Raw genomic sequence first — 72,089 nt, 5'->3', positions numbered from 1 at the left:
ATATATATATATATATATATATATATATATATATATATATATATATATATATATATATATATATATATATATATATGCATTTTAAAGAAGACAGAAAAATTAATTCAAGATATAATCTTGGGAAAATGAGTTAAAATTTCCTGTGCAATTTTGTAAATGCATCTTCTGCTATTATTGTTTAGCAAGTTTTAAAGCTGCAGTCGGTAACTTTTGACGCTCTAGCCGTTACTAAACAGAACTGCTTGCGTCTTGCGGAAGAACATCGTAGCCGGAACTACTTCTCTCTGTTTATGTCTATGAAGAATCACAAAGGTACTGGGTTACTCCGCCGCGGTACCCCCGAAGCAATCTAAAATAGTCCGAATATAAACACTTATTATAGGTGCACCCTAGTGATTCAGGACAAGCTAAAAACACGGTTTGGAAAATGGATTCATGGTGTACTCGCTTATTATATACCTTTTTCTACATTTTGAACACAAACAAAGTTACAGACCGCAGCTCTGATTGGTTGTTTCTTTCGGGGAGCGGCGGAGTAATCCAGTGAAAATGATGAAAATGATTATTTTACAGCATTACCGAAATGGAAATGAAGGGTAGGACAGAAGAAACATTTAGTGGCAAATGAGTCAGGAAGACGATGATCTACTTCAGGCCGGTGAAGATCAGGTCAGAGTTCAGAGATAAACAATCATCACGTCACACAACATCAGTCAAGGACAAGATGATTCACAGCTCTGTTTAGATGGGAATGGTGTTCATATGTTGGTCTGACAGCTCTTTAGATGCTCTGCTACTGTACGTGTCACTGCAAACACATCAATATGAAAATGTCACTCTGTTGTATCACAATTAAAAATGGATACCAGAGAAGAAAATTGCACAATGCCCATACAGCCTCAGCCGCAGGTAAAACCTTCACAAACTTCTAAAGGACACAGGATTCATTTCATGTCTTAATTTCATGTTTTCCCGTCTCACATTCCTCTGTGATTTATTAATTCACTCTTCTTGACCTTCAGTGCTCCAGTATTGTCAGCTATAATTAACAGCTTCCTGGATGCATCTGAATGTCTTCCTCAGTCTGATTCTGGTGAAAGGAGACTATTGACTATCAGTTGTGTTCAGACACCCGAGAAACGTTATAAATGTGAAGAAATTGACTTATACTCCACCTTATACTGTATGGTTCCTCTCGCCGAGCGTGACACTCAAGGTCACGCTTTGTTCTGACGTGAATGGATGACGAAAGGAAACTCATTCTACATTTTCCCTTTGTCTGCTCCGTCTTGTTATTCATGACTAGCTTTTGTTCATTAGCCTTCTTTTCTCTGCTCAGCTGGACCAATGCTAATTTTAGCTGGAGAAACAGTACATTTCGGTCTCTTGAAGGAAAATGTATTTAAACGGCGGTTACTTTGCATGTCTGGTGACGTACAGTATTATTTTCATTCGAGACTTAAATGCAGTGAAGCTTGACTGCTGTTTTCTATGTAAGTTTTAACATAATCGTCACATATTTGGAAGTGCAAAGCTGCAGGACTGAGTCAGAAACAAGCTGAGGAAAGTGTTTTGGTAGGATCGAGAGCTGGTGAGTTAACCTATCACTCTCCTGTTATCGGCTCCATCGCTGCTAACCTCTGTGCCAACAAACCACAAGTGCCTCCGGTCGATGTGTCACAAGGAGACGGCTAAAGCATTCACAAAGCATCTCTATATCTGAGTGTGAATTCACACACCACTTCAGTCAGAACGTCAGTAATATTATGCTTCCTTGAAACACGGCTCACTTTAGCTGAAATCAAAGACTTGAAATAAATCTTAACTGAATAAGCTCATTGGTTATAAAATGTATTAGATTTTTTAAATATATATTTGTATATATTATATACATTATATTACAGAGAGAGACAGAAAGAGGGAAAGTATTAGTATTAATTATTATATGAATTATTAAATTATTAAACTATTTAATTATTAATTATTAAAAGTATTATTTTGTGTATATTTATGTATCAGTATAATTTAATGATTTTTTGTGTTTTCATATTTTTTTAGTTAGTTAGTTAGGATCAATTATTGAGAGAAGGGTTAAAATAGGTTAGAAATGAATTAATGAATTGTATTAATATATCATTTATGACTGGCATTAAATTTTATAATATGTCATGTATTTAACAAAAAATAATGAACAAAATAATTATCTATTTAATTATAATCTAATTATAATTATAATAATCTATTTAACACTAAATATAATTACTATTTTATTAATGATTTTAAAGTGTCAATATATAGAATATTAATTTAATAAATACTATAATTTATAGGTGTTTGTAAGCATAACTTTTTCTTTTTTTTTTTTTTTTTTTTATATATATATATATTTATGTATGTCAGTATAATTACATAATGTTAGTATAACTGAAGCATTTTAAAGGGGTCACTGAATGCCCATTTTCCACAAGTTGATATGATTCTTTAGGGTCTTAGTGAAAATTCTATAACATACTTTGGTTAAAAATTTTCTCAATGGTAGTGTAAAACAATGCCCTGTTTACCCTGACAAAAAAGCAAGCTGTTTTAGTCTATGTTCCTTTAAATGCTAATGAGCTCTGCTGACTCCACCCCTTTCTTCGTGGGTTGACAAGCTGTTCTCATGAGACTTTTTACTTTAGCCAACTTGCTAACTAGCACATTATTAAGAAAGGCGATTTGCAACGATTCATAAAGGAACCTTATGCTCACTTCTTCTATAGGTGAAGCTGGATCACAAATGATTTGGCGAACATAAACGCATTTAGGTAGACCAGGGAGTGCATTCCCTTCAAAAACAAATGTAATTCGGCGTCTCAGATGTTGGGAGTAAATGACGACTGCTATGTTCATCATTACATCCAACAACAAAACACCTTAATCACTCAGGAGACATTGTCTACATCTGCTCCGGCGGTGAAACAATGAAGGACTGATGACAGCTCACTCAGGGCGGGTCTAATGTTAAACACTAGTGTCAATCAACAATCATGGGAGGGGCCTGGGTCTGTGTGACGTCACACTGACAGGCATCTGAGAATGGCTTGATACGAGAAAGGGGAAATGATTTAATGAAAAAAAAACTGGGTGGAACTTTATCATTATAGTGCGGTTACCAACACACATTTCAGTTCAAACTACTGCAAAAGTGCATGTCTCATCCAATGACCCTTTAAAAAGTTTTCAAATATGTTGTTTTTTTAAGTTAGGCCCTATTATAAAGAGGAGGTTAAAAACATTTTAAGGTAATATAAGCAACAAAAATATATTATTTAATTATATAATATAATACTACATACAATACATATAATAAAATCATTGTCCGTGTGAACAGCTCTGTGAAAAAGAAAACGCTGTGTGTAGACAGTGAGTCAGCTGACCAATAGATTTAACATGTCAGATCAGTAAAGCGACAGATGAAGCTAATCATTTTGATAGATGGACAGGATTGTAAATTAGAAGTCATAATTAATAGCATAAGCATGAACACATCACATCAGTGCTCTCTAAACATGACAGTTTCTCCGTCATTTTTGACTCCCTACGGTCCTAATTAATTGGCAGCAGAACAAAGAATACAGTATCTGATACTTTTTTCATTTGCACACACTACCCTGCCGGTCGATCTCAATCTTGTTACTTCCTTCTTTAGTCAGAGATGAGAAAGTTGCAAAAACAGAGAGGGTCTCTCAGCATGAGAGCATTGTGCATTAACAGAGACTAAAATGCTAAAAAGGAGGAGGGAGATTCAGTGAACCTTTGTTCTGCCGGGCGTCCACTGGAGTCCCACGGGCCGTCGGCGACTGGACTGCAGATGCTCCGGCATTAATGAGGCTGGAAAAGATGCTGGATCCTTCATGCGCTGGAGATCATGGGCTGCAGTTCGGTTTTCCAGCTCGATTCTCAGAACAGTCAAGGACATGGGCCACTTTTCATGAAAAAGAGAACGAATGAAGAGGTTTATTATTCTGTGCTGTCATTTCTTCCCTCAAAACAAAGCCATCGTCCATCTGAGATTTTAATAAAGGAGGATATTCATCCAGTAATGGTGAGCTGGATTTAACAGGGCTTTCAGAGAGGTCATTTAAGTCAATGTCAAGCTAAATTGCCTGATGGCTCAATATTTGTCCAGAAGTCTGTGTTGTTAAAGACTCATGATTCAAGTTCAGAATGTGAAGAAACTTTGCTGATCTTTCTATTATATATCAGCATATTTAGCAAGAGGTCATTATAACAGGGTTCCCACACCTGGCTCATGCATTTTCCCAATTAGAAATATATTCAGCAACTATCTGATGATAAAATGTGTAATTTAATAAGAGATTCTTCTAGTACAATACCAGCCGTAATCTGAATATTCTCAACTTTACACTGAAAAACTATTATTTTAAACTCTGAAATTGCTAATAAATTTCACAAATAATTACAAAGAATCAAAGTTACATTCAATCCAATGTAAAATTATGAAATGCACAGTTTTTTTTTTTTTTTTTTTTGTAAAACATTAAAATTAAATTTAAAGTATGCATTTAGCAGACGCTTTTATCCAAAGCGACTTACAGTGCATTCAGGCTATCAATTTTTACATATCATGTGTTCCCGGGGAATCGAACCCCCAACCTTGCACTTGCTTGCTTGCTAGAGCAGTGCTCTACCAGTTGAGCTACAGGAAAACATACTCTAACAATCTATATTTACACTAAATTCAATTAAAACAAGTTTGCAGTATATATAACAGCCAACAATTAGTAGTTTTACTACAAAAGGGACAGCAGCATTTAACTAATACTGCTTAGAAAAGAACCAACATACCAACATGAATTCTTGAATCTTTGACTGATTTGAATCATCCAAATGAATCACTAGAATGAATCAGACTGCTGAATCGCTGCTTTTAGTTAGTTAATAAAGTAATATTCACCTATTTATCTTCCCTCTATTGGCCGCTTGATCTGTTTTTGAGCTCATACACGTGCACTCTGGGTTCTGTGCGGCGTTTGTTATTTCAGATCTCACCGCTTATTATACACAGGAGAAATATTGTGCTCGCGTACAACATTAATAGCTGCACTCCATTTCAGGTGCTGAATATTTCATTGCCCGCTTTATAAGAAACTGTCCTGGTTAAAAATCAGCATGCACCTGTAAAATGAGAGGTGGGACCCAGATCTCAGCTAATAAACTGTAATCTGATTCATAATTCATAGATATAGTTGCCTCCACGCTCCCGAGATAGGAGACACCTGTCAAGATTGTGAGTTTGTGGATATGAAACGTATTTTATGGTTATAATGAAATAAATGTGAAATGATTTATGTGACTCTTTGTATCCACTAATGCAAGTTTCATGCTAACAGCAAGCTTGATTTGATCAGAAAACTGACCTGGATATTTGTTTTTGTCAAAATATATCATATGTGATCACTCCTTTGAACTATTAATTTATATTTTAATAAGCTGAAAGAGGGCATTTGTATCAGCACAGAGATGTATTTCACAGCAGTAAATTGTCATTCAGCTTTCATTTATATCACTATTTTTTTTTCTAAATAAACACTAATTATATAAGCATTTTAATTTAAGATGTATTCTCTTAAAACAAATATATCATACAATTTTGTTCTCGTGTAAATTGATCTTGTTTTAAGGATGTTAAGATGCTGGAAAACATGAAATACTGATTAGTAAAATTTGTAACATTATTATTAATTTTATTTTTGGTATTTATTTACTTATTTAAATGTCAAGAATATTTTACCATTTGCATTTTTGAAGATGTCTAATCCAATTTTAAGTCCCACATACTGTATTATTTTACTTCCTTGTATTATTTCCTTATTTTTTCATTTATTTATTTAGTTTTTTTTTTTTTTTTTTTTTTTTTTTTGCATTCACACTTAATTTTTTTAACAATTAAGCAGCCTTATTTACCTTACAACCTGAGATTATATATATATATATAATTACTATAATGTAAAAAAAAAACTTAAAAAAAAAAAAAAATATATATATATATATATATATATATATATATATATATATATATATATATATATATATATATATATATATATATCAGTTATAAAAGCATAATTCTGATAAATCTTTCATTGATCTGAGGTGGACATTTGCTCATTTGTCATGAAAATGATGCCATTTTGCAGTGAAATACACCCTGCTTATTTCTTTAGGAGATTTACCCAGATGCTCTATAGGAAGCCTATTGTGTTGATATTGACAGGATGCTCTCTCCATGTAGGTTTTATTCTGTAAAAGTGCATCCTATTGATGTAAAAACAGCCCAAGTGAATTATTTTCCCTAGAAAATCGAAAGAATGTTTTTTTCATATTGGAGCAGTACACATCTGAGAGGTCAGAAAGTGCTCAAGTTAATCAGACAACATAGGGAAAGCGTTACCAAAAAACAGCAGATAATGAGTTGGGTTACTTTCACAAGAGCGCTCAGGTGTTGCTCACATACTGCCTAAAACAAGAGTGGCAAGCAGAACTTATTCAATGAACACTTGACAAGCACAAGCTATGTAAGAAATGAGATGGAGAACAATAACGGCAGGAATGTCAAGACGCTTTCCGTAACCGCATTTCAAGGAAATAAAACGGGTCAGAGGGTGAAATCCCAGACGAAGACAGCTGGAACATTGAGAAACTTTCCGCGAGATGCTTTTCATGATGAGACGGGACAGGAATGTGAGGTGAGGTTAAACAAAATCTGCAAAGTCCTATCCAACGGATCCCTGCACTTCTCTACACATATTTTTTCTGTCTCGCCAAATGACACGCTTGATTTTTTTTTAGTTGCACTCGCTATCCAAAAGGCCAGCAAAGTGTTTAAGGGACCAGAACTGAAACGTCCGTCTATTACCTGCTCTGTTGGACTCGGCGTGGCTTTCAACAGCTCGCCGCTCCTGTAGGGGGTCCCGTTTCTGCCGGTCGGGAACTCTGAATAATGGCTATTTTCACTTTCTCACATGCAGTCGGTTTTTCTGTGTACATTTCTAGAAACCCATTTTTTCATTCATTCGTTTACTAAAAGTCTTAAAATGCGATTCAAATAATGACTTCTCACATTAAAATTTGGGAAAAGGTGACTTCCATTATAGACGTTCTCTCAGGAGAGTTGAAGGGGGGGGGGGGACACATTGTCATTCAAAAACAAGTCAAAAGTGTATTTCAGCAAATGAATGAGTATTTTGCACATGGTCTGGAATACATGTGAAGGGGTTTGTCATGAGCACTTCACATGAGAGAAACGCCAATCTGGCTAAATAAACACAGAAATAAAGTATTGTCCTTCTTGGAAATACATTTCCATAAATTGTCTAAAATTGTGGGAACTATTAAATGTATTAATTGTGCAATCCTCTGTCTTTTATACACAAAGCAATCTTACCTGAAACAGAATGAATGAGTCTCTCAAACACAGCGGTTATCATAAAGTGCAATATTGCTAAAGGGAGGCGGCCAATATTCAGTTTAATGCAAAAAAAAAAAAAAAGGTATTTATAATACATACATACAAAAACTTGTAAAAAGTGAAAGACTTGAGAAGCAAAATCTATGAGATTTAATGTTTTCTGAGAATATATATGTGAACAAAAACATTCATGTAAAACATATTTATGTGGACTGCCTCTTAGGCTCTATTCTAAACCCTAGTGACTCATCTACATAGACAGCTACTTCTAAGGCAGCATCCTGACCAAAATGGAATCTCCTAATAGGCTGATTTGAAATGCACTGCATGTGCAGCAAATCCATTAACAGTCCCAAACATGAAGTGCACAAGAGACCCCAATAATGCTCAGAGATACATATGTCATCGCTAAGCTAATGATGCAATACACGAATAAGCATAAAATTGCATAGCACACAAATATTGGGTATTAAGTACTCCAATTTTAATCAGATTAATCAGAGAGCATTTATCTCAATTAATTCTGGGGTTGCATTATTGACGATGGATGCATGTGGGCCAAACACAACTGTAGAAATACAAATGTAGAATGCGACATATCTGTGTGATGCATGAAAATGGTGTTCAAGTAGGGAGCTCACTAGAGTTTGGAACAAGGCCGTAGAGACATGTTAACATTATCACACAGACATGAACAGCAGACCTTGGAAGGACACGGCGAGAGAGCAAAGGAACCCAGGAGTGTTTTTTGATGTGAAAGCCCTTTGGAATACTTCCAGATAACCAAAGCACTCACATACAAACCCTGAAGAGATGTGTCTTCGTCTTAAAGGGCTCGTAATCTCTGGCTCACTGGTATCAGTGTGTACAAATGCCAGAGAGTCAGAGATGCACAGCTTTAAGATTACTAGTCTAAAGAAGCCAGTGGAAGAGCCGTACGCTTTAGAGAGATCTGTCAAAGCTTCAAAATGTCTACAGTGCAGAGTTCAAAAATAAATAAATAAGCATTTAAAAATGGAAAAAGAGGAGAACTTGTTTTAATAAATTAAATAAAATTACATTAAAACCAAACAACCAAATTTATGATGTAACTTTGAGTAATATATGTGACCCTGAACCACAAAACCAGCCTTAAATTTCAATTTTTCGAAATTGAGATTTATACATAATCTGAAAGTTGAATAAATAAGCTTTCCAAAATCAAAATACTGAGAAAATTGCCTTTGAAGTTGTCCAAATGAATTCTTAGCTATGCATATTACTATCAAAAATTAGGTTTTGATATATTGACAGTGCGAAATTTACAAAATATCTTCATGGAACATGATCTTTACTTAATATTCTAATGCTTTTTGGCATAAAAGAAAAATCTTAAATTTTGACCCATACAATGTTTTTATGGCTATTGCTATAAATATAACCCAAAGACTTAAGAGGTTTTGTGGTCCAGGGTCCAAACATTGTGTATATATATATATTGATTTGATTTTGATTTTTTATTTGTATACAGGAAAAGATTAAAGACAATCGGGCCTGGCTCAGTATAAAACTGATTTTTCAGCAGGTTCCTGCTCTGCAGAACATAAATACCACATACCCAACAAAACTCCTAGACAAGACAGCAGCCAACACACAAACCAAGAGAGTGAGCATCAGGTATATATATATATATATATATATATATGTATGTGTATATATATATATATATATATATATATATATATATATATATATATATATATATATATATATATATACAGTTATTATATATACAACTTCATTCAGTTGAAGTAAAAACAAAATAAACTTTTAAAATAATAGATTTTTCTAAACTTATAGTAATCAACATACAAAATCACATACAACCCCCCCCCCCCCCAAAAAAAAAGAAACATTAAAGGAAAACCAGAGTATTTACAATTTAATTTAATTCAATTCAAACGATAACAAAAAGTATAATAGTATATCAATGTATAATATCAATGAAAATAACACTTATAATACTTATTTTTAAAAGCTGTCTGTGATTAAGCTCTTTTTTTTTCTTTTTTTTTTTTTTTTTGCATAAAAATATGAATAGAAGGGGGGGGGGGATGCCAAAACACAATATGCTGCATGTCAAACCTGTGGTGAATGTGAATGATTGCTTGGTGCTACATTTCTTTTTAATGGCGATTGACTTTTGATTAGGCCATTCAAAAAAACTCCTCTCTCTGAGATGTAATGTAGCAGCATCCAGCATCCATTGCCGCTGCCAGCAACACCAAAACCCTGAAACTCTCCGTTCACACATTATTCCTCTCTCAAACATGCACATACAGTGAGTCACGCTCTTACGGACTGTGCCAGCCCACATGGCATGGCCTTTTGCTGGCGTCTCACCCAGGCTGAATTAGGTCTCTTAATTAAAATCTCTCAGCAGTGGCTCCAAGCACTCCGAGTTCTCAGTTGAAGGGCTATGATCTAAACCAGTGGCTCTCAACTGGCGGGTTGCTGGTTTACTGCTGGTAAACAATGCAAAACGCAATTAACCATTTAATCATGTATACTTAGGAGGACAACAAAACAAAAAGGTTTATCAACTTTTAACAAGAGAAGGATTACCATTTCTTTTGTTCATACCAAAGCCTGCAAATCCAATCAAACATCTATATATTGCATAAAACTACACTTAAAAATGCTGGGTTGTTTCAACCCAATTTTGGGTCAAATAAACACTTTATTCAAATTTGTTTGCTCCGTGTAATCCTAGCGCCATTCATAACTTATAATGGTTTAAATCCTACATATGCAATCTTCCAATAAAGCTTTTTGTACAAAATAACAATGTTTAGTTATGAATCATTGTTATATGAACCAGGTGAATCATTGTTTGAACAAATCTGTTGAATGAATGATTCAATGATTCATTTACAGAAGTGGACGTCATCATCAGATTCGATGGACAACCGCAAGCAAGCAACCTGCAAATTTAGTCATGGAAAAATCAACTGCTTTAGGCTATAAAACAATAAAAACATGTCAATGTTGTAATGACATTTTTGTTCACTCAAATACTTGCACTTGATGCTCAACATGAAATCTGCATCCTGAAGCCAAACCAGATGAGAAGCACTGTACTCCACCTGCCTCTGAAACAGCCCTCATACCAAACAGATGAAAGAGATTTGGTTTTGAGGGTAAACCATCTGTGGTAATTTATAATTGAATGAGAGGTGAAAGTAGTGTGGAGGTGAGAAAGATCAAAGGGTTTTGTGCACGATTGCAGGAGTTGCACTACTGAGCGTGTGTATTTTAGTCAATAGCACTTTAAGAGTAAAAGTGAATCGATGAGCCACAGACGTAATGCAATGCAAGGCCCTTTCTGAAGAAGGTATACAGATGACTGAAAGAGTGAAGTATGTTGCCTTCATGCGGCAAGATCTGTGGCGCAGAGGGAAATGTGCACGGGGGTGTATTCATTAGAGAATGGGGTGCAGATGGATGATATTCAAGGTTTAACTTTGAGAGCGCTGTATGGAATCCACTTCATGTCGAAGTATAAGATGACAGGAAAGAACTCAGGTTGTATATTTGTTGAGTTTAAGAGCAAGACAGTATTGAAATCAAAATGCTAAAAAGCTTTTAAGGTATTGCAAATTGATGTTTGCTGCCAACTAAAAAAAAATTATAAAACGTATGTAATGTGAATATCTGGATATTTGACTGAAAAAAAAAAAAGGTTGGAGTAAATTGTATCCACTTGAAATTGACTGGATTATGAAATTGGATGTTAGGAACCAGAATTAGACAGACCAGAATAAAAGTTTGCTAAAAGCAACTAAACAGCTGTTTGGCTATGGCTATGGCTATAGGTCAAGGCTAGAGGTCTTTATTTTTAAGAATTTAATAAACAAAAGAATTTGACTTAAATAGTTTGGGAGAAATAAAGAAAATAAATTAGAAAAGTAAAATAATTTGTTTGCTATGTTTACAAAGAATTTTCATTTTAAAAAAATGCACACATCCAATCTTACTAGTATGACTAATACAAATACATAGTAACTAATACATAGCTCAAAACAAATGCTTCTGGTCACACTTAGTTATTAATTTGGCTACATGAATCAAGTAAAGGACTTTGTTTAGCTACTTGCATGGTACCTTCCAGTCTTTCGCCTTATTTGATCAGCCTAAAAATGTTACTTTTAAAACTTTGTCAAATATTGTCAAAAATCATGTTCATGCAAAGACAACATTAAATGTTAAAACTATCCCTGTTCGAACGGATCTGCAAAAGTGCCAAAAAACTTCTATAAAAGAAAACTACACACCTTTGCCATACCTATAGATTGAACACGTAATAATTTGGTATTCGGAATAACATCCACAATAAAACCAGTAATTAGCATTACGAAAGTAAAAATAAGGTTCATTTTGATTTTACATTGGCGATAATCTCAAAAGTGTGAAATGGTGCTGTCACTGCAGTTTTTGGTATTATTTCAAAGTAAAATGTTCAAAGTGACATTGCAGTTTGGTTCATATGACTATCATGAAAGTGGCGTTCCCTGTTTGTTTTTAAACATAAACCTGGCATGACAGTCTGTCAAAGTAAGTCTGTTCATTTTTTTTTATTTTTTATTTTTTTGCATTGTCAGGTCTGAACCTTTCACAGCAAGCCACACGGTGGACCCATAAGTAAAGGTGATTAATGACACCTTTTAATTTTCACTGTTCATGTCATCCCGAACCAAAAACATTGCTATTACATGCATTAAAAATGTCAGCGGTGACCCTTTACTAAACAGCTCAGTGCATGTTCCAGAAGGGCACTCAAAAGTGGCCCCTGAACGAAATTGATTTTATCCCCGAGAAGCACTGGAAAGGAAAGGAATGAGTGCAGAAAGAAGGGTCCTTTAGAGCCAACGTCGCAGAACGCCTGAGCATCAAAAAGTGGCGGAGGGCTTGTAGATTCAATTAACTGGACTGAATTAAACTTTGCCTTTTTGTTAGCACAGAACCTTCTTCTGATGCCCCTGGAGTTTTTAATTAGATTTCCTCTCTCCTTCAGGCCTCTTATAGTGAACTGCTTTCTGATGGATTTTGGATGGAAGAGGCGGATGGGAGATCTGTCAAGAGCCCTATACTCTCCAAAACTGCCAATCAAAGCCATACATAACCAGACCAATCAGAACTGCTATGTGAGCATTAAAAATTGGACCATCCAATGTGGGACACTTTCATATATTTCAAACTAAATCTTTTAAAGAAAATGCAAGTGGTGCTTGCACCTGCAAAACTTTTAGCTTGCTAGTCCAAGTCAAAAGAGTCCACTTCGAAGTCTCTGTGATAAACATAAAAATGAAAACTAGTAAGTGGCACTGCACTCTTTACTCAGCTGATGTAAAATAACGCATGAAAGATGCCATCAAAGATATCTAAATGTGTTTAAAGCCTTGTTAAAACGTGGGTGCTGGAGACATAAGGGTCACTGTCTAAAATAACAAGCCCTTAACACCCAGTTTGCTGTGGAGGAAGATGGGTCACAGATCTTGTTAAGCATATAAAGACATAAACATGAACATCCTGATGAGTCAACAAGATCCAGAAACTCAGTGTGGCGATACCACACACTGCTTCATGACATATGACAGGTTTCACATACAAGGTCCAAAAGTTTAACAATCAGGGGTTGAGCCAAAACCTAGAAAAAGGAAGTTTTAGATTTTGATCAAAGAAAGGTGTGTAAAATATAGATAGGTTGGTTACAAACCAATTAAGTTTAAATTAAATCAAATTCACAGAAAAGTGTATACAGTAATTACAATAATATTATATTATTTGTAACAAATACATTTTATTAAATTAGAAAAAAGTTCAATAGGAATATTTTAACCTGTGGTCCTGTGCACACTAAAACAATGTATAAAATAATGTACAAAACCAATTATTCTCAATCAGAGCAATATGGTTATCTCCAACATCTAATGCAATAGCTGTAAATAATGTGTAAAATATCAATTCGCAATAAATAATATTTTTTAAAGCATTGTCCCAAGGTAAGGTTCAACATTTCATTTGAATTGTTCCAATGTTCTCAGAACCGATTTTAGACCTTTTTCATCAAAAGCATTTCATATTAGCCAGATGTTCAACAATGCTCTGCTCTGAGACATATCTGACAGCTACAGGTCACTGCGGCATCCGCAGATGCATTAATCACATAACTAGATAGGAATAGAATAGATTATAATAAATTACATCAAATGTAAGCTAACGGGGGCATTATCTGCCCCCAAATCTGGGACATTTGTGAGATTTAAATTTCAACCATTTTGTTCATTCATTTATTTTATTTTTTTTACCATGGTTGACGACTATCCCTGTTGCCGCGTGAATTTTGTTTTTATTTTATTTTATTTTTTTGCTGCATGCAAAACACTGTCTAAAGGTGCGACGGTTAAACAATTCATTAAGAGGAAAAAGCACATGCAGAAGGTTAAAACCAGGCATGAATCCAATTATAAAGTTTCACACTTTCAGACAGGAGCTCATGGCTGATGCAAAAGTGCAGTTTTCGCACGTATAGTCTTTCAGCTGTTCTCAACAATTATAAAAATAACTGCAGCGTTGTTGACAGCAAGGCAGTATGGATTTCTCCCAACCTTTAGGTGACTCGAGGTAGATGGGAGACACAGAATCAGTATTTTGCTGAGAGGGCAACTCTATCGATCGACATCAAGAAATACATAGAGATTTATCGATCTGATGTCTGCGGAAGGGCCGGTCTTCATCGGCTCTCTATGTAAGTACCCAGAGGCTGAAATTTCACTTAAAAAGTCCAGACAATCATTAAACGGCCATCCCCCGCACAGAAAGAGAGTTATTAATGACAAACTGATTATAAATGAATCCGTCTATGAAAGATAAATGCACTACATCAAGACACAATCCATAATATTCTCTTCAAAAAGACTTATTTCATCACTTTTCTTCCAGGTGGAGGGATTTTGAGTCTGCCAAACCAATCTTAGAAGAAATAATAGTGACGTGCTTAAAACAATCATGCAGAAACTCTTTTAATGAGCCGCAAAAATTTCACGTTCACGTTATACTCAGCTTAACTCTGAAAATAGCTCGGCGGTAGTGACAAAGGATAATTGATTTTAACAGCAAGGAAAAATGAAACCCATTTTTAGATGGTAAGGAATTATTTAAAGAACAAAGTGTGACCGTTGAACATCTGCACTGATTTGAAGAGTAAAACACAAGGCAGGTAGGCTATATGTCTTTATCAGCTTTCAGTTCTCATTTCTTTCAAACCTATTCACTTTATTAAAAGCCCTGTAGTTCGTCTTCACATGTTCAGTCCTCTTTGGTCTTTTGAATAAAATAAAAATGCAATTACAAAGTTTTATTATATAAGTTGCAGTACAAAGACAGAAAGATAAAATGGAATACGATTTTGATGCTCTCCGGTGGCTGAAGTTCAATATTCCAGTCTCATTAAAAGCAACAAATATAATGGCTATTCGAGAAAAAGATCAAAGTGTCAAACATTTATTTTTCAAAGTTGTAAATAAAATGGTTATTGGAATGTAAACAAAAATTAAATAAAGAAAAATGTCAAATTTTAAATTAAAAGTATTTATGTTTACAATAAACTGCTTTTTTTTTTTTTTTATATCATATTGACCCCCCTCCCCCACAAGGCCCCCAATAAGGACATTTTAAAACAGCTTTTACTGTTGTAAATTCCCATTCATAGCAAACATATGGAATTTAGAATGTTGTTTGGACAAAAATACACTCTTAAAAATAAAGGTTCCAAAAGCCTTTCAGGGAATAGTTCCTAAAAGAACCATTTGAAGAACATATAATAAAATCTAAATTAGCTTTTTCAATGATAAAGAAACTACCTCATAGAACCGCTGATTCCAATTAGAACCTTTACGTAACTTTTCAATTTAGTCAACGTTTTGTCATATATTCATTTAGTTTCACTGTGAATCAAAAAACCTAATCAAAACAACCTCTGTCAACTTGTCATCAGTAATGTTGTCGGTAGGTTAACACTGAGGTTCACGCAGTTTCTCTTAGTCATTCTCATCCCCTCCAAACATGCAGAGTGAAAATGTGAATCCTCTCTTTGCCACATCAGCAGGGAGTTTCCATCAGAGCTGAAATGAATATCAAAAGCAAAACATGACTCGTTTATTTACAAAAGCCTTTCTATTATTTTAGCTTTACCCCCAGAGTAAAAAGATAGAGGGAAATATTAGAGAGAAGCGAGAGAGAGAGAGAGAATGGAACATTGTCGCTTGCATCTTTTGGATTCGGATGCAACGTTAAAACTCAATCAAAATTTCAGTCAGTTTTCCCCGAGCTTAGGAACGTCTTAAGATAAGCTGCCCTCCTGTAACTGCAAGCGAGACTCAATCTAGAAAGAAAAACAGACCGGGAGTTGAGTCATTGTGTTTAACTTTGGTACATAAAGTGTATAACTTGAATGAATAAAGTCACTTTGGATATAGTCTGTGTTATGTCTGCTAATGTTTAAAGTGAAAATGTTTAAAAAATGTAAATGCTAAAATCGTGTGACACTGAATACTGGAGTAATCACAGGAATAATTTACATTTTAAAATATATTTGAATAAAAAAAATAAAAAAAACATTTCTCAGTGTTGATGTTTCACTAATCAAATAAATGCAGCCTCGGTGAACATAAGAGACTTCTTTCAAAATCATTAAAAACTCTTATGACCCCAAACTATTGTATCTGCTTTCAAGCACTTCAGAACAACACACCTTATTTTTAACTAGATTTATATTACTTTTAATTCAAGCATTACTTATATGAAGCATTACGAGTATACTAGGCAAAGAGTGAATATACAATAATATATACCAAATATTATCAAAAAGGCTAACAAATTTCGAAGTGTAATCTTTTGAGCTATACAGCCCAACCCTAGCCTGCAGTATAAAGACTCAAAAAGTTTGTGAAGCCGCTAATTAGCATCTGTGTTTCTGAAATGACAAACCCCAGAGACTCGACAACACAAAACCGCCGCAGCCATGAAAGCTGCACGGCAGTGAATGAAACGCTGCTGCAGGCCTTCGCTGATGCTGTTCCTCACACTCAACTCGCTGGACTGAGGGTAAACACCGAGGTTGTGTGATGAAAAAGCAACAACCCTTTATTTCATTTTTAAAACACCCCTCTGGAGGTTGGCGTGCAGTAGTTGTCTTATTTTTTTTATAATGTAGAATGGAAGTTCAGAAGAAGTTCATTTGGAGTTCTAAAGCTTTTAAGAAGAGTGTCTGTTTCTTTTCATTTTTCTTATATCTGGACTTTTTTTGTCAACAGGGGTCAAACCACGAAAGAAAAAAGCAGCGGTCAGAAGCAGAAAGTGTCTTTCCAAAGCCATCATCGTACAGTATACATAATACAGTATGTCCCGGATCAAAGCACAATCCTGCAATAACAGCTGGAACATTTGCTCTGGAAAGAGAGAAAGTTCAGCTTTGTGCTGGTCTAATTTTCTAAACTGGCCCCCTTCTCTCATGTGTCACATTAATTGTAGTTAATTCACTTGTATGGCTCACGTAATTCAAACTGCTTCAAAGAACCGTTTGAATAAGCTGATTCACTAAAATGAATCACAGATTTACTGATTCATTTGAGGCCCTTTAGGTCCCACTGATGTTTTATTTTATTTTTTTAGAGAACTAGTTTATTCTGAGCATGTGCACCAGCATGTTTTTATTTATTAATTTATTGATGTTATATTTTGTGTAAATTTGTTGGTTCAAGTTCAATACCATCACCCTAATTAAGATCTAAAGAAAATAATAATAATATGAAGAAAGAAAGAGCCAGATCCCTTAGTGATCCATCACAATGAGTAGTTATGATGTGCAGAACAAGAATGTTGAGCTTCCAAAAAAAAAAAAAAAAAACTAACAAATTGAAAAACCTAATTTCTATAATCAGGGCAATAACTAAGAAGTTTCAATCAACTAAAGATGTTATAAATCTGCCTGGAAGAGGACGTGTGTATATCATCCTAATGCAGGCTGAGGAGGAGGGTTTGAGTGGCTAAAGAACTGCTGGAGAATTGCAGGGGCTAGTTGAGTCTAAGGGTCAGAAATCCAAAATAAATAAATAAATAAAAATCAAACAGACACTGCACCATCATAAATTGTTTAAAGTTTCAAGAAAAAATTCTCAACCATCCAATAACAAACTTCTACTAAAGTTTAAATTAGAGATGAATCATCTGTCTAGACTTTCTGTCACTCACAAGACAAACAAGGGTCACAAAACTAATCTAATGTCTTTAGGAAACTTAATAACAAAATAAAAAAATGTATTTTAATGATTACAATGTTCACAATGTTGCAGGAAATCATGAATATTTGATGTATTGCCCAGCCTAGCCCTGTAGTTCAATAGCAGGTCCATATTACAAATCTGTTCACTTTGTTTCTATTAGCACGGAAGAATAAGTCTATGATCTTATTCTGTCAATGTGAAGTGCTTTGTCTGCTTCCCCTTCATCTAAATTAACATACTCACTGCCCATTCATACAGAAGCTAAACACTAATGACAAAGCCAGACAGGAGAAGAAAGAAAGAAGGTAGCAATCAGAGAAATCGATATCTGGAGATATTGTTCAGTGGCAGATAATGAGATTTTCATGACATGATGGGGAAGCTATTGAATTTGGTGGGACAGCAACATGCTTTTGATGACTGTCGATCCATCCAGGATAAATCTGAGGATCAAACACATTGTTTGCCATTTAACCTTCCCACCTTCCAAGTCAATGTTTCAAGCATGTCAAGCAGAATTCAGCCGTCCGTCCATTCATGTGGCCCTGATTAATGCAAAAGACCAGACTGGTCAAGTCAAGAAGGTGCAGCAGCAGTAGATCTTGATTATGGTGCTGTTGGCTGTTTCTATGAAAATCCTAAGAATGAGAGAATGAGAGGTGTTAACTGATGTTGTAGCAATAAAAAAAAGGTAATTCTGTTGTGTTCTGAGGTTTTGTAGTTTGAAAATGCAAAGAATCCATATTTTTTCTCTGAATAACCAATACTTTTTCCATCTAAATTCTATCTTTAACACAGATGGCATACTATTAACCACAAAACAAAAAGAGTGAAAAGAAGGAGCACAAATTAGCTGCTAATGATAACGCAAAGCCTCTGCTGTCTCCATGCATCTGCTGTCCACTCATCCAATCAGAGACCAAAGGGAGCTCGTGTTTATTAGAGACTCTATGGTATACAAATGTTATTTTACAGATCACAATTAAATTCCAGTCAGCTGATCTAATTAACTTTTAATAAGCCTACTAGCATAAATAGTAATCTTTCTAATTCCTATGCCACTATGCCAACTTACAAAAGTAAAAAAAAAATTAGCTTTATAATACCTCAAGAACCCAGACTGCAGCTAAAACAGCAGCAAACACAAAAAAAAAATCACAGAAAATAAATAAAATACAGTGAAAAAACTTTAGTGCGTGTCCGTGAATCAGATCTTGCAGAGCAGTGTTTCGCGCTCAAATGAGCACAGCACATGAAGTGACGTCCAGTTCACGAACAAATGACTCTTATGACTCTTGCTCGTTGGTGAACATACTGAATCAGACTCACTTTGCTCACTCGTCGTTCAAGTCTGTTATTGACTCCCTTTATCGAACAGCGAATCATCTTTGGTTTATGCCTGGAATGTCAAAATTAATCAGCTCTTATTGTGATAGGTTGGCAATACTGGTTGCTCACATGCTAATGTGTAATAAACAATATATATTCACAGCAGAATTGTACTCTAATAAATGGTATTGTAACAATAATAATACTATTGGTTATTGTTTTGCAGAGTGAAGTCCAATTGGAATATGGAACTGATTGCTTGTGACAGGCTTACAATATATTTTAATCAAAATGTATTTATTTGTAACATGCAAAGATTTTCTGCATGATATCTGAGTGATGTTTACATAAAATCAAATGGAAACTAAACCTTCTGGACCATCTTTAGCATGGGCAATTCTAAAAAAGTAAATGTTTAATGTTCTTTTTTAGATCTTTTATCCAACAACTCAAAAAGAAATATGTCAGCACAGTTTTCTGTAATAAATAAGTAGTAAGCTCCTTTGGATAAAAGCATCAGCTAAATGTGGCTCAGGACCACAAAACCAGTCATAAGGGTCAACTGAGATTTATACATCATCTGAAAGCAGAATAAAAAAGCTTTCTATTGATGCATGGTTATGATGATATGTTAAGATAGAACAATATTTGGCCAAAAAATTGGTGTAACTTTTTGTGTCATTACGGAAGGAAGACAGCTGGCACAGGTCTATCTTGTGTTGGGTCACCACTTCTTTTTGCCATTCGAGTCACACAGTGGGCTGAAGCGCATTGACTCACTTAATCTCAAAGGTTTGGTGACGAGTGAGGGTACACAGGTCGAAGTGCACCGCTCCATGAGCTTTAACTGACTGTCACCAGAGACGTTCAAGCATTCTCTTCCTAAACCGTGCTTGAGAGGCATCAGCACACTATATAGAAAACACCTGTAGTCTTCATAGTCACCGTTCAGGACAAATTTCCCAGAGAGAGAAACATCTTGATGTTGTAAGCACAAGGATAAAATACCTCGGTGGCTCTCCATGCTTTCCACGTCCCTCTGAGATGAATCAATACATCACTAAAATGGACTCCTGGCCTAATGTGTTTAACCAGCTCTACCCCTCCCCTCCCTCCTGCACTGGCACAGTCCAGCTAACTGCGCTGGCAGCAGCCAACTGAGGGAAATGGGGGAATACAAGGTTAATAAGAAGCCCATCTTCTTGCCACAGGAGACATCCATCAGACTAATTAAAATCAGGTCAAATGAAATGATGGGAGCCTAATGTCATCCTGTGACTCGATGTGCATAATTTCTCTGTGTGCGTAAAGAGAGGATTGTTTCTCGCTTCTAACAGCAAAATTTACAGTAGTGGTTGGACAGACACAGATTATTATATGACTATCTGGAACACTTGATTCTGATTGGTCAATTATAGCAAATATTTGTATATAATGACTAAACTCAAAATGACTGCACAAAAATGGCTTTGAAGGACTTCAGTGGGCTAATTTTCATCAGCACTCAATAAGTATGAAAAATCAACAATTAACAACAGTAAAACTATTGTGAAGTTTTTAGAAATCCGACACAACAGAATAAAAGAGTTATAATGTAAAATTTGATAAAAGCATCAAGTGTATTAAATTAAAATGTATTTATTTACTTATTTATTGTTTGTATACACAGTGTTGTTGTTCCTATGGCTCAGAGCATTGTGTTAACAGTGCAAAAGGTTGTGGGTTTGATTCCCGGGAGCACACATACTGGTTTAAAAAAAATGAATGCACTGTAAGTTGCTTTGGATAAAAGTGTCTGCTAAATGCATAAATATATATAGTAAAAAAGAAAATATATATATAGTGAAAACAGTGTTTTCTGCTCAATATTTTTTGGGAAACTGTGATTCACTGCTGTTAAAAGGTGTGTAGTAAACAATATTGTTATTTAGTAAGTACACATTAAATTAATCAAAAGTGACAGTAAAGACATTACTATGTTATATAAAATCTATTTATAATAAATGCTGACCTTTTGAATTTGTATTCATCAAAGAATCGGGGGAAATTTTTTTTTTTTTTTTAAGAATTAAAAAAAAAAAAACTAAGCAGAACAATTGATAGTATAAAGCACTGATAATAATCAGAAATGTTTCTTGAGCAGTAAATCAGCATGTAAGAATGATTTCTGAAGGATCATGTGACAGTGAAGACTGGAGTAATGATGCTGAAAATTAAGCTTTGATCACAGAAATAAATTACATTTTAGGATATATTCACATATAAAACAGGTATAATGAATTATAAAAATATTCCTGTTTTTATTGTATATTTTATTTAATTTTTTCAAATACATGCAACCTGGTGAGCAAACGACACTCATAGCGTCCCCAAACTTTTTAACAGTAGTGTATTTTGTAAAACTCTCGCTCCATTTTAAAGTCAAACTAACAGTCGCTAATGAAACACGTTCAGTGGTGCTCCCTCGTTTGTTTTTCTGGTATTCTTGTCTTCAGTAATGAGAAGCACCTGTTATCTGGCCTCTGTCTTCAGTGCCCATTACGGTGGTCCGCTTCAGCACTCCTACCCACTGAGAAACCACCACACACCCCGTTCATTAACTCATCCTTCCCAGCACACCTGACTGGAGGACAATCAGACGTGACAAATAAACAGCCTACATGACCTTCCGGTACATGAAGCGACGGTCTAATGAAAGCACAGCGAGTGCCTCAATTAGCCCGTAGATTGTTTGTTCATGCGACCAAACTTGTTGTTTGTGCATAAATAAATCAGTCCTGTTCTAAAGTAATCAAACTCTGATAAAGGCATATGAGATAAAGGTGCCAGTAAAAAAAAAAATCTAATATTTGATGCATCTGAATCCAGATGGTTGAGCATACATCACTTACACTGCAACTTTTCCGATATTCATTTATCTCACAGGTCCTTATGAAGGACGTTGACTCATTCCTTCGCCACCTTATTTTCTTTTTTCCATCAGCTACTTTCTCTCTGTTAAAGAGAGTTTGTTGTTCAGACCACAATTCACATCTCAGACAGACCTGATTGGCCTTTACAAGACAAGCCCAAATAATTAAGAACAGAATGAGTCTGGCTCTTTTATTGCTCTGAACTTACACTGTGTGACTGGTTGACTTTTGGTTGATGATCTTTTGGGAGTAAGACTACTTCATGTACATCAAATATATGTTTAATCAGCTTTACTGAAGCACATCGATGATATTAAAAAGTACATGTATATGAAAGCCTTTATTATATTTAATAATATGCACTTCTTCTGCACATTTGATAAACCTCTCTTCCATGTGATTGCTGTGTCTGGTGCTCTGAATGTTTTACATGTGTAATCCATGTCCTTGCTGTCTACATTTCTGCTTATCGATTTCTTGTCCATATTTGACCATTGCTTAGGTCCGATTCTGGATTTGTGGATGGGATTGGAGAAATAAACACTTGGCTGCACACTGTTTGTTCATTTGTGCATCACATTTAGACAAGCAAGCTCATACGTGCAAACATAAATGGATGCAGACATAAACATGTAGTAGCTGAGTGTAAACATATACATCAACAAATCCCCTGTGACATGTAATGGCATGAGTGGGATTGTGAGTAATACCTCCTGCTGTTCTCCAGCGACTGGATTATGCACAAAGTAGAAAAATCTGTGTGGGTCCAGCTGGAGACCCGTCACTGGAATGATAGATCAGCTCTGGAGCGACAAAGCACAGGAAAAATGTATTCATAAACTCACAGAGGAACTACACATGCATTCGGATGGCAAATAAGTCATTTCAGTTTACCAGTATGCAATAAGTGCACATTTCAGTTGACAAATGCATCACTTTTATTCTAGACACGCTGCCGCTGCTCCAGCCATTTCCATGCAGCCATCTTTCAGAAATAAACATTCGTTTTCAAACATATGCATTAATTGATTACAGCGCTATGCATCATATTTGCAGAATGAAATCCAATACTTGTTTCTTACTAATTTTTGGGTGGTAAATCCCAAAAATATGATGCATTTCATCGCATGTTGGCTTTTAACAACCATTTGTAACATTACCCCTCTATTTCTCTGTCAGGTTACAGCTATTTGTTCAACCCTCAGTTCATTTTCACATTTGTGAATGAATCTGAATACTTCATTTTATGTCTATTCCAGGTTTTCAGGTTAAAATTATGCCCAGTGACAGAGAGCAAAAAAAAAAAGTTTTGGTAGATCCAAAACATCAAATGGAGTATTTGAACACAATATTGACTCATTTGCAGGCTGTAAGTTAAATGATACATTTTGAAGACATAGAGCAGACAAAGAGCAACAGCTAATGAAGGGACGGGTCTTAGCGAAGGATCAAAGTGAGTTTGAGTGAGAGACATTTATTAAATGTCTTATCTAAATTTCATTTTGTTACTTTGATCTTTCTTGTTACACATGATATGAATTTAACTGCATTGGAGTCCAAGATGTCAGAGTCAAGTTCCAGTTCAAGTCCTCTCCAGCTGGATTCATAATTGCAGTCCGAGTCCAAACTCAAGCATTTTGAACGAATATATATATATATAATAGTTACAAGGCAGTAAAAATATTCTGTGGTGTGTGTGTCCTCTGGGCAAAACTTTGAATGAGTGCTAAAACCCCAGCAGCTATTTCCCACAATGCATTGAGAGAGAGTAAAAAAGACAACAGTGTGTTTTAAAAATGTAATAGCATGTATCTGTCACAGCGGCCACTTTCATACGCTGCCTCTGCAAGCCCTTCTCTGATAGGAATCAATGAAGCGGGTCACGGGCCGCATCTCTTGTGTCTGCTCTGAGAAAACAGACCAAGTGAAGGGGTGAGAAATATAAAAGGTATTATTTTCAGAGAGCACGAGTCCACGGCTGCAGGAACTAGCTGTCCTGGGAGAACGTTGACCAAGTTCATTCTCACCTTTAGCGGTTATGAAAGCATCAGGATGGGAGGCAAAGAAAAAGCTGGTCATTTCGAACCTCCAGATGTCTTATTATTGGGATCATCATGTCTTTTCGTTTTTTTTTTTTTTTTATTATTATTATTATTATTATTATTTTAAGTGCTTCAGAGAACATCAGTAGGGTTCTGAAAGTAAAAATGTCATTCAAAATCACCACAGAGAGATTGTTTCGTAATGTTAATGTATGAACCTTTCAAGAGAGATGAAAGGTCCTGAATGTTCTGAAACCATACAATGTTAGACTTGAACATTACTGAAAAATATATATAATAATAATAATAATAATAATAATAATAATAATAATAATAATAATAATAATAATAATTGTTGAAATTCACAGTGAAGTGAAGTGATTTCCATCACAGTTTTTTTTTTTGTTTGTTTTTTTTTTTTTTTTTTGGCTAGCAGAGACGTAATATTTTCATCTAGCAAAATACATTAAAAACACACACACACACACAATGAAGTACAAAGTGTTATTGTAGGGCCTAAAATTAATAATAATAATATGGCTGAGCTTGTTTGTTTTTTCTTCTAATTTTTGTCAGATATTTTATTTTATTTTATTTTATTTTTCTCTCTTGTTGCACATTCCTACACTTAAAATTGTGTTGCTTCTTTGAAAAAAGTTTAATCCAAAGATAAGACATAATGCAAGAAGATACTACAAAACACAGTTTACAGTTTTTTACCAGTTAAGTTTGCAGCCTGGATTCTTGGGATGAGTAGTTAATCAATTCATAATCCTCTTGTAAACAGTCTTTTCTTTTCAAATTTTTTTATGTTATCATGTTATAATGTTGGTTGCTTTCATGAGTGAATTTTAATTTTAGACATACTTTTTTATGTCTATGGAGAAGATGAATGGAAAATTGATCACTTGACAGCTGTGAAAAGAATAGCGTGCATTAGAAATGTTAGAATAGCAAAATAAACATGCTAATGAACTTCGAAAACAAACAAAAACGTTTCCAACATTTTCTGTTGTGGCTGTGTCCAATTAAAATATACTGTATTTTTGGCACACATTCATCTGTCACATAGCAAAACACTAAGTTAAATCTACTGTAGGTAAATTTGATAATATACCAACAAATGTACCTATAGTAGATGTAATAATACAGTATAACAATAAGAGGAAGAACATGAAGCAACCATATAAATAAATATATGAATAATATAATAAAGAAAATTAAGTACAAATACACAAATAAACATAAAAAATAATAAATTAAAATAAAATAAATATAAAGTATAAATATTTCTACTTAAAAGATAAGCAAATATAAATTGTAAAAGTTTAAAAGTTTATTTGTATGTCAGTGTGATAATTGTGTTAACTAGCATCAGAGAAGCATGAACATGTGAATGTTTCTTAAATGATTGTTTTGTTTTTTAAATCCCAGTGGGAGCTTCAAGTAAATATTTTACATCTAATGGGATCAGATGACTAAAACATTTCAGAAGCCTTGGTTTGAATAATATAATAAATAGGCAAAATAATTACACATTTTAAAGACATTTTATATTGAATATAGCCGTTGCAAATGCAGCCGATTTGAATTCAAGGCCCATCTAGTACTGACTCTGTTCAGCTCGCCTGATGTCTCTGTCTCTGTGTGTCCGGCGGGAGCACTTATGTCAGTGCTAATGGTTTGCTGTCTGCACTCAGTGACCAGTGGCGGATTCTTTCTCTGTAGGGGAAATCCCTCTGCTTTCCATGCCTTCATTTGCACACTGCTGCTTCATGCAGTCTTCAACGCTTTCATCTTCTCTTCCCCCAGAACCCTCACGAACCCTGTCAAGCCATAAGCAGCTAATTAGAAAAGTTAAAACGCCAATTGGATTCTTGTCATTTAGCGAATACTTTACCAGTGACCAAAGCAGCACTTTCCCAGCATCCAGCGCTCCAGAGCGCAGCGGTGAGGGAGGAGGAATCCAGCCTGTGAATCTCTCAAAACTGTTTCTGTGGAAATAAACTGAACATTTTCGCAATTTACAACCAAAACTGTAATGAATATAAGGTGTAGGGTAACACGGGGCGGACTGCAGGGTTTGACTTTGATTGGCTGGATTTCAGGAGGATAGTGATAGTGCTGTAATCAGTCTCAGGTCATCAGACGCCCCATAGTAAGAGCTTTCCTGATGAAGATCTCCTCCTCTTCATCTGTGTGACCCTGTCAGACCTGCTGCCACATCAAAGACAGAGACGAGGCTTTGAGCCGCCGGTGCCTGGAAACAACGAAAAACCTGCGCACACACACATATATACTGGCAAAGATATGACTACAAAGAAATGCCATGTCACCTCAAAATCGAAAAAGGCACAGGAGAAAATTTAAAATATATATATTTTAATTTCAGTAAAAATTCCTATAATTATATGGTGAAAATATTAGTATTATTAATTATAATTAAGAATAAGAATAATATAAAAATATTTTCTTCTAAATTTGTGGGGGTTTTGGTGCATCCAAATTTTGTGAAAACATTTTTTTTTTTTTATTATTATTAGAAAACTTTCAAAATATATATATATTTTTTCATTAAAATAAATCTAAAATTAAATAAAATTAAATAGATAGATAGCATAAAAAATTAAATCAGAAAATGAAATTAAACAATTTTACTAAAAACAAATAAAAATTATTAATAAAACTAAAAATTAAGTTAAATAGAAATAACTAATAAAAGTGGCAAAAGCATATAAATTCACTAAAACTAAAATTTAAATAAAACTGACAAAACGAAAATACAAGCTAATTCAAGAGTATTAGTAAGTGCTATAATATTATTTAAAAAAATTATTAAAACTAAAATCTATAGTTGTTAAATAATTATATTTTAGGGTCCAAACACCTGAGACCACACTGAAAATAAATTATTCAAAATCCAGTTTAGACCTAAAATATATAGACATCTTTAAGATTTAAAAAACAAAATATTAGAAACATTATGATGTTTCTTCTCTTAATCACATATTTACTGACACTGATCACATGACAGACACTCAGATCGTCTTGCTTCCATTGAGGTACAAAATTATCTTTGCATCATCTCAAATCATGCTGGAGAACATGATTGTCAGGATTTGTTTGTGTCTTACATATATATATACATATATACATATATACATTATATATATATATATATATCAAATTCATCCTGATTTTTCAGTACAGCTTAAAACTGTTGTTCATTATGCAAACTGTAATTTCGCATTTTATTTTGGAGTGAAATAACCAGGACATCAGAGTTTTCATGAGATTCTCCCACACACACACACATGCTCTCGCTGCATGAGTGTGACAGATATGAATGTTCTTGTTTGTGAGAAATTTTACAGAAAGTGAGAGAGAACATATAAGTGTAAAGATGTGTTTTGTATGAGCTCAGCTGTGGGCCAGTTGTATACCCCTGTACACACACACACACACACACACACACACACACACACACAGAGAGAGAGTGTGTTCAGTAGGCCTTATAATCCCGTTACAGCACCATTCAGTAAACTGGGCTCCAAAAGCAAAGCAGCAGTCAGCCTCCAGCAGAGATTTGTCTGTCTAATCGCACACAAACACATACACAAAGCACACAAATACACATAAACACAACCAGGCCTCACAGATAACGCTGTTCTGTAGGCAGCTCTTGAGCCACAGCGGAAATACAAAACGCTTTCCCAAAATATGCCAAAGCCTTTAGACATGCTAATATTCCATTACACGCATAATGTTGTCAGGAAAGGTAAAGTAACACTGCTGGAGGAGAGATGTGTAGCATACACCATCATTACAGCAGCAAACACACAGATATATAATAACACTTACATTATTGCTCAAAGCAAGCTGTCATGGTTAAAGGTTTACAACTAATGCTTTAACAAAAGCTTGTAGCAATCTTGAATTTCAAGAACGTGGCTGACGGCAAGACGTTTGGTGAATCTGGCGCTTGGCTTCCTACCTAAACAACATTTTAGAGTATTTTAGTGTAGATTACCTTCTAAGATATATATTTAGAAGTCTAGGGCAGCATCATATTCATTCTTTACATACTGTGTATTAAGCAATCCCAAAATGCACTTGGCGAAGAAAAAAACATTCAAAGATGAAGAATATAAATGAAACTATTGTTAAGTATTGGTCAGTATTTTTTTAAAGGACAACTATATGTGTGTGTGTGTGTGTGTGTGTGTGTGTGTATGCATATATACAAATACTTGTATAGATAATAATATCGATGCCAAAAATGGCCCGCTCCAATTAAAAATGAAGCATTTTGCCATTAAACATTGTTCATGTTTTTAATCCTGCTGCCAATTCTTCAACTGACACAGCTATAAAAATCCAATTTATCGAAATAATCTCTGGTTATAAAAGTCTCTTTGAAAACATGTTATGAAAATTATGCAAAGATTCCCACTTCGGGTTCTTTACTTTCCTAGCTGATTAAATTACTGAATCACTTATGGTTAGGGATAGAAAGCAAATGAGAACCATAACTCAGAGCTATCAGCTGTAATCTTGTAAGAGAAGTTCAGATCTGACTAGATTTAGCTGGATTTACGTGAGCGAGTGTGTGTGTGTGTGTGTGTGTGTGTGTGTGTGTGTGTGTGTGTGTGTGTGTGTGTGTGAGAGAGAGAGAACTGCACCTCTGCGGTGGGTCTCGCCAGCTGTATTTGTGTGTAAGTTTATAAGTGTGTCTTTTCACCTACGGGATGTGAATGAATGCTGAAATAAGCAAATGAATCAAGGCTGAACGCGTGTGCTGGGCTAGAGAGGCTGTTTTAATGAGTGTGCAGACTGAACACTAATGAGCTGACTCTAATAAGGAGATCTAATGAGCGAGTTGCCACGGTAGCAGGTACCCGGCGTGTGGTGTGTGCTGTTTTCCGGGACACGTGCCTCTCTGAACCAGACGGGTGGTCAGGAACATAAGTGTGTGCTAGGGAACTATCAGAACCTATTAATGTTGTACGTAACAGTTTATAAGGACCTTCATTAATATTTCACCTTAGTTTTCAAACTTGTCATCAATTCTTAATAATGTTCTGAAATATCTATCACACACACACACACACACACACACACATAAATATATATATTACAGATATATCAATAATTCCACAAAAATATGGAGCAGCACAACTGTTTAAGATTGATAATATTAATTACACATAATAAATTACACTTTAAATCATAGAAAACAGTTATTTGAAAATGTACTATTTCATAATATTAGTTTTTACTGTATTTGTATTCCAAATATTTTATCAAATAAATGTATATAGCAATCAAATAAATATATAAATATAAAAAGCATAGACATTCATATTATTGTTTACTTAATGTAAAATATAACAATTATAAAGTGCTAACTTATTAAAATAGAATTTCATTGTAGTTCACATAATATGGAAATGAGTACATATATATTTATATATATATATAAAGAAATCTGGTTCTCATTCAATAAGAAACAAAAGTTTTAGAATTCCCTCTTCTAATGTATATTTTTATTTTTGCATAATGCAACATTAACAGCCCTTAATAAATAGTAAAACTTTCCAATATAATGTAAAAAAAGAAGGAAATAATTAACATTAAAACTGATAATAAAAGCAATTTTATACTACCGGTAAATAGTTGTTTAATATATTAACCACAACTACAGCTTATTTCTTCTTGTCCTATATATATATATATATATATATATATATATATATATATATATATATATATATATATATATATATATATATATATATATATATATATATATATATATATATATATATATATATTATTATTATTATTATTTATTTATTTATTTATTTATTTTATTAACAAAATCACTTATTGAAAAATGTAATCAAAATCCTTAATTTGTGTAACTGCAGTCCAGACAAATGTAATCCTCACTCTCATCTAATGATGTAGTGTCTGAACTCTTCCTCGAGGCAGGCCAGAGCCATGCGATCCTCCTCATCCTCATCAGAGTCCTGGAGATCGAGCTGCTTCACCGTCTGGACCTCCATGATCTCCTCAGCACTCAGGAGCCGAGAAGAGATGGGAGAACATCTGCTTATGGTGCCTAAAAAAGAACAATAAGAGCTAAATAAGATTCTGAGAGAAACGAGAAGAAAACGGCTGCTAAATAACACACCTTCTGACTCGAGGAATCATTCATGTCAGATCAAAGTTTAATAATTATGGTTAGTGGTTTGTACAGATCTATAACGCTAAGTATGAGCAACAGTAATAATGATGGTTGCCTACAGTTATTCTACTAATAACTGTGTCTAACTAGAAATAGAGAGATGATGGGAAAGGGAAAGAGAGAGATGGAAAAATTAAGTTAGCGGGTCAGTATTATTTATTGTCACACACTGGCCTAATCAGCTTCAATCACACAGAGCTTTAAATGCTCTCTGATCCAGCAAATCACAATAACACACTCACACACACTTCTCTTCTTGTCACACAGCTTCTTCTTGTCCTGTGTGATCTTTTTCTTGCTGTGAACTCAATTAGACGCCTCTATATTCACAGCTAACATTACAGTAGTGGTGAAGAAAATGATTCACACTTTTGAATCTTTTGAATCAATTCAGTTTAGTGACTCCTTCTGTAGTTTACCTCATTACACCGAGTTTTAACGCATAAAATGGGGAGTCAATCAAATCCTTCAAACAGTGTTTAAGTATCATAAGCATATTCTTAATTTTTTCACATTTTGTCAACTTGTGAAATTTCTCAAGCAACACAAGGACATCTGTAGGTGAAGTAAATCAATTGCTAGTCATTTATTAAGTTGATTTAACTCAACTGTTCAACTATTTAAAAGTTTGGGTTGTGTAAGATCTCTTATGTCTTAAGTATCTTATGCTAGTAAAATCTAGTATTTCTTTCAAGGATTCTTTATCGAACAGCCTTTTGTCTATTTTGAAACATTATAAAACTTTTTACTGTCACTTTTGATCAATTTAATGCATGCTTTCACACAATTATTATTTCATCTATTTTGAACAGTACTGCAGAAGCTAATCAGAATGATTCATTGACTGAAAACATATATTTAAAAACCGAGTAGTGAAATGCCCAGGTGATATAACAGGAGAGATCATGATATCGCTTCCCACGAGTTGGACCCGGGAGGCCGACAGCTTTGAGTATCCCCTGATGCAAAAGGCTCAATCTAGCATGTCGGACCTGACACAAGTATATGAGATATACAGAGAATGAACGGGAGAGAGAGAGAGAAAGAGAAATGCAGGCGAGAGAGGATGGACGGGTATCTGACGCTTTGATTTGCACCAGCCGAAATCCCAGCTGTCATGCTGTTAAACAGATTATTTTTCCCTCCTCTGCAGACCTGCAAGTGATGAGCTGGGAGACAGAGAGGAAGACGTGTGGAGAGGTAGAGAAAGCAGGAGCTGATCTGAGCTGAGCCGAGAGATTGAGGAGCGCGCCGCTGGCCACGTTCCCCGTACTCCCGCACGCCGAAACACAGTAATCTCTTTATGAAACCTCAGCCGTGTGTGCTGGCGCAGAAAGCTCAGGAATCAGCTCGGCTTTAATTACGCGCGCGAGCCAATAAATCACGCCACGGCCAAGCATTGGCACAACTCTTCTACAGCCATGTTATTGATGTCCCACTGGCCGTAACGCCATGTCCGAAGAGTTGGCCGAGGCTCTCTGGAAATGATCGTTTAGTCATGGCAAACATGGCAACATTTTAAACACAGATTTAGGAGTACAAGTCTGGATTAAGTCTGAACACAGAAGGGAAGTTAAAAAGAGAGATGAAGGTTTTATTTTACTCTGACTGTTTTCTAAAGAGAAAGCTCATCTCAAACACTTCAAATTCTGTAGATTAAACTCATTTGGGATTCCTCTCTTTCAAACTTTGGGGTCAATAAGATTTTTTTTAGAAATTAATTTATTCAGCAGGGATGGCTGCACTGATCAAAAGTGACAGTAAAGACATTTATAATGTTACAAAAGATTTATATTTTTCAAATGATTTTTTTTTTTCATTAAAGAATCCTGAAAATAAAAAATTGATCAACACTATTAACCAGCACAACAATTGTTTGTTTCTTGAGCAGCAAAATCAGCATATTATAATGATTTGTGAAGGATCATGTGATTCTGGAGAAATTATGCTGACAATACAGCTTCATCAATTCACAGAAATAAATTACATTTAAAAATATATTAAGATAGAAAACATATAATAATATTTGCAATATTACTGCATTTTGATCAAATGCAGCCTTGGTTAACATAAGAGACTTCTTTCAAAAAGATTTAAAAAATAAAATAAAAAAAAATCACATGGTGTTGCATGTCCTATCCCATGTTTTCCAGAATTTCTCTGAGCATTTAGTTTCAAAATGTTTATTTTTGGCCTTTGTTTTTTTTTTTTTTTTTTTTTTTTTTTGATAGACAGTCTGAGAGGAGGCAGAAAATGATGAGGAACCAGATTTGACACATGTCAACAGGAATGATATTTTCAGTGTTTTCTTTTATGAAAGACTGAAATACCAGTATGACATATGCAACAGAATGAAGTTATATTCTTCACAGCCTTTTTTTCATTCACATCAAATTCAATCTGGTGTCTACACCCGTGTCTGGTGTTGTACCAGAAAGCAAATTACCAGAAACACAGCCTGTGTGATGACACTCTGCTACGGCCTGGTGTGAAGGGACAAGGGGTGATCCAGACGGCCCGAGCGTTCATCAGCGCATCGACCAGCTCTTCCTCTTCCTCTTCATCTCCAAGACTCATGCCCTACAACTACAAATGAAACCAACAATGAGAACTCCACACAGCAAGACAGCCATCGTCATGTGGTCTTGAAGATAATCCACTATCATAGCTAACACACAGTTTACTGAAGAATGTCCATAAGTTATTGTACATCACAGTTCTAAACATGCAAATGGTCTAAAAGCATCCCAGTAGATGCAGACTTAGATTAAAGGAACTCAACTTCACTTTCAGACCAACACAAAAGTTGCAAAAGTTAGTCCTTCTTTTCAAACCCCTACACAAACAGCATTCGTGTGAACACAGTGCACCAGCTATCTGACCTCTGCATCCACTTCTCTTCACCACCATCAAGAAAGGCTAAGGTAAGAATTACACTGGTAATATTTTTTTTCATGATAAATAGTTCACTTCAACAATAGCAGCTGAAATTGCACTGCAGAAACATAAAAATATGCCGCTTCATTTTCATGCAACGTTTAGATGCTAAAAGAAAAAGTAAGGAAATACATTATCCTCAAAGAAAATTAAACCAACTGTATAGTTTTGGTCCATTATGCATTGTTACATTTTTTAATGACAATTATTACATTTTTCATTTCCATTCAGCAGACCTTTAGAATCCTATACATAAATAACAGTACAATGTTAATGTACATTTTCAGTGTTATTTGATCACTTTAAATTTTTTTATTTACAATTTAATTTAAGCTTTAGTAATTTTGTTGTGTTTTATATATATATATATATATATATATATATATATATATATATATATATATATATATATATTACTGCATAAAAGTATAGAAAAATTACAAAAACAACAAAATTACAAAAATATTTATACACACACACACACATATACGTCTAGATAATTTTTCATATTTTTCCTTAATTTATATATATATATATATATATATATATATATATATATATATATATATATATATATATATATGTATGTATGTATATATACAGTAGGGAACGAAAGTTTGGGCACCCCTTGCAGAATCTGTGAAAATATGAGTAATTTTCAAAAAATAAGAGAGATCATATTAAATGCATGTTATATTTTATTTAGTACTGTCCTGAGTAAGATATTGTACATAAAAGATATTAACATTTAGTACACAAGACAAAAAATTTGCTGAAATTATTAAAATAACCCCACTCAGAAGTTTGGGAACCCTTGGTTCTTAGTACTGTGTTCTGTTACCTGATGATCCTCGACTGTCTTTCTGTTTTGTGATGGTTGTGCATGAGTTCCTTGTTTGTTCTGAACAGTTAAACTGAGCAGCGTTCTTCAGAAAAATCTTTAAGGTCCTGCAGATTCTTCAGTTTTCCAGCATCTTTGCATATTTGAACCCTTTCCAGCAGTGACTGTATGATTTTGAGATACATCTTTTCAGACTGAGGACATTTGAGGGACTCAAACACAACTATTTAAAAAGATTCAAACATTCACTGATGCTCCAGAAGGAAACAAGATGCATTAAGAGCTGGGGGGTGAAAACTTTTGGAATTTGAAGATCAATGTAAATTGTACTTAATTTGTGTACTGGGAAACATACAAGTATCTTCTGTTGCTTACGAAGGGCAGAACTAAATGGAAAACAATTATATTTCAACAAAATAAGAAAAATTTGGCCATCTTCATCGTGTTCAAAAGTTTATATCTTTTATGTACAATATCTTACTCAGGACAGTACTAAATAAAAAATAACATGCATTTAGTATGATCTCTCTTATTTTTTGAAAATTACTCATATTTTCACAGATTCTGCAAGGGGTGCCCAAACTTTCGATCCCCACTGTCAGTGCTTTAAGTGGGCCAGTAAGCACAGGTACTCAGTAGCCTACCGGCACTTCCAAATATAGCTCTTGACCGTACTGCCACCTCTCCATGCGCCCAGAACGTGCTTTTAGCGTACCAGTACGTTCATTTGGACATTTGATGGTTTAAATCAATTGCCTACAGTGCCGCTTTTCAGAACGCCCTTCACAATGGAGTTCGGAGCGGGATCGCGAATCATTTGAGTCAGTTCGGAAGTTCGTGTCGGGTTCGCGAATCATTTGAGTCAGTTTGGGGATCGCGAATCATTTGAGTCAGTTTGGGAGTTCGGAGCGGGATCGCAATTCATTTGAGTCAGTTCGGGAGTTCGGAGCATAGACAGCGGGTTCGCGAATCATTGAGTCAATTTGGGGATCCCAAATCATTTGAATCAGTTCGGGAGTTCGGAGAGGCTTCGCGGATCATTTGAATAAATTCGAGAGTTCGTAGCGGGTTCGCAAATCATTTGAGTCAGTTTGAATGCAGTAGCTCTTTCTAAGGGTATTTTTTCAAAATCCTTTTGCACATTTTATTTATGTTCAGTAGTTCTTTCTAGCTCAAGCAAATCCACAAACTAATAAAAGGATTTATTATTAAGGTCGCCTGTTGACTGCTGTATATAAAACCCCTTCAATATAGTTGTTGTTACCTCAGGGGATGAGGGGAGTCATAAAAAAAAAAGAAAAAGAAAAAAAATATATATATTTTGGCTATAATAGAGTACCGGCACCTCTTTTGGGCCACTTAAAGCACTGCCAACTGTGTGTGTGTGTGTGCGTGTGTGTGTGTGTGTGTATATATATATATATATATATATATATATATATATATATATATATATATATATATAGATAGATTATTATTTTTTTTTTTATTTTTATTTTTTTTTTACAAAAAATGTAACTAATTTATTTGATTTCAAGCAATTATTTTTTAATGGTTTTCATTTCAGTTTCAGTTTCAGGTTTTTTTGTTTGTTTGTTTGTTTGTTTGTTTGTTTTGGTATCTATAATAACCCTGGTTACAGTAATAATAATTTTGTGGGACAATGTGCTTCATTTTCATTAAAAATTGTGACAAAGTACAAATTATCTTTATGTTAATGGAAACAGGCTTTGTATTATTATTTATTACTTATTTCTTTTTTTTCTTTTTTCTTTTTTTCTGGTGTAAAATGTGACCCAGGCACGTTCTTGACAGGTTTTAGATACACCCTATTATCATGTGTCTTGCAGTACACTCTTTACAGGGACTGATCAAACCTGGGATTAAGAGACTTTCTCAGGGACTCAATAGTATTTCATGGCTCACTCATTTTAGGCTTCAAACCAGCAACCAGTAACAAACTCCAAACTTTAGCTGGAAAACCTCATGGGCCTGCGGAAGCCTGACTTGACATGCAGACAGTGAGCGGCTGAAGGTTAAACATGTGTGCCTTCCATCGTCATCTTAAACGCCTGCTGTAATTAAGCCTTTTCCAGTCGACTGGCCGCTGCCCCTGTCAGTGCACGTCAGGGATTGCAAATGCACAGACAGGCCGATTAAAACAGCTCGACTGTGACAGAGACAAAAAAGATGGGAAAAGGAAAAGACTGCAGGAAACTGATGGAGAGACTCACCAGCCAATAAAAACAGAGATGAAACCGGGACTTATTTGTCATCTGTTTTCATTAACCTTGAAGCTCAATGAACCAAACAGATGCTTCATTTTTTACGGTATATTAGATAAAAAGTGCGTTTTGCATATTTAGATTCTGCATACTCAAATAATGTCTTTAAATAGAGCTGTTTAAAAAGAAATATGAGTGTATAGAGTCAAGCTAATGGCCTCGCCAAGGTAGCACATTAACACTGAGGAGCTAAAGGATAATGCCAGGAAATGAATGAATGTATAAAAGAGCCATAATTTACACTCATCTCTAAGCTAGCAGCTCTCTTCAATGGCCTATCCATCTAAGTATGCAATAATTAGGTATTTAAATAACACGAGTGGCACCAAATGCACTGTTAAGAGAGATGTCTGAGGTTTCCAATAAAGCATGGTCATATATTAGTGTTGGAACCACATAAGCGCTGCATTCCAAATGTCTTACCTCTATTATTAAACTTTAAAGGATGTATTTGTGTTGGGAAAGATGTAAATCGCGCACAGCGGATGTGTTAACTAACACCTAGTATTGCATTTGCGGTAAGCAAGGATTTAAAGGCATGACTTGTGAGGAGAGTGTACACTACTGTTCAAAAGTTGTTGTTTTTTTAATAAATTATTTTATTCAGCAGGGCTGCATTAAAATGAGCAGTCATTTATAAATGTTTCAAATAAATGTTTTCTGAATCTTGAGCCAAACTATCTCACAAAAATATTAAGCATTAAGCAGCACAACCGTTTTCAATATCGATAATAACAATAAATGTTTTTTGAGCAGCAAATCAGCATATTATAAATTATTTTTGAAGGATCATGTTACACTTAAGACTGGAGTAACGCTGCTGAAAAATTTGCTCTGCATCAAGGAATAAATGACATTTTAAAATATATTCAAATAGACCAGTTATTTTAAATTGTAAAAGTTTTTTCTGTATTGTTTTTACACAATAAATGCAGCCTTGTTGAGCATGAGAGACTCTGAGACTTTTATAAACATTGAAAAAGCTTACCAACCACATACTATGTTCTTATAATGGCATCTGATCAATTATGTGAGTTCAGACATTGCCAATATCAAGAGATTTCACAGTAAAATTGAAATTGCTAAACTCTGGTCTGTGTCAGATCATGCGGATCTTAACTCAAAAGAGCTCTGTCATTTCAAATAAAATTCATATTAAGTATACTTGTGCATGCTTGTGTGAAAAGGAGATAATCTGCTATGAGGTCAGTTCTCACAGTATAATGTGCTGTTTTACTCTAACACTTGAATATTATGAACCACTACACACTGTGGTGTAGACAATGTTTCATGTCTCTATGTTATTAATGCATCTTGACCCAACAGTCTCTGGTACACTCAAAAATGTCAGGAGATTTCTCAAAAAGGCAGGCTCCAAGCAGATTGACTGATTTGATAGAATTTACTTCTTTGATCTTGCTGCATCTTGCCCTCTAATCCTCAGCAATATATGGCTTTGTTTTGCCAGAACTTTATCTTGTTTCTCTGAATACCCAGTGAACTCCCTGTGTGGTTCTGCTCTTCTCTAGAGCTTTGGGCTGGAGCTGGGCTGGGCTGCAGGTCTCCAGGGGCCAGTCCCAAAGTCAGAATCCCCTGTAGGTCGTGGTACTGGCCTGGCTGGGTATCCCGTCGCTGGACTACAGAATGAACGGCCTGTAGAAGAGAAGAAATGTTGTTTGAAACAACATCAGTCATTAGCGGGCAAATGACATCACTCTGCTTAAATGTTGAATAAGTTTCAATTTAAACAAGCTTAAAGTAAAAAAAAAAAAAAATGTCCTCAGATCATGATAAATAATAAATAAGAAAAAAAAAATATCAGAAGGCTAAAATTGTAATGATCTGCTATCATTCACATTTATCTTGGTGTCATATACGCTAAACTTCAAAAGTTTTACACGGCAGAAACACGTTTTAATGTTTTTGGAAGAAGACTTTAATGTTTTCATCAAGACTGCAGCTTTAGTATTTGAAGTAGTATGCAAGACTAAGTTTACTTTCTTTACATTATAGTTTTACTAATTATTAATGTTGCCTTAGGCAAAATATATATTAAAAGTGTGAATTCTGAAACTGGTATTTGTTACTGAATAAGAACCTAAATAATTATTTGATATCATATATCCATGTCATATGTTGTCATGCAATGAAAGTCTATTACAGTAACATTTTCACCAATTAACACGCTCGCCAATGCTGTATTTATCTACAGTAAAACAAAATACAGTAATATCAGTAATATTGTAAAATATGATTACACTTTAAAGACAACTGCACATCTATTTAAATATGAAATTATTTCTGTGATAAAAAGCTGAATTTTCAACATTACTCCATTCTTCAGTGTTACATGATTCTTCAGAAATCATTCTAATATGTCGTATTGTATTTGTGCACAATGCACATTTCATATTATTATCAATGCTGAAAAAAAGTTATGCTGCTTAATATACCAGGATATTTACCTCATGATTTTTTAAAGTCCTAAAGAACAGCATTTATTTTAAATTTTGTAACAACGTAAAAATATTTACCATCACCTTAGATCAGTATAATGCATCCTGGCTAAATAAAACTATTCATTTCATTTAAAGGAATAAAACTAATTCTCTCACCTCTTTGGTCATCTTTTGCTCACTTTTGGACATTAAAGCACACATTTTTTTTTTCTTCTTCTCTCTTATGCAGGTTAAATTAGGCCAAATTTTATGTCAATTTCAGATGGAGCACAGAGACGGACAGAAATCTTTTTAAACGAAAAAAAAAAAAATATTTTTAAACTGAAATTAAATGAGAAACAATTGTAATTTGATTGAGTCCCAGTCGGTGTCCTGGAAAATGAGGTAAGGGAAAAAGAATCAGTGGGTGGTAATTAAGGACACACATTTTCTGATCTCCAGACAAAAGAGCAGAGATAAGGCCGCTTTCTGATCAGACATTTAATTTCAGGTGTTTAATATAATTCTTTCGGTTAAACCATTAAAATCTGATAGTCCATTTGCGGCTGACTTGACGGCTCTGTTTCCTCTTGCCCCTCATCAGCTGAGTATTCTTCGTCTTTTCCTGCTATTACCTCTAACACAGCATGAAATCTGCAACTAAATCACATAAAATAAATATCTCATTGATCAAGTCTTTAGTACAAGAAAGTTTCCTGCAAGGCCATTCAGTATGAACTAATTCATTGTTCTCATACTCTATTTTTCATACTATATCTCCAGCAGAGAGTCTGTGAAAGCTCATGTTTTTCACTGTATCATTGTGGCTGCATTTCCATCTTCATAAAATCTACAGACTAACAAAAGTTGGGGAACAGAAAGACTTTTTTTAAAAAGAAATTGCTTTTACTCAGCAAGGATGCATTAAATGAATCAAAAGCAACTGTAAAAACATTTATAATGTTAAAAAAGATTTCTATTTCAAATAAATGTGGTTCTTTTGAACTTTCTATTCATCAAATAATCCAGGGGGGAAAAATTATCATGGTTTCCACACAAAAACAAAAAAAGAGAAAAAAAGGAAGAAAATACATTTGAATCATGCATGGAAAATAATAAAGGATATGTTTTGACAAGCAAATCAGCATTTATGTAATACTATTTCACAGTTTTACTGTATTTTTGATTAAACTAAGGCTGACTTAGTGAGTATAAGAGACTTATTTTTAAAAATATTTAAAAAACAAACTTGTGTAGTAACTTGTCTAACAGTGGGTCATGGGTAACGTGATAAAGGTAACTGAGGTTGAGGATTCTAAAGTTCTCTGATCACCTGAGAAGATCCTGTAAAAAGATCTGGTCTTGTGTTGTTGTTTTCTGACTTTGAGAGGTCTGTGAAAGTGAAAAGAGGGTCTGCCGGAGGGGTCGTGGTGCGGCACACAGAGGGAAAGCCATTCTTTTGTTCTTCTGCGTCTGTGATTCATCTCAGTTCTTCATCAGATGAGTCTTCTTCACTGGGCACCAGGCAAGCATCTTCACCTGTCATTTCCTCTTCTGAATCTGAGCAGTGACAAATAGTGAGAGAAGAGAAACACTGAGGACAGGAGGAGAGAAAACAGGGATGCAGAGAGGATGCGTTCCAGCAGGAGGCCGGCAGTGAGGATGTAAACGCGCACCCTTATCTAACGCTCGCAGCGAGCCGCCTGGACATGGTCTAGCAGAGCTGGTGTGTTTCTCTTCCCTGCTTCCAGTCTGCTGCCTCCTGCATTAATAATGCTTATCACACAGCTTGAAGTTTCCATCACTCTGCTAGTCAGCAAATACTGCAGAAGCAACCGCTGTGGGAATGAAGGCTGATGTCTACACTGGTGTTTTCTGATCATCTTTACTCTCTGATGCAGATGTGCTGGACCCCAAGGGATGCTGGAAATCAGGTTCTTTTGTGTGTGTCATTTAGAAAGTGTTTTTAATGTTTATCAAACAGCTCTGTGGAATACTTGATTTAGATTGGTCAACCATGCATTTGACTGTCAAATATTTTTGTACAAAGATGATAAACTGTACAATTGTCCTACACATCTTATATCCTTCATTGTCCTCATTTTCAAATAATGAAAATATTTACTCTTAAATTTGTAATTCATGTCACACTTCACATCATATAATTTACACGGCTACTTTTCTTTTCAAATATTATATATAATATACACACCAACACACACACACACACACACACACACACATATATGTGTGTGTGTGTGTGTGTGTGTGTGTGTGTGAATATATATATACACACACACACACACACACACACACACACACACACACATATATATATATATATATATACATATACACACACACACACACACACACACACACACACATATATATATATACATATATATAATTATTATTACAAATTAATTTATTCTTTTTTGTGCATTGGTGTCTCTTACCATATTAATGTTGCCACCATTTTATAAAATCATTAAGCCAGTGTTTTTTCCTTAATTAAACGTTAAAGGCTTTAAATTTCGCTGAAAAATACCCCTTAAACTAAAAACACTGTAATGCACAGCATTGAGTCGTATATTAGTTTTAAAAATATTTAAACTGCTATTAATTACATAGGATAGTCTTATTTAAGTCTTACATAGTAAAGTTTTTATCACTCACAAACACTTTCGAGGGAAAATTTAAACACAGTGTCTCAAGCACAAAATTGCAATTAGCTACAGTTAACATTTTCATTGTTCAGACAGCTTCAATTCAGATTTACCAACAGAAATCATATTAACTTGACATGTTTAGCTGTAAGGAGAGCACTGTGGTTTTGGGTGTCCTCCGTGAGTCTTTTAACCATTCAGAGGCCAGAAGTGAATGATGACCCTCAGTATGAGAAGATTCGTCCCTCGGCATACAGGAACTGAAGGAGTCATAGATAGGCAAAGTAGATATACTCCTATCTGAGACTAGTCCAGACTGTGATGATTCGCTAAGTGACAGCTTTAATGACAGAACTGCAGTGCTTAGGGTAGTGATGGCATGTTCTGGAGACAGCTGAGCTAATTTCGGTTCAGAAACAGGTATTGAATGAGCAGGTCTGGATTGGACTGGGTTTACTGGAGAAGAAACTGATCTAAACCTTGGGGACGGAGAATCTGGAGGTTTTGGACTTTGTTTGGAGATGAGAAAAGCAGCAGAATGCCATTGAGAAGGCCTAACAGATGGTATTCCACCAGGAGAGTGGAAATATGCTCCTTAAAGCCTGGGAGAGTTTGATTTAATTTGGATTTTGGGAGTGAAGGAGATGATGTTGGCAGAAGCTCTGAGGATTTGTCCTGTTGTGCTTTAGAAGATCTTGGTTTTGGAGAGTCACTGAGTTCCACTTTCTGGCCTCCTGTTCGTGAAGTTGACAGAAAGGATTCGGAGGCAGTGGACAGGTGCTGTGGTCTCTGAAGCCTCGTCTGAAGTGGAGAAAAGCTTTCCGATCTTGGCAATGATGACGAAGATTGTTCAGCCTCTTGAGACAGCGGCCACATCTCAGGAGAAGAGTTGATCTTTATGTCAGAATTACATTCTCGGATCCTTCGGTCATCCTTCGGTCATCTCAGAGAAGCACGATGTGAAAGGCAAAACTGAATCTCCAAAATCTCCTGCATTGCCAACAGCTGCAAACCTTAAGAAAGAAAACAGGTATAACATCTAACAACTCACACCCACAGTAAACAGCCTTATTTTAAGTCTAGTTGTGGCTGATATAAATGTAAATGTCGAGATGACACTGTATTTGTGTCAGTTCTGAGTAAAGAAAACGCAGCTACTTTAGTTATGTTGTTGTTTCAAGATGACACTCCTACTGTGAACTTTACTGTCACTTCCTTTCAAAAAGACTTGGGGTTTTGCCTTGATCTTGTCTTTCTTACATTTTGCTCTCATTTCCCTGCTCGACTCCAAAGGATCTGTACATTGTAGTCTTCAACCATCTGGAAAAATTAAAGTGACAAAAAACGAAACAAAACAAACAATGGCAGAAGAGATTGGAGAAGACAGAATGATAAGTGCAAGGGAACATCACTGAGGAGTCATTCGCTGGCTATCGCCCAGTTGTCCATTACAGAAACTAGGGTGATGGGGTTCAGAATTACCTCATCTGATTCTGCAGGGCTGTCCACTCTCCCATCATCCTCAGCAGGAGCGATCGTGAAGAGAGATGTAAAGTATTTATGCAACTCCATCCACTCCGCTGCAAATCAGAGATGCAGTAAAACAGATTTATGTTAAGAGTTAAACACTGAAATTAAATCAGCTCAATGATCAGTATGAACGTACTTATTCATAATACAGAATGACAGATCTCTACATTAACGTTTCAGTCCATGCCCTGTGAAAATGTATTTTTTCAAGACATTAAATCAAAAATGTTGGCTTTTTCTTTTCTGAATAAATACCCTATCTGTGCATAATTCATAATTCAAAATGTTTTCATAATATTTCAAGATTTGGAGTCAGTGAGATTTGAATACTTTTAACAAAAGTAAAGAGATAATGTTACAGTTTAGATATTCTATTTTTTCTGCACTTTTTAATTATTTCATTTTTTTAATTATTTTCATTTTTTTTAAGGTGTAATCTGCCGATTGTCCAACAGGTGATTTTCTTTTGACGCACGTTGGGATTTACGATTACTCCAGAGTACTCGTAGATCTACGAAGATATTCAAGTACTATTTAAAGGGGGGGTGAAATGCTATTTCATGCATACTGAGTTTTTTACACTGTTAAAGAGTTGGATTCCCATGCTAAACATGGACAAAGTTTAAAAAATTAAGTTGTACATTTGAAGGAGTATTTTTGTTCCAAAAAAACCTCTTCCAGTTTGTCACAAGTTTCGGAAATTTTTTTCGAGTATGGCCTTGTGTGACGTTAGATGGAGCGGAATTTCCTTATATGGGTCCTGAGGCACTTCTGCCGGAAGAGCGCGCGTTCCCGTATAGCAGAGCACTGAGAGGCTGAGCACAGCCTGATCAGAGCGAGAGCGTCGCGAAAAGTCACAAAAGGAGTGTGTTTTTGGTTGCACAGATTACCAAAAGAGAAACAGCATTAAGGGACCAGTGGATGGAGTTTATTTTTACAGAGCATCAATGGAGTTGTGCAAGTGTTTTTGTTTGTTCCCTGCATTTCGGATTGCACATTGTTTATTTCTTAAGGATAATGCAGTCCCAACGAAAAAGGGTCACGATCGTGTGTTGGAACCGCATGCGGTGAGTAAAACTGCTTCAAATATCTCTGTGTTGTTAACTTAGCTATTGGCGCGTAAGCACATCAAGTAAACAACATGCGATGTTGTTATCAAACTGCACTTTCCACATGTACAGCTTAAAAAAAAAAAAAAAAAAAGACGACATAAAGTGGAACTTAGTCATTTTCCAAAACCGCTAAGCAAATATATACAGTTTCAGTATATGCACATAGAGACGCCTTTGCTGATGCTGCTCTTGTTAAATTTCAGCCTCTGGATCTGTGTCACAGCTTCCACATGCACTCAACACAAAAGCCTACTGGCGCACGTTGATTCTTTATCTCCGCCCACACGTCACGCCTCTAGGCGCTCGTGTTTTTCCGGGAAAAATCGGTACAGACTATTTTTCTCTTATAAATATAATAAAAATAAAGACTTTTTGGAGTTATGAAGGATGCAGTACTACTCTATGGGTACTCAAGATTAACAGGAGATTGAGTGAAAACGAGCATTTCACCCCCCCTTTAAGTTACTATGGTTTTGGGATACGGACCGCAAGTCTTAGATGATTCGTGCAATCATTTTTATGATCAGCTTAAGCTTTCAATGCTTTTGGGAAACGCAGCCCTGTTCAGTTGCTGCCTTCAATTTTAAAGTATAATCAACTTGGTTTTACAAGTCATTTCAACTCAAATTACATTAAACCAACTAAAAAAAATCTAGTTGAATTTCACATAACTTAAAAACTTGCAATTGCTTATTTTGATGAGCTAAAGTAATGTAAACATAAATTGCCATAACTTACAGATCATATTATTTTTACAGTGTTGCAATCAGAAAAATGTCACATTATGAAAGTGAAATGCTTTGTGAATAGTGTCATGTTTTTAAATGCAGGATGAATCAAGAAAAGCTGTTGACTGATGGAACAAGTAATGACCAACGAGCAGAGTCCAAATCAGACGAACCACCAGGAAGACGGCTTTGCATTCGAAAAAAGTGACTGAAGAGTGTTTTGGACGTGAGCACCATGGATATGCGACAGGCTCGGGCTGGTGCCGATGAAGAGAGACGGTGCTCATCATGTGGCTGTTTGGGAAAAGCTAAAGGTGGTCAGGTCTGTGACAGCTGTGATCAACCGGCCTCTCAGCAGCACCCAGAAACTTCTCTCAATCAGCTGTTGGAGTGCTCTGTCAGACCATCGCCCTCCCTCCAGTGTAATAAGAGCTCTGTGATTACCCTTCAGGGACGCAGTGATGGATCCGAGCTGCCGGCTGAGAGAGGAAAGCTGCGTCTGCAGTGACTCTTACAGATCATTTCTACAAGGTTTTGGAGATGCACTTGTACTGTTCTATGTAAATCACAGCATGAACATGACCGGTCACCAACTTATCAGCCTTTGTCCAAACCAGGTGTTATATGAAAAGAAATATGAAAATGTTTTTAAATAGCAATCCTATGTTGAGGGAGAGTTCACCTTTACTAAAAGGTTACGGCAGCCATTGACTTCCATTGTATTTTTTCCATGGTATGGAACTCAATATCTACCATTAACTCTTCAAAATATCTTATTTTGTGCTCAACAGAAGAAAGAGAAGAAACAATCTCAACTTGAGGAGGAGTTAATGATGACAGAAATTTCATTTTTGAGGGAACTATCCCTTTAAGTGCTAGAAAGAAAAAAAATGGAGGAAATGGTAAACAAGAACAAAAAGGCTGTGAAAATTTTTTGCATTGTTTATCCTTGTGATCATTCATTTAAAAAAAAAAAAGTCAATAAAAATCTAACCTTTCACTGAATTTTAAACAACTGAAAGTAGGGGGGAAACTAGCCATGTTCCATATATGGTCAATTGAGATTTTATGTTTAAAATTGTGTGATGTGAGTGTCTGTTATCAGTTTACTATTTAATTGCATATGTGTGTGTGATGAAACGGGTCGCACATGTCAGTTTTCGGCTCAGTTCTTCAATCTCTACGGGTGGAGGTGTTTGGCGTTGGACGACAGACCGGGTCTGAAATTCTTCAATTTGTCCTCTGAGGGAGAGAAAATAATGCTGTTCCTAATAAATCACACTCAGAAATTTGAGGATAATTAATCAGGCTCCCTTTCCTCAACGGTGCAACTATAAATAAACAACATTTAAGCACAGCACAGCATTTTAGTAAAAGCTTTATACTCCTCTAAAAAATATTTCCCCAGTAGGAAAAAATAACATTAACCCTTAATGTAATAGCCTGACATGTTTCACTTCTTTTCAGCTCTTTTTCCAATCAATTCCTGATGTATGAAATTAAATCCTGCCCAGCATTATTTTAAGGATGTGTACAACTACACAAACAAACGGCTAGTTGTTGGTGGGCTGTCTGAGTGAGTGGTAGTCAATGTCAATGAAGATCTGTAAAATAAGCACACGTTTTGAATCAAGTTCTCCAAAGTTTCTTAGCGATATATTGACGTTGAGTGACATACCATGATTTATGAATGTGACAAATATGAAATCATTTTCTTAATATTTTTCTTGTTTTCTAGTATAAACATCCTTGAAACAAAACAAATTTACTCTAAGAAGCAAAATGAGATCTTAAGGTATAAAAGTTTTGTGGTATATGCTGAAAGCAAGAAAAACCTGTTTGCCAGAGTTTGTTTATATATGAATACTTAAATAGCAAAAAAAATAGCAAAAAACAAGATGCTCTTGCAGCATATATAATTGTGATAATAGTAAAACTAAGAGGTTTCTTGAAAAATTGTTATTACATTTTAAAAGGTAATTTATTCCTGTGATGCAAAGCTGAATTTTCAGCATCATTAATCTAGTTCCCTCACACATCATTCTGATATGCTGATTGGCTTCTCAAGAAACCTTCCTATAATCATAAATGTTAAAAACAGTTGTTCTGCTTAATATTTCTATGGAAATCATGATACATTTTTCCAGGGTTATTTATAAAGAACAGCATTTTTTTGAAACAGAAATCTTTTATAACATTAAATGTGCATTTATCGTCCTTGCTTAAAACAAATATTTATTTCTTTCAAAAATAATGACCCCAAAATTATTATTAAAATTAAATGCTGTTTCAACAGTGCATACAAAGAGTGTACTATTCTCTTTCTCTCTTCAGTGCATACAAGGAAAGCGACATCATTTCAATCCAATAACAAATGAAAGCGACGGTAGGAAGTTGATGACCCAGACTTCCTGTTTCAGAGTAAATCTCAGCTCAGCCAGATTCCCCTAACCCACAGGTTTAGTCCTTTAAACCTTTTCCTGGTGGTTTACCGTACAAACGCATTAGCAGAAAAGCCATCAACCCTCTGTCTTTTCCTGAACACAAGTCTCTTTCTCCTTTATTTCGTTGTGCTCTCGTCTCTCTTCCTGAAGCCAACTCTTGCTGCCTCAGCAGGACAATCTGCTTTCCTCATTGTGTGTGTGTTTGTCAGCGTATGAAGGGATTAGACACCCCTATCACACACTCCATTCCTCCAGAGTGTGAGCTGCAGCGCTGGGCCACGCGTCTGCCCTCCTCCCACAGAATCCAAACACACACACACACATGCAAAAAATCCAGCTTCCTGTTCCGAAATTCTTCACACACCTGGCCTCAAAAGAAGGCAATCTGATGGATTCACAATTAGACCCTTCTTGAATAGCCGACCTAAATACCATCGCTGCCGCAAATACCATAACGTTCAAAAGACTGAGATGCGGTTCAAAGCGCTAAGGAGGGTTTACAGATACTGTGTCTGTGTTTTGCTTGCTTTTGTCAGGCTTTCTCATTTCGTAGGCGAGAACCAAAATCTTTTGGTGTGCAGAATAAACGTTTCAATGACTCTGTCTAATGTTTCCAAACTTAGTGTGCTGCCTAAATAGGTGGCTGTCTTCAAAGGCAGCACCCTAACTAAAACAGAATGACTGATTTAGAATCAAAGACTATAGAAAAATGCAATGCTCAATATGGCCGCTCTATCGAAGAAAGCCCCGCCTTCTCAGCAAATGAGCCAATCGCTAATCGGTGAAGTCAGCGCATCGCTGCAGCTGCCGTTAAACGTCCCGGTTGCTTTTTTAACGCTATTTGAGCAAAATAAACAACATTTATGACACAGTTGTTGTCAGATTACAATGGTGATTTCAAATATGAAACTGAATCGTAAGCTTCGTGAACAGTTTTGGAGAATTTGATGTTTCCCCATTCAATGAGATAGGAGCTGCACTTGAAAGACCAAGAGGCGCTTCAAAGATGGCCGCCGAGTGACTTGACTTGCCTTAAAGGGATTTTGTCTAGAATCTGCACAGTGTTATTTTAGCATTATTTATTCACTACTACAGTCTTTGTTAATGCTTCAGCTTTTATTTAAATTTTTTCAGTTTTCATTTTAAATTTGGTTATTTTGTTACGTACTTTTGATATTTATTTGTTTTTGTTTCTTAGCTTTAATTTATTCTTAAATAATTTTCAGGTTTAGTCTTTTATTATTTTTAACATCAAATTATTTCAGTTAGTGGCCAATTTCTATTTTTTAGGTTTGGATTTATCATCTAATATGTATATTTTATTTTATTTTGGTATAGTTTAAATACCTTCAATTACGTTTCTCTCACTTCATTGATTTTTTTCAATTGAGGTTATCGCAATGCATTCTAGGCAGCTCACTAGGTTTGAGTGCCAGTGTGTTTGTTTAAAGAAGATTTCACAAAGTTAAAGCAATACCACAAGACTGCTTTGGGGCTAATTAGCTCAATAAATTCAGGTGACTACAGTGGCACAACTTAAAGGTGAGGCTGTGTAATTAGCATCCATAAGTCATTAATTGATCTTAAATGGACTTTAATTGGGGCCTGAGTGGTAAATGAAGCTTGTAATGCTCTTATTCAATGTGTGTCTGTTCGGTTATAAACTGCGAGGTGTCAAGCACTAACCTGCAGTGTTTTTTAAGGAGTTTCTCTATGTAGCTCAAAGTGTCCTCCTTGAACTCCACATGAATTAACTGCTGGAATCCTTTCTCTGTTTGTGTTTCCATCACAGGCACTGGAGAGAAAGAGAAACCAATCAAGTCTTCAGTCCAAACGGTGTGTGTACAGAACAGGAAAATACCCCTATTTACCTGCAGTGTATGTGCGGCATAGCAGCAGATCAGACACTTATAACCTGATTTCTTATTAGCTTTAAGCAAACCACTAAAGAAGTTATATTAAACACAGTCTCGTGAGACTAAATGAGAGAAATTAGGTGTATGGTGCAGAGTTCAAGCTGTACAGTACTCTAGACATAATTCAGTCTTTGTTTTGAGAGTTATTTTGCTGTATTGTGAGAATATAAAGAGAAGTTAGACTTCATTGCATTTGAAACCCCCTTAACACAGCAGTCATTATCACAGTGAGCACAAGCCAAGCAGCACTGCAGAGGGCAGGACTCTTGCTAGCCGAGTACAGAAAGAGAGAGGAACAAACACAAGGAGTCTGACACATGATAAGGACTAACTTTAGTTTCTGAACAGCGGTCCTATTCAGCTTTAAACCCCAACAATACATTAAAGATATGTTTGAAAAAACAGGCTAACATACTACTCTTAGCTGCAGTATATAATATGCAGAATGTGAATGGTATGTAATTACGTAAATAAGTAATGACTGTGTATGAAATACTGTACCTAATATGAACTTGTACATTTGGCACATTTTGATTAATTTCAATCATGAAAATTCTCAGAAAAAATGTTAGCGTGGTAATGGATATGACAATGTTAATGTACGTATTTGATCTCGGCAGTATAGATCTGCTACGCTGCTGCTGCTGCTGGTTATTGCTATAGTTGTTGGTTATTGCTGCTGCTGCAAGCAAGTACAGGAACTTGCTACTGACAATGCATATGGTGGTACCGTGAGTATTTAAGACATACTGCTGCTGCACAAATGGCACATAAAATAACGGTAGCAGATCTATAACAGGTGGATCTGGGGAAGGTGGAGGGTTTCAGAGAAACTCTGAAAGCGCGCTGCAGGAATCTCAAGTGAATGCTAGCCAGTAAATGCAAGGCAGTAAGCTCATTGGCAGCATATGCAGCATGAACCAATCAGCTTGTGCCAAGCCATTTAACTCTCTAGATATCATCAGTTATGTTAACAATGAGTCAGCCTTCACCATCTAGAGTATATACATATATATATATATATATATATATATATATATATATATATATATATATATATATATGTTCACATATATATATATATAACTATATATATGAAAACGAATAAATATTTAAGTAAATCAATAAATCATCAAATTTAACTGTCAAAATGCATCAAAATAAATAGCTCCTATTGACATGCTGCAGAGACACTCAAGTCACTTTATTCACTGTATGTATGAAATAAAATGATTTTGACTGCAAATATCGTGTGGGAAAATTGATAGCTAGGTATTGATAGCTATTGATAGCTAAATATTTTCCAGCATCGTCAGCAGCAGCACCTCGCAGTTAAATATTAGCAGCAGTGAAGTGAGCCAGACAGCTATGCAGCAACATCAGTGATGATGATGAGGACAGAAAGATGAGCTGGTTCCACAGGCAGATCCAGATCCAAGTATGGAACATGAGAGGAGAAAGAGAGTTGCTTGCTAGGGATAATGTAAGGAAGTGATATTCAGGTTGCTACATTTTTAATGATTACAGTAATTTAAACGGCTAAACTTCAACATTTTAGCTGTAAAATGTCACATGCAGTAGCTAATATTAAGAAATATGTTGTGCTTTAACTTTTAAAAATGTTGGTAACGTTACTGTTAATGCTTACAAACTTTGAAGATTTTGAATACAGAAGTTACATTTGTAATGGTGTATTTTCATTTAGATGTGGTATTATTATTTGTGCAGTAAGATTAATTACTGCATAAATTAATTAAGATTATTAAGTAATACATTTATTTTAAGACAGCATGGAATAGATTGTATAATATGCTATTATAACAGCATATTATATAATCTATTCCATGCTATCTTGGAATAAAACCAGTTTTTTTGTTGTTGTTTTTTTTTATCAATTCCATCATTTGTTTATTCAGGTTTAGCTTAGACCAATACCAGAGAAAGACACCCATTCCAGCTCAGAATCTAGTCAACATCAGTGCTATTTCTATCATTGGATGGTATAGTATCATGAGCCACAATTAAAGTCTTGTGACACTCATGCCTGGCGTCATTGTTGTCACGGAGTTTACGCGCGCCGGTTGATTTGGGCTGGGCCCAGTCAAAGTCCAGGGCCGATTTTTAGTCCCAGTCCGTCCCTGACTATGAGTTATTATAAAACTAATGCATTTGTTTTAAAACAAAGTAGAAAATTAAGGTACTCACCTATTTTATGAAGTCTAGCAGCAAGCTCACATCTGATTAATCTAAGAGATTTATCGTGAATCTGCCACTAATTAACTGCAAGTTCCCCTGATGTGGTGAGGCTTTGACATTTATAAAGTGCACTAAACTATATACTATTCCCACACCATAGTAGGTTTAGAATTGACTGAATGCATAGTATTTGATTTCAAACAGAGTACAGTGATTCTCTTAAAGTCAAAAAAGTCAAGTGCACGGAAACTTCAAGTCTGCTCTCATTTAGCAAACAAATATCCCACTGTTCTTGACTAATATCCCTAACAGATTGAATTTCTTGTGACCTGGCATCATCATTCAAGTTTCTGAGAACAGTTTCTCACTCATTGAGTCATATGTCGTCAAATCACGGAGGCATTTCTGCAAACCGCACGCAGTGGCTGGAACCACACACACACACACGGTGTCAACGAGCACATGTTTGTCATGCATATATGTAGTTACCTGGCAACCAATCAGCGGCCCTGTCATACTCGTGGCGTGTGTTATTTCAGTCAATGCCACATATGAGTGTGCTTTATTAGAGACTGTTTGTGTGTGTTCTGACAGCCTGCCAGAGAATATACGTGGCAGCTCACATGAACCTGACAGCATGTCACTTTATTACCGCGGTTTGACTGTAGCTCATCCACACACACTCCTCTCTCCACTCTTTCAGAGCCTCCTGGAAGGACCTGGCTGACTCCTCTCCATCAAAGCCTCCTCTCAGCAGAGAGCAGTCCTCTTCCTCAGCAGCCTCCTCATCCTCCACATCAACACCGTCATTCACGGACAACACCTGAGACGAGACACGGAGAACACAATGAGAGGGTGAGGAGGAGATGAAATTAAATGCAGCACATGGGCAAGTTTTCACACTCTACAGAGAGTTGCGAGCAGTCTCGTGTTCAAGTCTTTCAATGAATAAAATTTAATCTACCTAGAAACAGTATAAGAAAGAGAGAGGCCACTGTCTGTGAGATATCAATCAGTGATAAAGCTGGCTAGAAAGGGTTTTTTGGCAGGTGATAAATGTGTGGAGTAAAACTACATTTCCCATCATTCCCTGTGGAAGTACAAGAATGATAAAATCCATAGTGCATGTGCATCTTATGCTCTTCATTTCGTTAAAGAAATGTAAAAGCTTAGAGTAAGTTTTTTTTGTTTTTTTTTTTTAAAGGAAGCCATACTTTTATTCATCAAGGACCCATTAAATTGATCAAAAGTGGCAGTAAATACATTCGCAATGTTGCAAATATTTATATATATTTTTTAAATACTGTTCTTTTGAAAAATCCTGATAGGAATCCTGAAAAAAAAATTACGATAATGGTTTCCACTGCACAACATTGTTTTTAAACATTGATAATAACTTAAAATGATTCTTAAGCAGCAAATCAGCATATTATTATTATTTTTTTTATTTATTTTTTTTGGAGGATCATGTGACACTGAAGACTGGAGTAATGATGCTGAAAATTCAGCTTCGATCACATAATCTATATTTTAAAACAGTTTAAAAACGTTTAACTTTGATTACACTTATTTATGAAAATATACTGTATAATGTATCACATCATTATTAAGCATTGTACATAAAGGCATCAAGTAAAGTTTATTTTACAACTATTTTACTCTATTACATTTTTTGATGAAATAAATCCAGCTTTAGTCAGCAAAATAAACTTGTTGTCTGTTGTTGTTATTGCTGTTTATCATACATACTATTTGTTTTGTTCTAATTCTCTTTATCACACAATATATCATCTTGTTTGCATTGTATTTTTAATTTATTAAATAAAAAGCTCTTGCTTGAGCCAACATTTAGGAACAAGTAACACTTTATACATACTGTAACTTATTATAAAAGTACTTTTAAGGCTTCAATTATATGTTGTAATGCACCTTATAATAAGGACTTGATGTACCACCCAAAACAATCGGTGACCCACATGTGTCGTGTGTGGTGTATTTGGTTATCAGACATGGGCTGAAGGCTCCTAGGAGCTGAGATTTTCTCTGTGGCTTCACTTTCATCAGCAGGTTTGTGGGATACACCTTGTGTATGTTGATTCTTCTCTCCGCTTACCTGCTGCTAGAGGCGGCCCAAAACATCCCGAGTGCTGACAGGGGTCTGGAGCTCTGCCTGGAGGACGAAGCATAGATTTCAATCAGACCTTTAATTCAAAGTGCACAAATGCATCCTGTTAATGATTCGGCTAATGTACTGATGCAACCGAATGAATGCAGACTCTTTATATGTTAAACATTCATCCAAATCATTGAATGTATGTCCTGTGTTCAAAACAAGCTTGACTGAGAGCATCTGTGGCACGCTGCTGGTTCCAATGAAAATTTCATCAGTCAGTTCGGAGAACAATAAACGATCATGCAAATGGAAATGCATTGAAAATGGGACAAGTCTATGGGGCAGCAGGGTTAAATTAAAACTACAACCATTAAAAACTGTTACTTTAAATAAAAGAATAACAATAATACAATAATAATAATAATACTATTTTATTTCAGCACTTTTTTATTTAGTTAAACATTTTAACTGTTAAATAGCTTAACAACTAAAACTAAAACTGAAATATAATTTTAAAAAAAAGATGGAATGAAGAAAAGCTTGATTAAATCACATAATTCACCCAGTAGCCAGTCGAATAGTTCCTCTTTATGACATTATGTCCTTAAGACAACATTTTTAGTGGCCATTATGGTGATCAGGGCTGCTGAACGACGCTTTCTCTTACCTCACCAGATAAGACCTAGACTATGTAGTGAACACATTTTTATGCATCCAAACTACAGTAAATATTAGCAAATTAATTAGTTTATCTCTGCATACCGATTTGCAGACAACAGAAAGGAATAGGAAACTATTAAAGGGAGAAGAAATGTGTGCAAATTTGAAAACAGAGATAAAAGAGAATGAATCGAAAGCAAATGGGGAAATGCTTCTTTGTCAAAGACAGACGAAGACAAACCAAGATTAAAAAGAACTAACCCGAGGACAAAAATATTAATATTTGTTCCCTTTTTCCCCCATGGAAGCAAATTAAACAGGATTAGGATGCATAAAGCTGCATCAGAGCCGAGCGTAGTAAAACACAATTCTCAGTTGCTTGCCAAGACTGCACACTCCCTTCAAACAGAGTGCAAAGTTGGGACTGCTTTCTCTTCCCCTGATGATCTTTCACTCAGTGCACCTTCTTAGGCAGCATTTTAAAGGGGTTATATGATGTTGCTAAAAAGAACATTATTTGGTGTATTTGGTGTAAGGAAATGTGTTTATGTGGTTTAGATTTTTAAAAAAAATAAAACATTATTTTCCATATACTGTAAGGTGTGCTCTAATTGGCCAGATATCTAGTGCATTGTGATTGGCCGAATGCATCAAGCGTGTGATGGAAAAGTTATGTCCCTTGCCATACTGTGATGCATGTCTCAGTCAGAACACCGGCGCTACAAGAAAAAAAAACAACAATAAAATCCTTTACAAACTAGCCATTTGTTGCATCCAGTGGGGACATAATTCCAGATTATAATGACTTATACTGTGTTTTTACACGTTGCATTGCGACAACAAATAACAAGCACTACTTGAGTCTACACTGCTCAAAACTCGTGTTTGAATCATCAGTGGCAAATCCTTTACATATGAAAACGTATTTCCAGACTGTGAGTCAGGATGGTCGGCATTGTAGTCTTTTCTCAGAAATCAGAAAACAGTCTATATATTTGGTTTGAACTGTTCTGGAACAGTGTTGTACATACAGCTGAAGCACTGATTTCTAGTTGTGTCCTCTTTTGGAAGGCCAAACAAAGTATTTTTGCTTTCACAACGAAACAGCGTCTCCACGACATACTGAAAGCAAAAATGGTTAGAAGTCAGTATGTATTTATTCTTATTAGAGTACAATGTCGTTTGATTAACCAACACCTAGTTCAATTGTAAGATGCAGCTGAAATTAAAATGTTCTAAATAAGTGTCTACTTCAGTTTTTTCAGTTTAATTTAGGCTTAGATGCTTAGATGCAGATAATGTTGTAATTGATAACTATTTAAACCCAAACCCGTTTTTTTAAAACCCATTTTAAAAAATACAAACAAAACAGTTAAGGGTAGTCATTGACTTCCATTGTATTTTCTTCTCTACTATGGAAGTCAATGGCTACCCTCAAATGTTTGGTTACCAACATTCTTCAAAATATATTTTTAACAGAAGAAAGACACTCTTACAGGTTTGGAATAACGTGGTGAGTAAACAATGACAGAATTTTCTTTCTTTTTTTTTCTTTTTTGGAAACTATAACTATACAGCAAGGAATCATTGGGTTTATGAATAGAGCCTATATGGGTTCTTCTGTTTCTTCTGTTCTTGCATGCTTGTGTTTGTGTAACTCCTTGTTGTGAGTGTCACACAGGGCAGAAGGACGTTTGGTGGTGCACGTGCCACCTACTGCTGCATTATGAGATGTAAACATGAGCACATATGTGAAAGGTTTATGTGGGTCACCCAAGGTCATGTTCTCAGTAGAAGAGCCAATCTCAGCATACCTGTAGTATGTTATAACTGAAGCACCTCAAACACTACAATCGACATGGACACACACATGATGACACCTATACATATTTGTAGGCCTATGTGGCGTGCTTTTGGTCATGGGATCATGGAGAGGTGTTCTCCCTGTTTGCCCTGGGGTTAGCGCTTAGCTTGCCTTGCGATGGAGACCATAATGAGCTGATTTCTCCCAGTTGACTCAATGCAGTCTGAACAACTCAAATTAAATGTGGACTAAAAGATTAAAAATGCATTTTACAATGTAAATGCACAGCTAACTAAATATCAATTAACCCACAACAGTAAAGTTTAGAAGAAGTCTCTTTTGCTCACCAAGGCTGCATTTATTCGACCAAAAATACAGTAAAAACAGGAACACTGTGAAATATTTGTAGAATTAAAAATAACTGTTTTCTATTGTGATATATTTTCAAATGTAATTTATTCCTGTAATGCAAAGCTGAATTTTCAGCATCATTACTTCAGTCTCTAGTGTCACATGATCCTTCAGAAATCATTCTAATATGCTGAATGGAAAGTTTAGGGTAAGAACACTTATTCAGCAATGGTGCATTAAACTGATGTTAAAGCCATTACTGTACTGTATATGGTTTTCCTTTCTTGGACGAAATCTACTAATTACAGTTGTACATAGTTAGGTACACAGAAGGTAGAGTAATTAGTGTCATCTTTCATTTTGTTACCAATTAAGTGACTGTAGTTCAGAGTAATACTATAAAAGTAAAATCATGTAAAGCTAAGAGGTAATTTAATGAGCACAGTTATTTTTACATACAATTAATTTAATGGGAACAAAGTGAAATGAAGAAAACCAAATATATATATATTATGCTGCTTACTTGTAGTATTGGCTAAGGCAAGCATGAATTACTCATATTGAAAATCCCTAAAAAAAAAAAAAAAAAAAAAAAAAAAAAAAAAAAAAGCAGTAACCCATCCTAAATGTGAATAAAACCTCAAATCATGCTGGTATTTGAGAAGAAGGGTCAGGTAATATAAAGATATATATATATATATATATATATATATATATACACACACACACACACACACAGTGCCTTGCAAAAGTATTCAGACCCCCTCATTCATTTCATGTTTTATGTTGCTGCCTTATGTTAAACTGCTTTAAATATTTTTTCCCCCACATCAATCTACAGTCCGTACACCATAATGGCACAGCAAAAACATTTTTAACATAATTAAAAAAATAAATAACTTCAATAATTCCATTGCATAAGCATACAAACCCTTATCTGGGACAGATGAAATCCAGCTCATGAGCATTCATAATGATTGTAGATGTTACTTTAAGTGGAGTTATCTTGTGGCAAATTCAATTGAATGAGTATGATTTGGAAATGTACACACCTCTAAATAAAATGTCAAGCTAGGTAGGCGTGGCTTAAGCAACCAGCTCCCCCCTTTTTGCCCATTTGCCCATTAGCAACACAAGGTTGTGGGATCAATTCCCAGGGTTAAGTAAAAAATGTTCCCATGTTAAGTAAAAAATGTTAGCCTGAATGCACTGTAAGTCTCTTCGGATAAAAGTGTCTGCTAAATGCATAAATGAAATTAAATATATATTAATTACAGCGAAGAAGGGACCAAAATCCAGAATATCACAAAGACTTTTTCACCTTTTCAACCTGACTGCAGACTGTCGACAGGACTGTTATGGTCCTTACAAAAGCCCCTCCTCAGGCACTGATGGTCCGATCCGGTGCGATGACGGATGTATTGACCGTCTGAACAGGTTCAATCAAACACCTCACCATGGGGCCACGCAAGTCTCTAAAACAAACTCCAGCTGACAGGAGCGAGTGTGTGTGTGAACACTGTTTATGTTACTGCTCTCTAACCTGGGAACAGGTGTGTGTAATCAGAGTTGGGTTAGAGTGAGCAGATTGTCACTAATGGTGAACAGCTCTCTACATTTCTGAGAAATGGCATGGAGGAGGAAGACTGAATTCTGGAGGTTTGTGCCAGGCGCTGCTGCGGGCGTGTGTAGGTGTGTGTGTTTGTGTGGGACACACGGAGGATATCAGAACACCTCCTCACCTGTGCAGGAACCATACGATGGCGCTTCACTGCCCCCTTCTGGTGGAATCTGACGAAGCAGCCCACACAAGAATCCTCTCCGTATTCTGCACATATCTGAAACAGATCAAAAACAATTAAATAAATTCAGCATATATACAGCAAGGCATATTCACCCCAAAAACTTTAATATCAGCAATATATATTTAAATATCTTGCACTTTTTGCTCAACACGATACATATTAATATGGAGAGAAGGGAGTTGCATGTATCTTAAGGGAGCTCATTATTTTGTTACCAATTGTAAATGAGTGTGGAGGGCGATAGGAGAGCCCGTTTGATGGACAGATGTGTAGAAAGACAGACAGCACAGCAGCACAGGAATTTAAAGGAAGGTCTATCAAACCCGCAGCTGAAGAGCCACTTGTAAATGAATCCAGCCTCCTGTTTTGGTTAATTCTTTCTGAACGTCTGCATGTCTTCTCTGTATGATGATGCAGCACTTCAGCTTGAGAGACGCATGATGCTTGGAAGAGTTTGTATTTCTAAGAGCAGACTTTGGATAGGTTTGGAATAATATTTCTGTCTATATGTATGTTTGCATTGAAAATCCATTTAGCCTCTGACATTTGCCAAAATGTGGATGCAAACACACTGCATGCATACTGTATACCACAATGCAGTGTGCCCTACTTGACCTTTTTTGTTTTTACCAGCATGACAAATGAACCAGAAGCTTCCTTTTTCCTTATCAGACTTTAAACAAAAGTAAACATTAAACAACAACAATGCAGAATGCTATAGTCCGTTTTGTAATTGTTAACTAATATTAAAACTGAGTGGATTTTACTAAAGCTTAAAAATAAAAAATAAGAATAAACGAAAGCTAAATAGAAATATATAAAATGAATACAAATTAGCAAAGCACACAAAATGATAACTAAATATTAGATAACTAAATATAACATACTCTAGCATACAACTTATAATATTTCTGCCAGATAAAGATAAACAAGATTCAGGTGGTATGCTCTTCTGAGTTCAGTCATAGTTTCACACTTTGCAACTTTATTTGCCTATAGGTCATGTGACCAGTCATAATTTGTTTTGTTTACATGCCATTCGAGGAACAGTTTATCTAAAGTTGTAAGCACCAACTCATTCAAATGAGATCTGTCCAAATGTTTACTATTCTTCATACATAACAGACAGTTACAGATAAATACACAAAGCAGAATATACCAGTCTGCTCATGGATGTCTGGTTTCTAGCTTACTTAGCTGACTACTGGAAGTCAGTCATGAGAACAATATGCATGATTTAAAAGCATGATGTCTGAAAGTACTGTATATTTCACACACTATTCAAAAATAAGTAGGCTGGCAGTAGCATTTTGCAGTAAACATTATAGTAAACTCTATCCTGAACAAAACAACAGCTTTCAGCTCAACTTTAGCTCATGTGGCTTCCTCTAGGGGTGTGTGAGTGAGCACGGAGGAAATCCTTAGGAAAACTTGGCTCTGCACATCCGTAAATACACTGAGACAGACACACACACACTGAACATTCGCTTTAACACACTTGCTGTCTTTGACAGCCAAATGCCGATAGGTATTTCCACAGGTACATTTCCCCTCGAGACTGTCTGTCTCAAAGCACTCAAGTCCCCTCCCTCACACACACACACACACACACACACACTCGAGCAGCACATGAAAAAGTCCCAAATCTCCCAAGGGTGACAGGGTCCCCTTTAATACGGCCACACAAACACACACACACACAGACTCACGGTGAATAAAGAAAAGGGTAAATACTGCTCTGTGCTGCTCTGTGAATCTACAACTGTGCCCATTACTGGCTCCTTTAATGGCCACATAAAAAAGGTCTCATTTCAGCACGACACCGCTAAAATAAATTACAGTAGTGGCATTGTTCCCAAACTGATTTTTAAGAGGGCTTCCGGACTACAGAATCTGCAGTTCATGTCTTCTTCGCTGTCAGATGAGTATATATATATATTTGTATATATATATATTTGAATATATTTGCAGCACTGCATTTAGCAGCAGTTCAATCTACGGCTGCCAGTCATAGCTCAAAGTAAAAAGTGGGATCTTACTGTCGGGAGCTAAGGGAGCTCTTTTATTCGAACTGATGGAGGATAACAAACCCTTATGTCATGCACTTTAGTCTTGAAGAGCCAGACTTTGACTATTGGTATTCACACTCCAGAGTCTGGTTGAGAAAACTGATTGACCAATATGACTGACCAGGGATGGGTTTATATAAAGTTCATGGTACCACTATATTAGAGCACTGTGATAAAAAAATATATATAAATGAAGTTTAATGGAAGTCTTGTGCAGAAAAATCTGTATAAATGGTTGTATGTGCAGAAATTATACATTTATGTATATAAAAAAAATTGATTATACTGTTGCTCAAGGATATCTTGTTTACTTGCTACACAGTTGCTCAAAGAAAACTACTGCATGTCTTTTAATGTTGAAGCACCCTGAACTTTGCAAATTCTGCAAATACTCTGATTAGCTTCCCCAAAAACACACATACAAAAAAGTTTAAAGTTAAGGGTTCAGTAACAAGTTTTTGGAAAGCAATTCTTGCTTTTATTCAGCAAGAGTGCATAAATTGATCACAAAAGTGACAGTAAATTCAAGTTCTTTCATGAAACTCGAAACTCGAAACTCGAAAGATGGCGCAGGTTGATGGGTTCTTAAAGTAACTGATGATATTCACAGCCTTAAACAAAGGCCGATTGGTTCATGTTTAAAATTAAATGGCTGATTAGCATTCACTTGAGCATTTTGCAGAAGGCTTTCAGAGTTCCTTCTAAACCCTCCACCTTCCCCAGATCCACCTGTATAGATCTGCTACAGCTTATATTATATGTCTGCTAAATGACTAAATTTAATAATTAGCAGCAATTAAGCAGCAGCGTAGTAGATCTCTTCAACCAAGACCACATTCAATAACACTGTAATATCCATTACCATGCTAAAATCTCCTGAGAGTTGGTAGAAATGCTTTTCTTTTGAACTTCCTATTGAAAAATGTTCACGGTTTCCACAGAAATATTAAGCAACACAACTGTTTTCAACACTGATAATGAGAATTGTTTCTTGAGCAGCAAATCAGCATATCAGAATGATTTCTGAAGGATCATGTGAAACTGAAGACTGAAGTAATGATGCTGAAAAGACAGCTTTGTGTCACAGAAATACATTTCATTTTAAAAATGCATACAAATAAAAACACTGTTATTTTGAATAGCAATAATATCACAATATAACTGATTTTACTGTATTTTTTATCAAATAAATGCAACCTTAATGAGCAATAGAGAGTTTCAAACACACTGAAAAATGATACCAACCTCTTTTTAGGGGTAGTGTATACCCGAGATGCATGATGAATGAAAGGGATGGACAGTTTGGAATTAAGAATAGTTCTGTTCACATAACAGAATGGATGAAAACTCACCAGTCCAGACAGTTGAACTTCACACTGTCCACAGACTTTTCCCCTCAGGTTGAGCTTCCTGTTAGTGCCATGTTCCTTGGCGGCAGGTTCCAGTATTACCTGCTTCTGCACTGCTGCGGTTATACAAACACACACACACACACACACACACACAATTCAGAACTCAGAACTTCTCCACATTTAGTGAGCTACCTCATCATATGACTGATTAAGAATGTTTTCCATTGGGAGCGACTCTTTTAATTGTTCATCATGTGCATCACACAAATATTACTCAACCTGTGAGAATAATCTAACAGCCATGGTAGACTCCAACAGAGCTGGTCCATAGTATGCGTTAGTAGATAATGACTTAATATGGGAGCATATCTAGACTACTGTTCATTAGTTTAATTCTGGGAACAGAGGATCCTTTGTCCTTTGAGTTTATTACGTGCCATATAAATCTGGGGAACACAAAACCCTGCATGAATATTTTTAAAAAACAAATATGGTAAAAAAATAAAATAATTTTTTTTAATTAGATGGAGCTAAATAAATTTAGTTATTTTTCTTAATACATTAGCAAATAATGTTATTTTCTTGGACAAATCAATGGACAAACCTCACTCTAGTTTGTCTAATTTATATTTAAAACAAGAACAATTTTCCAATGGGGTATAATCAGAAATAATAATAATAATTCAATAGATGCTTTCTGAAAACAAATTTAATCTCACTGTGTTGCTACTCAAATACATTTATCTTGTTATGTGAATGTTTACTGGAAAATAAGTAAACAATAATGATCAAGAAAATGACTTTTTCTGTGACAGATACAGTACATGTTAGATAGCATAATTAAGGCATCACAAGATTTAAGTAAAAAAAAAAAAAAAGGATAGTTAGCTTACTAGAGTTTGGAAAAGAGTTAAAGACTATTTTGATTTGCACCATGCTGAAATTCTAACAGAAAAAGAGCTAAGATTTTACTTGTGTTGAATTTGAGTAAAAAAAAAAAAAAAGGAGTTCAAAACAAGTCAGGTAAAACACATCTCCGATTCCAGCCCAACCACCTGGCACAAGCTCGTCCTTCAGCACTCTAATCTTCATCTTGCCCGGAGAGAGCTGCCCGAAACAACATATTTCAAACATCACATTATCACCAAAACCACGGTGAACCATTCATGCAGTTCATTCTAAAAGTGTGTCCAAGGTTTTGGACCATCCCTGGCACGAATGAGGGACAAGTCGGCCAGACTGAGACTGGATATTTTAAACAGATAAACTGGCTGACTTTTTTTGTGTGTATATCAGCATGAAATGATGATGTCTGGTGAGTTGCGTCCTCCTTGTTCGTCTTGGCACTCTGAATCCCGGGCTGTGCTGAACGCCAGTAAGAAGCTTTCATCCTCCTGTGAGGAATTATCACAGAAAGTTAATCAGTTCAGCACAAAACTGCAACAAGTTGTAGTAGCCAATGGCGTGAATCATTTACTTTATAAAAATAAAACTCACCTTAAGTATTAAAATCTAGTGCATAACTCATGGTTAAGTTTTAATTAAGCACATATCAAATAGTGCAAAAACAAACACAGACAGTACATGAAAGCTTTTGCCTTACATAATCCACACAGATAGACAGACGGAGGTCGACTTCATTTGTTTTCTGATTTGTTGTTTTGGTTGCCACATCAAATCAACAGTCTAAATAATTCACGGCGTGATTGCGGGGGATGCCGTTTGTTTAGAGTGGGCTGTCATGTTGGCGTAAAGCCGCAAGCTTGAGTGTGTTCAAAGGATGGAAATGTATGTTATGTGTGTCTGCCTGAATGATATAATTTCGCGAGAAGTAAATAGGTTACCGTGCTTTTGAAATGTCTCTTTTTCTTAAGTCGGTCATAAAAGTGTTTGGATAGCCGCCTGAAAAAAATAATCATTCAGGAATGAGATCAAATCATACCAAATTCCCAGAGGAATATGTAGTTGGTGACAGGTCATGTGAATTTACCACTGAAACGCTTCAGCTCAGTATGTTCACATAAAAACAGGTCCATATGCTCAGAGGAAGCAGGATAACTCGAGTTTTTATTAATTACTAATTTACTAATTTGTCAAAGCAACATACCATATACTAATTAGAGACAGCCCCCTTGGAACCTTGTTAAGGTAAAGTCTCTTATTGCAGTACATGACAGTGAAGCTTATTTAAATAATCAAGCCAAAACTATAAAGTGGCCCCAAAAGTGTCCAGACATTTAAGCCACATTTACAATTGAAAATGATTCTAGTTATTAGCAGTCACCTAAGCAGTTATTTATTATTTTGTTTAAATGTTCACGGTTGGTAGGAGTTTTAAAAGTCTTTTTTACTCACAAAATCTGGATTTTATTTATTTAGTAAATATACATTAACACACTAATATTGTGAAATATTATTAGAATTTATTTATTCACTGAATATTTATTAAAATGTGGTTTATTCCTCTGATACAAAGCTGTATTTTCAGCATCATTACTCCAGCCTCCAGTGTCACATGATCCTTCAGAAATCATTCTAATTTGCTGCTCAAGAAAAATGTCCTAACCTTTCTTGTTTTTTTATTTATTTATTTATTTATTTTATTTGTATTCATTTTTTGTGAAAACCATGATACATTTTTTTTTCAGCATTTTGATTAGAAAATGTAAAAGAAAAGCATTTATTTTTAATTATTTTTCGGTAACAATAATAGGTTTACTGTCACTTTATATCAATTTAATGCATTGTTGCTGGATAAAAGTATTATTTTCTTCTTCTTTTTTTAATCTAGCCATAAACATTTTCTTAAAAAAAAAAAAAAATCTAACTAAAATATATACATATATATTTAACAAACTGTTATCTTCTGCCATGCAAAAATAATAACTCTAATACTTTAATACTTGGGGTTAGGGAATTTGTTTAAATATCTAACTATAATTATAAGCAACAGGAAAGTCATGAATAGATCAAACTAAAAATACACAGCTCAGCAGCTCCACAAAAATCTCATATTTTAAAAAGTGAGAAAGTCAGAGACTTTGGACGGGGCCAGCAGAGAGAGAGGACACTCCCTCTGCATGCTGTCCACTCTCATTAAGGGCTGTTTATGTGCTGGCCTTTATCAGTCTGATGGAGACGGGCGTTTGGGACGGGGATTAACCACGCTCAAGCCTGCCTGTCAGCATTATGGGGAAGCGCGCAGGCAACGTGGCAGTTGTGCAAACAACTGGCGGATTACCATCATGCACACACTGGGTGCCAACCAACAAGACAAACACTTATCTCCTGTCAGGGTCACAGACATCAGACTCTTCTGCTACTCGAGTTCATGGTGTGGCAGCAGTGGGACAGGTGAGAGGTTACACTACTGCACATTTAACCTGGTGTTAAATCAGATTTCAGAATGATAAAAACAGCCTCTGGATGTGCAAGTCTTCTCAATAAATGAACATCATTTTCAACATCATAATGAACTATTTATGGACAGTTTTACAATTTAAAATAAACATTTTCTATGGAAGCTTAATTGTTTCGGCCAGATACAAAAAAAAAAAACAAAAAAAAAGTTATAACCTTCTTGTTCATTTAATATTTAATCCCTTCCAAGAAATAAACTCAGAACTCCAATACATCAATTGAGAATTGCAAGATATAAACACAATTCTCTAAAACAAGTCATCATTTTGCGATAAAAAAAAAAACTGAAACGTTTTCTCAGAATTTCAAGTGTATATCTCACAATTCCGAGATTATGTTTCTTAGAAAATTCTGAGAAAAAAGAAAAAGTGTGAATTGTGAGATTGCAATTACCTTTTTAATTAATTATGTGGCAGAAATGGGCTTCCATAGTTTTCTGTTCTATATTTTATTGTTTATATTTTAAATTGTCTTTTATTCCTGTGATCAAAGCTGAATTTTCTGCATCATTACTCCAGTCTTCAATGTCACATGATCTTCAGAAGTCATTGTAATATGTTGATTTGCTGATTTTTTCTGTCCAGCTCTGTAGAGACAAGCAACAACAAAGTACGCAAAGAAACTACAAGTTTATTGCAGCACTCCACTTTTTGAGTACAGTTCACCGAGCATAAGGCCAATCTACTCTTATGAATTCACCTGTGGCCCTTTAGTCCTCTGCCTTCACTACAATAAACAGCGAGCAGGTTGAGCATAGAGGAAGATAACATCAACCATTCCCAGCACGGCACCAGCAACAGAAGTTGTGCTTTGATTAATGGTCGCAGATAAGAGCTAATCTAAAACAGTTTTATTTAAAAACGTCTGTAGGGAGGCAATCGTAATTTAGATATGGTACCACTTACATCCCTTAATATGACAGTTCCGGTATGCGCAGATCTCGCAGACATCTTGTCTAGAGCTGCATTCTCCCTGTATTCATTCATCTGATTATGGCGAAGTGCTGCCTTATGTTATTGATACAGGTGCAACTGGTGCCGTGCATCCCCCATGAAGAAATCCCAGGAATAGCTTCATGCTATAGTCTCCGATTGGCTTTCCGCCTCACTGATATATCCGGGGACAAATATTTTAAAATTACGGATAAGTTTATGCTATCTCAACATTATTCATCCTGACCGACTGTATGTATATGTTTGCATTTGTTGGGAAGTTTATATGGGAATATGATGTATTCACTGCATCTACCCCATTACCGTAATGTTTCCCTCCCCTGCTGAGTTATGAGCTTATATGTAAGCCTAAAACGGCCGCCACTATAAATTCATGAGGTGGACCTACACAGGTCACATTTTAGTGTTATTAATGAAGAGCTGAAGGAATGGCGCCGGGAAGAGAAAGAGAGAGACATCAAATTAATAACTACTGATGTTATTTTTTCCTATTCTTTCATTTTGACAGAAAACTAATTTCCTGCCTTCCTCGTTTAGGCATAGGGTCCCACTTAATCTGAATTTGTTTGGGAGAAATGGGAAGACAAGCACGGTGGTGCGGTAAGAGCAGATAACACCAGATCGCTCTGAAGTCAATCCATCAGCCGAGATTACCTGCAGGAGCTGCATACTCCATGTGACAATCAGATTTTAAAGCTAATGGCACCTCTGTCACTCCATTTCCACTTCTTCTCTACCTTTTTCTATACTTGCATGCCTTTTCCTCTCACGTTATCTGAAGTGTCAAAGGGTACGTTCACACCACAAGTTGGCCGTTGTTCACACAACGTTTTTAATGTAACCATATCAGAGACAGGTCTTAAAAGAACTATTCACCCAAAAATGACAGTTTGCTGAAAATTGAGTCACCCTCAGGCCATCCAAGATGTAAGATTGTTTAGAACTGTTCCGCACCTTTTCATTTAACAATGCTTGGTTTGTGCATATTTCTCTCCTGTTTCAGATTAGATTTGTTTATTTACTGGAAAAAGCAATGTCATGGATAAGGGACTAGTATTTTAGCTGGAAGTGATAGTTTAAAGGTAACAATGTCTTATGGTGAATCTGTTTCTTAAAAACATGCATCTTTTCACAAGATGTTAAAGGGATACTTCACCCACAAATTAAAATTTGATGTTTATCTGCTTTCCCCCAGGGCATCCAAGATGTACAGTAGGTGGCTTTGTCTCTAAAGTAGAACACAAGCCAAGATGTTTAAGTCAAACCGTTGCAGTCTATCAATATTATAATGTGTATGGGAATCATTGCTAAAACATACGCAAACAAATCCAAATTAAATCCTGCGTCTCATGACGATACATTGATATGTAAAGACACAAAACAATTGGTCTGTGCAAGAAACAGAACAGTATTTACATAGTTTTTCACGCAATTTCCGAACTGTTAGGACTCTTCTTCGTGATGAGTCTTCTTCATCTTCTTCTTGCTTTATGGCAGATCGCAGACTTATAAGTGCATTACCGCCACCTATCTCTCAATTGGACCACTGACACTCTATCTAAAAGCTCAATTAGGAGTGTCAATGGTCCACTTGAGATATATTGGCGGTAATGCACTTATAAGTCTGCGATCTGTGCGAAGAAGATGCCTCACGCTCCAGCTTGAGAACATGCTCAGGAGAGTCCTAACAGTTCGGACTTGAAACAGAGGTAAAAAACTATACAAAGACTGTTCAGTTTCTTGCACAGATTGGTCGTTTTGTGTCTTTAAACATCAGTCTATCATCATGAGCTCCAGGGTTTAATTTGGTTTTCGTATGTCTTTTTTGTTTTGTTTTATTGTATGTTTTAGTCGTGATTCTCATCCACTTACATTTTAAGAGTGATAGACTGCAACGGTTTGACTTAAAAATCGTGGTTTATGTTCTAAAGAATAAACAAAGTCACCTACACCTTAGATCCCCTGGGGGTAGATAAACATCAGATGTAAATTTTTGGGTTAACTATCCCTTTAATAGAGGCCTGGCATCATGTGAAGAACTTGTGGATTATTGTGATGTTTTTTATTAGCTGCTTGGTCTCGCATTCAGCACCCATTCACTGCAGTGGAATTTCTTCATGAAGAAACAAACTCATCTATATCTACAGCTGGCCTGAGGGTGAGTACATTTTTGGGTGAACTATTCCTTTACTAACCCACATGTTTTCATCAGTCAAAAGTGAAATTCTAAGGAACAGAACAAAACTGTATGGATGTGTAGTAGACAGAAACTGAATACAGATGGTGTCTTTGAGAACTTTATGTTGTCTTTGGAGACCTTTAACTATATGTCAGTGTCTTTCTGCAAGGCTGAGGTGACCCACACCCTTGAGAAAGCACAGATGCACTGGATTTGATTGACACTGGCATTTCTATGATGAATGTCAAGTTAGATTAATGTATATATACAAAGTCATATGAAAGTGTTTACAAAGTATAAAAGTGATTCAAACAGGAAATGAAAATAGCAGATCCAATGTGATTTTGCTGTTCAAGTTCATATTTAAAAAAATGACATTGTATTTTTGAGTTACAATTTAGAAAAGAGGGCCTTCAAAGCAACGTTAGTCACTTTGGAGAAAAGTCTGCCAAATATATGAATGTAAATGTATGTTATTTGAGGAATTGTGTGATATGGACTAGTTTTATGGAGATTTTTGTTGTTGTTGTTGTTCGGAGTTTGACAGCCATAGCTACTTTAAACTGTCATAGTATGGAGGAAAACTCAAGAAAAAATGCAGGTTGAATACAGGTTTTGGAAGGGTGAAAAAAAACATGGACAGAATTTTAATTTGAGATGAATTATTTGTTGAAATTCTTCTGTCTTAGCCTCCACACCTTCCCTCACAGTCTTTCATTCTCTTTCTTTCAATTGCTATCTCTTCCTACGTTTTTCATTCTATTCATTGCCTTTTCATTGTTTACATTTCCTCTTTTATCTCAACGCTCTCTGTCACAGTCATTGTTTGGCTCGTTAATTTATTCATCTACTCACTCATTCATTAATTCAACAAGCTGTCCCTCCCTTCCCTGTTTCACTCACTCCCTCTCCTCTTTCTCCTGGTTCATACACTGTCTGAGCTCCTCCAGTCTGCTCTCCATCTCCTTGGCATGTTGATCCAGCTGCACTGTTTCCATACGCAGTTCCCAGAGATTCCTGGAGGGAAAAATACACATAAATATAATTTTTACATACTATGGGCCCTATTAAGTGTAAAGCGCAGGACGCAGGTGCCCAAATCCACTTTGCTATTTTAACAACGGGAAAACAGTCTGTGTGCTGAGGTTCATTTTTGGAATGGGTTGTCCCTATTCTCTTAATAAGTAATGGGTGTAAAGTTCAATAAACCAATCAGAGTGTCATCTCCCATTCACTTTAAGAGTGAGATGCGCTTTAGTTATTCTGCTAAAATGAATAGACTACTCTAAACATTTGGCGCGCCCCACCATTTGCAAAAGCTACGTGTAACATGCTAATAATGTGAAAAATCTGAAGCGTGAAAAGAAACTCAAGGGAACAGACTGCTCAAACCTGACATTTAACTTCATTGACTTGGGCTTGCTGGGAAGTACCACAAAGTTGTTTAAATTCATGGTGTTTCTGATCAGACTGAAAGCTTCACAGGCTGTAATTTCCACTGAAGTGTCATGAGAAAATAGAGTTCTGAGTGAGAAACGCAAAGCACACAATAGGGACAATTTCACTGAATTAACCTATAAAGCGACCAATGAAAGGAATAACAGCAGAAAAGTTTGACAAAAAAGACAAAGGAGCAAGGTTATAAGATCATGGTACTGAATGATTAGCATATTTAAGTATATAGGCTACCATGGTATTTTCATGGTAAGTTACTCCAATGCACTTACTGTGTAAGGTTACCACCATAGTAGTGCCATTTACATTTGAGATAAAATACCAGGGCATTGCATGGTACTCAAATATATGTCAAAGAATATCATGTTAGCACCATGTTTCAAGGCCAAAGAATGATGCTACCAATGTAATGTGCACATTTGACATAAAATACCATGTTATTTGCAAGACACACAAAGGTTCATCAAAGAATATGATGGTACTACCATGCTACAAATCTAAAACATGGTATTATCATAATTCCTCACTATTGATGTACTAAGAGAGAAACCCGCCAAATATCTTCTCATTAGTCTTGCTTCCTCCACATTTAGGCATCAGAATAACTTTAAGAAACAAAGGCTAGGTCTGTTAAAAGGAAATATTTGGCTGAGACACAACTATTTGAAAATCTAGAATTTGGAATAAAGATCATGGAACATCTATAATTTTGACCCATTCAATGTATTTTTGTCTATCGACAAGGTTACAACAGTGAAATTACTGGCCGGAGCTCAAGACGGGTGTTGAGGTGTTTTCAGCTGAGAGTGTGAACTCCCATCATGTGAGGGGTTGTTAAAAAGTTTCTTGATGGAAAATAAATAGCAGAGTTTTACTGTTTTCTTTGTGTTTGGCAACTCATGTCTGTGCTAATGAAGTCCTGACGTACATCAAGCGTCCTGTGGCTTTCTGACACGGAGGAGAGAGACCTCTGTTGCTCCTGTAATTATGGACAGCTTGATTTCCCTAATTAAAATCATTTCAGCACTAAAATCTAATTTCATGTGGATGTTTTGATTGCAGTCATAAGAACCCTCATTAAAGCGTCAGCACTGTATGTCTCAATTAGTCTACAAAAATTAGTCTACTGTTTTGTTTTCACAAGAGTTTTGTGTCAGCCATTTCAGCATTATGCATTTATTTTCCTTCATCAAATGTATAAATGCAAGTCAGAACACCCTCAAATGTATTTAAAATAATAACATATTAACACATTTTCATACAATGAAACACACTGTATAATTAGTGTATACTTGCAAGTGACTTTTATTAGTTATGTATACGTAAATATCCCTGGCCACTGGCCAAATTTTCAGATGTATTTGAACAAATTAATTGCCAGAATAAATGCTCAGAGCCACATGCAGATATTTTGGACCTTGTGCTTATTAAAAATAATTTTTATTCCAAAATATTTTTGCATATTGATGCTAAACTGTATAATTGAGCATCGTCCCAGCAACACATCTGTGCTAGTTTCAAGTCTCTCACACAACTCTGCGCTCTCTTTCTGCTCACATAATAAACTAATTTAAAATCCAATCAATATTTCATGTCCATTTATTTATTTATTTATTTGCAGCCATGTAATAATCACTTGTTATTGAAAACTAAACCCCAGCACGGTGACGTGAAGCGTGTGTGTGCTCATGGAGAGAAACTTACAACACAGTCTGTCCTCATTTGTATTCAGCTGCAGTTGAAGCTTTCAGATCTGCTATTGCAAAGGTATTCTTCCAGATCTGGTCTTGCCTCTTCATTCCTCTTTCCTTGCTGCTTCCCTGCCTCTCTCTGTACCAAAGCGAAAGAGAGAGGGAAGCAGGCATTGCCCTCCCTTTTTCAAGGCAACACAGATGAAGGCTGATGGTGAATTTTGCCTTCTCCTTCTCCCTCTCACCTTCCTGCTTGAGTCATACCAAAGAGTTTGTGACCCATAGATGGATTCTGTCCTATGAGTGATACTTTATATACAAAGTTAGTTTAGATAGATAGAGAGAGAGAGAGAGAGAGAGAGAGAGAGAATATCTCTCTCACACTGTGTGTGTGTGTGTGTGTGTGAGAAAGTGTATTAAAAGTTAATTCTGTGCAGCAAATTGAATTACAAAAATTACAACAAAAAAAAATTCGAAATGCTATCTAGTCTACAGTAATAAGATTTATTTATTGACTGATTGATAAGGTCTTACTTTATATAACATCTTCAAATATATACTTACAAAACATGCTAAATACTATTGCTGTTACTGAGGTTTTGTTAAGATTCTTGGCATTTTTTACATTATTTGCACGACAAAGGTGAAATTCTCTGCAACAAACGGAATTGCAAAAATAACGATTTGTTGACATTCTCCTGTCTACAGTAATGAGAATGAGATTTTCTTTATTTTTCACAAACCCGATTCCCCAAAAGTAGGGACACTGTACAAATTGTGAATAACAACAAAATGCAATGATGTGGAAGGTTCAA

The 72,089-nt window shown here is 35.6% G+C and overlaps 1 long non-coding RNA gene and 1 pseudogene across 1 annotated transcript; both read right to left on the bottom strand.

Annotated features, from left to right (window-relative positions):
• Positions 1–41,761: 41,761 nt before the first annotated feature.
• Positions 41,762–43,067, bottom strand: LOC113118767 (uncharacterized). Its single transcript, XR_003294368.1, has 3 exons — positions 42,979–43,067; positions 42,757–42,816; positions 41,762–42,509 (listed from the first exon to the last, which is right to left on the bottom strand). It is a non-coding gene; the product is annotated as an uncharacterized LOC113118767 (long non-coding RNA).
• Positions 43,068–48,893: 5,826 nt separating this feature from the next.
• Positions 48,894–69,582, bottom strand: LOC113117992 (zinc finger B-box domain-containing protein 1-like; annotated as a pseudogene).
• Between the last annotated feature and the right edge of the window lie 2,507 nt (positions 69,583–72,089).

This window comes from Carassius auratus, chromosome 18, assembly GCF_003368295.1.
Source record: "Carassius auratus strain Wakin chromosome 18, ASM336829v1, whole genome shotgun sequence".
NCBI classification, from domain to species: domain Eukaryota; kingdom Metazoa; phylum Chordata; class Actinopteri; order Cypriniformes; family Cyprinidae; genus Carassius; species Carassius auratus.
This window is presented reverse-complemented; position numbering and strand designations above follow the sequence as displayed.